The sequence below is a fragment of the Nomascus leucogenys genome, chromosome 10 (assembly GCF_006542625.1).
Source record: "Nomascus leucogenys isolate Asia chromosome 10, Asia_NLE_v1, whole genome shotgun sequence".
Taxonomy (NCBI): domain Eukaryota; kingdom Metazoa; phylum Chordata; class Mammalia; order Primates; family Hylobatidae; genus Nomascus; species Nomascus leucogenys.
Genome location: NC_044390.1, coordinates 60806801 through 60872022, shown reverse-complemented (window position 1 = coordinate 60872022; position 65222 = coordinate 60806801). Strand labels below are relative to the sequence as shown.

At 53.0% G+C, this 65222-nt stretch overlaps 4 protein-coding genes across 6 annotated transcripts; 3 read left to right on the top strand and 1 right to left on the bottom strand.

Annotated features, from left to right (window-relative positions):
* Positions 1 to 2505: 2505 nt before the first annotated feature.
* S1PR2 (sphingosine-1-phosphate receptor 2) lies at positions 2506 to 12578 on the bottom strand. The gene is made up of 2 exons (XM_003275731.4): positions 12452 to 12578; positions 2506 to 6003 (listed from the first exon to the last, which is right to left on the bottom strand). The coding sequence occupies exon 2, from the start codon at positions 5959 to 5961 to the stop codon at positions 4900 to 4902; it is 1062 nt and encodes a 353-aa protein (XP_003275779.2). The 5' UTR covers positions 5962 to 6003; positions 12452 to 12578; the 3' UTR covers positions 2506 to 4899.
* Positions 12579 to 32649: 20071 nt separating this feature from the next.
* Positions 32650 to 40977, top strand: MRPL4 (mitochondrial ribosomal protein L4). Of its 2 annotated transcripts, XM_030820896.1 has the most exons (10): positions 32650 to 32974; positions 33061 to 33127; positions 33214 to 33364; positions 35574 to 35625; positions 37687 to 37804; positions 38542 to 38713; positions 39183 to 39289; positions 39374 to 39483; positions 39570 to 39646; positions 40537 to 40977. In XM_030820896.1, exons 1-9 carry the CDS (start codon positions 32918 to 32920, stop codon positions 39612 to 39614), a joined length of 879 nt encoding a protein of 292 aa, XP_030676756.1. In that variant the 5' UTR covers positions 32650 to 32917; the 3' UTR covers positions 39615 to 39646; positions 40537 to 40977. The 2 variants fall into 2 exon arrangements, with proteins under 2 accessions (XP_030676756.1, XP_030676755.1); XM_030820895.1 differs by lacking the exon at positions 38542 to 38713.
* A 7423-nt stretch (positions 40978 to 48400) lies between these two features.
* On the top strand, positions 48401 to 62125 carry ICAM1 (intercellular adhesion molecule 1). The gene is made up of 7 exons (XM_030820894.1): positions 48401 to 48514; positions 52129 to 52392; positions 59740 to 60042; positions 60287 to 60574; positions 60657 to 60911; positions 61037 to 61282; positions 61369 to 62125. Exons 1-7 carry the CDS (start codon positions 48448 to 48450, stop codon positions 61539 to 61541), a joined length of 1596 nt encoding a protein of 531 aa, XP_030676754.1. The 5' UTR covers positions 48401 to 48447; the 3' UTR covers positions 61542 to 62125.
* A 1108-nt stretch (positions 62126 to 63233) lies between these two features.
* On the top strand, positions 63234 to 64726 carry ICAM4 (intercellular adhesion molecule 4 (Landsteiner-Wiener blood group)). 2 transcript variants are annotated; one of them, XM_003275733.4, is made up of 3 exons: positions 63234 to 63679; positions 63808 to 64110; positions 64258 to 64726. In XM_003275733.4, the coding sequence occupies exons 1-3, from the start codon at positions 63286 to 63288 to the stop codon at positions 64374 to 64376; spliced, it is 816 nt and encodes a 271-aa protein (XP_003275781.1). In that variant the 5' UTR covers positions 63234 to 63285; the 3' UTR covers positions 64377 to 64726. The 2 variants fall into 2 exon arrangements, with proteins under 2 accessions (XP_003275781.1, XP_012364957.1); XM_012509503.2 differs by having other exon boundaries at positions 63286 to 63679; positions 63885 to 64110; positions 64258 to 64432.
* Positions 64727 to 65222: the final 496 nt, after the last annotated feature.

Sequence of the window (65222 nt, the reverse complement as noted above, 5' to 3'; positions counted from 1 at the left end):
AGGTGGCTCACACCTGTAATTTCAGCACTTTGGGAGGTTGGGGCAGTCAGATCTCTTAAGCCTAGGAGTTCAAGACCAGCCTGGGCAACATGGCAGAATCTTGTCTCTACAAAAAAAGAAAATTAGCAGGCTTATAATCCCAGCTACTAGGAAGGCAGAGGTGGAAGAATCACCTGAGCCCATAAGCCCAGGAGGTTGAGGCTGCAGTGAGCTGTGATTGCACCACTGCACTCGAGCCTGGGTAACAGAGTGAGACCTTGTTTCACAAAAAAAAAAAAAAAAAAAAAAGACAACGCTGGAGATACATTAGTAAATAAGGCAGGTGCAGTCCTATATTCACAGTGCTTGTATTTTAATGGGGGTAGAGACAGATAAATTGATAGATATTAGGTTGGTGCTAAAGTCATTGCGGTTTTTGCCATTAAAAGTCATTGTAGGCCGGGCGCGGTGGCTCACGCCTGTAATCCCAGCACTTTGAGGGGCCGAGGTCGGTGGATCACAAGGTCAGGAGATTGAGACCATCCTGGCTAACACGGTGAAACCTTGTCTCTACTAAAAAAAATACAAAAAATTAGCCAGGCATGGTGGCGGGCACTCGTAGTCCCAGCTACTCGGGAGGCTGAGGCAGGAAAATGGCGTGAACCCGGGAGGCGGAGTTTGCAGGGAGCCGAGATCACGCCACCACACTCTAGCCTGGGTGACAGAGCGAGACTCCATCTCAAAAAAAAAAAAAAGTCATTGTGGTTTTTGCCATTAAAAGAAATAGCAAAAGTCATTGCAAATTTTGCCATTAAAGGTGATGGCAAAAACCGCAATGACTTTTGCACCAACTTAATAATATATACTGCCAGGTAATAAGCAAGTGACTCCTTTCTGAGGAGGTGGCATTTGAGCAGAGTCCTGAAGGGGGAGATAGAGAACCCTGTGGGTACTTGGAGAAAATCTATTGACTCCAGCCTGGCCTGTGCCTTTTTCCCCCACCCCACCCCCCATCCCATCTAGGGTTCAGGTTTCCAAACAGAGGTTGTTGTCTCAACTGCTAGAGAAGGGGAATTCCGATGGGGGTTGCAGGCCCTCAGCCTCTGCGGTCTGCCTTCTCTCCCACTGGCTGTTCTAGTCTTTGAGCTGGTGTTGCTGTGTGGGGCTCCAGCTTGGGGGCCTAGGGTCCCCCATCAAAGGGTTCATGCCTGAAATCCCAGCACTTTGGGAGGCCAAGGTGGAGGCAGGAGGATCACTTGAGCCCAGGAGTTCGAGACCAGCCTGGGCAACAAACGGAGAACCCCTCTCCACAAAAAAAAAAAAAAAAATTAGCCAGGCATGGTGGTGCATGTCTGTGGTCCCAGCTACTTGGGAGGCTGAAGTGAACCATGATGGCACCAACTGCACTACAGCCTGGGCAACAGAGCAAGACCCTGTCTCAAAAAACAAACAAACAAACAAAAAAACTCTAGACTTGTCTTCAAAGGAGCCACTGAGCCGGCTGCCTGCAGACAAAAGAGTATCACCAGGGAACCCACCGAGGGACCCACCCGAGGCTGCATCCTGTCTTGGCTTCTCCTGGTTCTTGATGAACTTCGTGGCTCCTCCTTCCATGGCAAAGAGGGAGCTGAGTGGCCTCTCTCTCTCTTTTTTTTGTTCCGCTCTGTCGCCCAGGCTAGAGTGCAGTGCCGTGATCTCGGCTCACTGCAACCTCCACCTCCCGGATTCAAGCAATTCTCTTGCCTCAGCTTCCTGAGTAGCTGGGACTACAGGCACCCGCCACCACACCCACCTAATTTTTGTATTTTTTGCAGAGACAGGGTTTCCCTGTGTTGGCAGGCTGGTCTCGAACTCCTGATCTCAAGTGACCTGCCCACCTCAGCCTCCCAAAGTGCTGGAATTACAGGAGTGAGCCACTGCACTCAGCTGAGTGGCCTCTCTCTAGCCCAGTGGTGGATCCAGTGTGGTCTAGAGTCAGCCTGCTTGGGTTCAAATCCAGACAGGCGCTACCCTGACTAGCGCTGTGTGACTCTGAGCAGTTTGCTTGATCTCTCTGAACCCCACCTCTGTAAGAGTTTATAGTAACTTCCACCTCCTGAGCAGTCAAGTCTTTATGCCTGGAAAGTGCTCGGTGAAGATCAGCCATTACTTTTGGGAACACCGTGTCTAAGAGTGGGTATCTGGGTTCTTTGTACCCCCCTCAAACCATCTCTCCAGCTCCCCGGGAGGCACATACAATTGGGAGGACGTATGTGCCCACCAGGCTGTCTCTTTCAGGGAAAGCAGGGAGATCCCAGGCAGAGTTAATCCCTAGGAGGGGCTGGAGAGTTGCCCCTGGGAAAGATCCCGGTTGACCTCTGTTTTCTCCTGGCTCAGGCCAGGTTAAGGGTGTCAGGAGCACAGAATGGGAAGGTTGGCAAAGGATGAGTTACTCAGGCAGCAGCCCCCCCTTCCTGTTCCATCCAGCCCAGCCATGGGGCGCTTCTGGGGGAAATTGCTCCCTGAAAAGACACACCAACCACCAGAAACAGAAATTGAACCGTTTATTAGCCTAGGTCTGGGTTTCAGGCATTGCAGGGGCACGTCTGGGGAGCTCTATGAGGGGAAACAAGCCCCTGACTGGCTCCTTGCCCTGCAAAGACCCGCTCCCCCAGGCTTTGCATTCACAAGAAATTACTCTGAGGCATGAGGTTTCCTTCCCCAAGGTGAGCTGCACCCCAGCTCTCCAGTGGGAGGATGGGCCAGCAATTCCAAAAGGGTCTGGGCAGGACCAGAGCTCCCCGACTTTGGCAGTTTCAACACAAACATGAGCAGACAGGACAGCATTCATTCTGGGGGAAATGTGATGAGGAGAGGAGGGTCACAGACATCACGCCTATGTGCACGCGCGCGAGCGCGCGCACACACACACACACACACACACACACATAAATATACGTTTGTACCGTAACATCCCTTCCATTATCCACAGGTTTTTGTGAAGTCCTTCTGGGCAGGTTAGGGGAGAGTGTCCCCAGGAAATGTCCCTAGCCACCACCACCCCCATGCTCCATTCAATATAACTTGAAAGAAGAAGGCCGGGCATAGTGGCTCACGCCTGTAATCCCAGCACTTTGGGAGGCCGAGGCGGGTGGATCACTTGAGGTCAGGAGTTTGAGACCAGCCTGGCCAACATAGTGAAACCCTGTCTCTACTAAAAATACAAAAATTAGCCAGACATGGTGGTGGATGCCTGTAATCCCAGCTACTCGAGAGGCTGAAGCAGGAGAATCGCTTGAACCCGGGAGGTAGAGGTGGCAGTGAACGGAGATTGAACCACTGCCACTCCAGCCTGGGTGACACGGTGAGACTCCATCTCAAAAACAAAACAAAAATCTTGAAACTGTCTCAAAAAAAAAAAAAAATCTTGAAAGAAGACACAGCGGGGTTCAGGCTCACGGCTTCTCTCTGCCTTGCTCAGGAGACCTGGTACTTCAGCTGGGGCTGCAGGTGTGGGGCTGAGAATAGCTTGGGGGGTGGCTGTTTTTGAAAGGAGGGTGTCTGTGCAAACATCACACCCAAAATTTTCTCAAGTTGTGCCTTGCATTAAGAGTCCCAAAGCCCCCCCCAGCCACCCAAACTCGTTTTTCTCAGTTTTGGTGATTCTTCTGTGCCCCAAATAGTGCAACTGACCAATGAGGTCTGAGGATGAGGAATGGACCTCAGCCACCGTCCCCTCCCCACCTCCAGCCGTGGTTTCCGGGCCTCAGAGAGAAGGGGAGAAGTCGTCAAGTGGCAGCTGATGAAATTTGGGGAAGCTGTGGATTTGGGCTCTGGAGGGTCAGAGAAGAGGCCTCTAGCTCCTCGGGACAATGGTTCTGTAGTCGCACGAAGTTGCCCAGAGAAGGTGGCAGGAGGAATACATTCAAAAAGGAGAAATCGGTGCAGGACTAGGGGCCAGGGAAGAAAATGTAGAAATTCTTTGTACCGCCAGGTGAGGTGGCTTACGCCTGTAATCCCACGCTTTGGGAGGCCAACACGGGCAGATCATGAGGTCAGGAGTTCGAGACCAGCCTGGCCAACATGGTGAAACCCCGTCTCTACTAAAAATACAAAAAAAAAATTAGCTGGGCATGGTGGTAGGCACCTGTAATCCCAGCTACTCAGGAGGCTCAGGCAGGAGAATCCCTTGAATCTTGGAGGCAGAGGTTGCAGTGAGCTGAGACTGCACCACTGCACTCTAGCCTGGGCAACAGAGCGAGACTTCATCTCAAAAAAAAAAAAAAAAAAAAAAAAAGGCCGGGTACGGTGGCTCATGCCTGTAATCCCAGCACTTTGTGAGGCCGAGATGGGTGGATCACGAGGTCAGGAGATCAAGACCATCCTGGCTAACATGGTGAAACCCCATCTCTACTAAAAGTACAAAAAATTAGCCAGGTGTGGTGGTGGACGCCTGTAGTCCCAGCTACTCGGGAGGCTGAGGCAGGAGAACGACATGAACCCAGGAGGCGGAGCTTGTGGTGAGCGGAGATCGCGCCACTGCACTCCAGCCTGGGCAGCAGTGCAAGATTCTGTCTCAAAAAAAAAAAAAAAAGAAATCCTTTGTACCAGGTGGTAAAGTGCTCCTGCCCTGAGCTCCCCTTAAATGCTGCCTGCCCTCACCCTGGCTCTTCACAGGTCCCCTGCCCTGGCCTCCCCAGGATCCAGTTCTAAAGGGGTCACACTAGCCACTGGACTGGCCCTCAGGACCCCACTGCAACACTGCTATGTGACTAGTCAGTGCCTTATCTGACCTTTCCAGGTGTGAAATATTTGCAATATCACCCAGGTCTGTGGGGCGGGGGCATCTGGCTCAGCAGCCCCGCATCTCTGTCTGGGGTCACCCAGTGGCCTCTCCGTGAACCCCTCTGCCCTGGCCTGGTTGTTGGTCCACCCCCACCCTCAGACCACCGTGTTGCCCTCCAGAAACGTGGGCGACGTGGGCATGTGCATGCCCCTCTCCAGGGAGCTGGAGCTGCGGAGTGGCAGGAGGTGGTGGCCCGGGGTCCCACCCCGCCTCCGTCCTTGCACCCCCACCCCCGGCCGCCAGCACTGCAGCGGCCGAAGCACCTCCCGCCGCAGGTCCCGGCTGCGCCACGTGTAGATGACGGGGTTCAGCAGCGAATTCAGGGTGGCGAAGGCAAAAAAGTAGTGGGCTTTGTAGAGGATCGGGCAGGAGTGGACGGGACAGGCATAGTCCAGAAGGAGGATGCTGAAGGCGGGCAGCCAGCAGACGATAAAGACGCCTAGCACGATGGTGACTGTCTTGAGCAGAGCTAGCGTCTGCGGGCCGGCCACATCAGCATGGCTTGAGCGCACCACGCAGTAGATGCGCACGTACAGCGCCACGATGGCCAACAGGATGATGGAGAAGATGGTCACCACGCACAGCACGTAATGCTTGGCGTAGAGAGGCAGGACAGTGGAGCAGGCCTCGAGGTGGCCCAGGCAGTTCCAGCCAAGGATGGGCAGGCCACCGAGGACCAGTGAGATGAGCCACGAGGCCCCGATGAGCAGGAGCATGCGGCAGCTCTTGTCGCTGCCGTACAGCTTGACCTTGGCAATGGCCACGTGGCGCTCAATGGCGATGGCCAGGAGGCTGAAGACAGAGGCCGAGAGCGTGATGAAGGCAGAGCCCTCCCGGGCAAACCACTGCACAGGCGTCAGCCTCAGCGTGACAGAGCCAGAGAGCAAGGTATTGGCTACGAAGGCCACACCTGCCAGTAGATCGGAGGCGGCCAGGTTGCCTAGAAACAGGTACATTGCCGAGTGGAACTTGCTGTTTCGGGCCACCGCAATGAGCACCAGAAGGTTTTCCACCACGATGGCGCAACAGAGGATGACAATGAAGGCCGAGGCCACCTGGCGGGAGGTCGTCTCCTGCGTTTCCAGTGTCTCCTTGGTATAATTATAGTGTTCCTGGACCTTGTTGGGGTTCAGGTACTCCGAGTACAAGCTGCCCATGGTGGGGCTCAGAGGCCTGCTGGGGCCATGGGGCTCTCAGAACTGCAGAGAAGACAGACAGACAGACAGACAATAGGTCAGAGCTGTGGCAGCTACCTGGGCTCTGGCCTTGGATGGGCTGAGATTCAATTTCCTGCTCTGTTACTCTTCGAGGAAGGGCCACATGAATTCAGAATCATCATCATCCCCACTTACAGACAGGAAACCCAGAGAGGTTAATTCACTTTCCTAAAGTCTCAAATTTAACCAGCGGCAGGGCCAGAGAGACTGGCTCTGCAGCCTCTATAAGCCCTAGGCCACACTCTTTCTTATTTATTTTATTTATCTATATTTTAAAGACAAGGTCTTTCTCTGTCATTCAGGCTGGAGTGCAGTGGCGCAATCATAGCTCCCTGCAGCCTTGAACTCCTGGGCTCAAGTGATCCTCCCACCTCAGCCTCCCACCTCAGCTTCAGCTACAAGCACATGCCACCATGCCTGGCTAATTTTTTTTTTTTTTTTTTTTTTTTTTTTGAGATAGAGTCTCTCTCTGTTGCCCAGGCTGGAGTGCTGTGGCGCAGTCTTGGCTCACTGCAACCTCCTCCTCCTGGGTTCAAGTGATTCTCCTGCCTCAGCTTCCTGAGTAGCTGGGATTACAGGCACCTGCCACCAGGCCCAGCTAATTTTTTTTAGTAGAGATGGGTTTTCACCATGTTGGCCAGGATGGTCTCAAACTTCTGACCTCATGATCCGCCTGCCTCGGCCTCTCAAAGCGCTGGGATTACCAGTGTGAGCCACCGGGCCCAGCTGCCTGGCTAATTTTTTTTTTTTTTTAGAGATTGGGTCTCACTGTGTTGTCCAGGCTGGTCCTGAACTCCTGGCTTCAAGCAATTCTCCTTGGCCTCTCAAAGCAATGAGATTACAGGTGTGAACCATGACATCTTGCCTCTTTTAATTTTCATTATTATTTTCTAGAGACAGGGTCTTGCTCTGTCACCCAGGCTGGAGTGCAGTGGCATGATCATAGCTCACAGTCGACTCAACTCCTGGGCTCAAGTGATCCTCCTGCCTCAGTCTCCTGAGTAGCTACACGCTTTCAAAGGGAAAGAAGCTCCCCCAAATGGCATGAAAAATATAATGTGGACTTCCAGAAACCTTGCCCACCTACCCAGAGAGCAAGCCCTAGACAGGTCCTGGAGGGTTTGTCTCTTTTCTGGAACACACGGGCGCCTGCGGCCTCATGCTGACCTGGGTCAGGGAGAGTCTCACCACTGATAGCTGCATGCCCTGCTCATTCATTACCACCCACTAACGCTGGATTTCAGGCTGGGTCTAAGCCTTGAGGCCACGGGTGCTCCCAAGATAAGGTCTTGGGGAGACACCAGGGCGGCCCTGAGGTTCAAACATCCCAGAGGTCACACCATCTTCAAGGACACAGACTTTGGAAGCAATCCAGAATTTGCTCCCATTCCACCTCTGAAACACTGGGCAAGTCCCTAGACGCTGTCTCAGCCTGAACCTCCTTAGCTGTGCAATGGAGTGAAGAAAGCCCACTTCATGGGGGTGATGGGAAAATCCTTTTAAATGACGCATGAGGCACGTTTAGCTCATAGTAAGCACTCAACAAATACTGCCAAATGTTATTAGCTCCCCTCTTTCCTCCAATCCTTTGGGAAGGGAAGGGATGTAAGCCAACCAGACGAGATCTCCAACAGCCTGTTCTCATCAGCACCATCTAGCTCTGCCCTGGGACAGAAGGTCCTGCAGGGATGGGCAGGGCACTGGCACCCCCTCCCCAGCCAGGATGAAATCCAGATGTGAGGCCCCTGGAACAAACAGGGTGGAGTCCTCACTCTGCAGTCACATCCGGTGTGAGGAAGGCGGGATGTGGGGGGAGTCAGGATGGGAGAGACCCCATCTGGGAGGTCCTGGCTGGGAGGATGGGGCAGCTTTGCTGAAGTCATGTGAGCCGTGGAGGGGTGTGCAGCCCCGCCAGGAGAGGCTAAGGCATTTGTTCCATGAAAGCCTGAGTCACCCCCCTAACCCCCTTCCATCCCTCCCCTCCACCCCCTTCCATCCCTTCCCCTACCCCCTCCCATCCCCCCCCATCGCCACCCACCAAGGAAAACTGAGCCGTGGGGGGAGGGGGCGGGGAGAGGCGCTCCTCAGCAGAGAGGATGAGAAGCAGACACCATGGCCTTCCCCCAGCTTGGGGGTAGGGTTAGGGGGGTGTCAGAGGAGCCAGTGCAGTGTATGCCTTTCATGAAGGGAGAGGAAGTTCCAGCCCGTAGCTAAATGGGAGGGAGGGGGGAGAGTAGGGGGAGTCCTCCCCAGGTCCCTAGAAACACATCTGGCAAGGACTGTGTGCACCGTTCCAGAAAAGTCTGGTTAGGCCAGTTCTCCTGAGCCCAGGAGTGGTGGAGGCTTCCGGAGTCACCCAGCCATCTCAGTCCCTGGCCGCCCCCTCCAAGGGGCATCCTGGCCCCTGGCTGGACAGAAGCAGCTGCTCCCCCAGGGCGGAGGGACATCCGTCCTAGTTTGGGAACAGACAAGGGCTTGTGCACGTCCCCGGGGACTGCTGCCCCTCCCAGATAGCCACACAGAGGCCCCTTGTTCCCTTGCTGGACGGAGCCCCGGGCATCTTGATGCCCTCTGCATGCTGCAGCCAGTCCCAGGCAGGCTTGGGCCCAGGCTGCGGCTGGATCAGACACAGCTGACGGGCCAGAAACAGCCCATGCCCTGATTGGCTCATTTTCAATCCAAGGGCACTGAGCGATTTGCCTATTGGCCCAGACTTTCCATCTTCTGCCTCTGATTGGTCCAGTTGGGGGCGCTCTACGGCCAGCCCTACTGATGGGGTCCTTTATAGGCGATGGGAGCTCAGGCTTTCTAAGGATAGAGTTAATGCTATGTGGATCTCCCTAGGGGGAGTTTGAACCGCAGCCTGACCGCTGGGTCACCCCGACCAGACGCCCCCAGGCTGCCCTGGCCTGCTGGGCCCCTCCTGGGGTTCATAAGTGAGAATCAAGGTCCCTTTCCAGGCCTGGGAAGCGCGCTGTGCAGTGCAGCCGCCCCCTCTGCTGCTCACCAAGAGATTTACTGTGGCTTCCTGGAGAAATAAGAAATGTGTTTAGACTTTGGGAGGCCGAGGCGGGCAGATCACGAGGTCAGGAGATCGAGACCATCCTGGCTATCACAGTGAAACCCCGTCTCTACTAAAAATACAAAAAATTAGCCGGGCGAGGTGGCGGGCGCCTGTAGTCCCAGCTACTCAGGAGGCTGAGGCAGGAGAATGGCGTGAACCCCGCGGGGCGGAGCCTGCAGTGAGCTGAGATTGCGCCACTGCACTCCAGCCTGGGGGACAGCGAGACTCTGTCTCAAAAAAAAAAAAAAAAAAAAAAAAAAGAAATGTGTTTAGGCTGGGCGCAGTGGTTCATGCCTGCAATCCCAGCACTCTGGGAAGCCGAGGCGGGCCTATCACCTGAGGTCATGAGCTCGAAACCAGCCTGGCCAACATGGTAAAACCCCCCTCTCTACTCAAAATACAAAAAAAATTAGCCGAGCGTGGTAGTGTGCGCCTGTGATCCCAGCTACTTGGGAGACTGAAGCAGGAGAATCGCTTGAACCCGGAAGGCAGAGGTTGCAGTGAGCCAAGATCACGCCCATTGCACTCCAGCCTGGGTGACAGAGCGAGACTCTGTCTCAAAACAAAACAAAACGAAATGAAATGTGTTCAGCCCTTGCACCCCAGGGACTAACCAAGCAGTCTGTCTTCTTCCCTGAGAGGAAGACTGGGGGTGCTGCACTCTCACCTTCTGCAGCCCGGGGAGGCTAAGGCGTTCACAGAGGGAGAAGCAGCTCTCCTAGAGAAGGGGAAACCGAGGCCCACATTCTATCCAAGCCTCATCTTAACCACTAGGACTTTACTGAGGCGAGCACTTAGGTGGTTGACACCTCCCAGAAAGAGGAAGCAGGGCACTGAGGTTGGAGCTGGCAGAAGAGTCACCCCCTAGGTGGATGGTGTGGCCTAGCCCGTGTCCCCTCCCTGTGTAAGGTTACCAGATTTTAAGAAGGACACAGAGCCTGTCTCCTGGTCACCTTCACCAAGTCCGTCCTGACTCACTCTCAGAAGCTCAGAAAGAGGCCACTGGGCTCACATAGAATGTCCAGGCCTGAAATGGAACAGGAGTGACAAGTGATGGGGTTTGGAAGGAAGGGAAGAGAGATAGACTCAGACGACTGTTTGGCTGGAGATTAGGAGAGGGGAAGGATGGAGGAAGCCTCAGTGGCTTCCAAGGTCCTCTCCACCCACTCCCAGTTCCAGAAAGGCAGGCCCTGTGGTTACAGTTCCCCCTGGTCACCCATGGAGCCCGTGGTAGCCACCCTACCTTTCGGTTTCCCTGTGGTTGTCAGGACCCCCTACCCTGCCATTCTCTACTAAGCAGCCAGGGGGAGCTTTTAAACTTGTAACTCCATGTCACTCCCCAACTCCAAATTTTTCCATGGCTCCCTATAGCCCAAGTAGCATGGCCCTTGCCGACCAGCCTCCTCCCACTCTCCCCCAGGGCCATTCCACTCCAACCACACTAAACCTCCTCCATGCTACCCCCACCCCTACCTCCAAGCCCTTACCCCTGCTGTTCTTCTTGGGGCACACACTTTTTCTCAATTTTTTTTTTTTTTTTTTTTTGAAACAGAGTCTCACTCTGTTGCCCAGGCTGGAGTGCAGAGGTGTGATCTCGGCTCACCGCAACCTCTGCCTCCTGAGTTTAAGCGATTCTCCTGCCTCAGCCTCCTGAGTAGCTGGGATTATAGGTGCACACCACCACACCTGGCTAATTTTTGTATTTTTAGTAGAGATGGGGTTTCACCATGTTAGCCAGGCTGGTCTGGAACTCCTGACTTCAGGTAATTCACCTGCCTAAGCCTCCGAAACTGCTGGGATTACAGGCGTGAGCCACCTCGGCCTGGCCTTTCCCCAAATCTTTGAATGACTGTCTTTTGTCTTTCAGGTTTCTATTTAAAGGTCACTTCCTCAGAGGGGACTCCCCTGACCCCCAGACTACAATAGCAGCCATCTCCAAGCCTTTTCTAATCACAGAATCTTGTTTTATTATCTGCACAGCGCTTGCCACTATGGGAAACTATCATGATAGTTTTCCTTTTCCGTCTGGCTTCCACCTAGACAGTCAATGCCTAAGGCCAGGGAGCAAGTCAGTTATCAGCCCCTACAGGGATGCCTGGCACAAATAAAACACTCAGAAAACGTGTGGAATGGGCAAATGAATGAATGAATGAAAGAACCACCGAACGAAGGAGACGCTAGTGGGTTCCCAAGAGTGGAAACTCCTAAGTTCAGCCCAGACCTAAACAACAACAAAGGAGCCTGGAGACACCTCTGGTCCGCGGGCAGCGCCCCCATCGCCCACCATCAACCAGGCAAAGCCCAGCGTGTCTCCATGGAGATGGCAGCAGGCCCCGCCCCCGTGTTGGCCCGCACTCTCGGCCTCCTTATCTGGCTTAGGAATGCGCGGTATCCACGCTCGCTCGCGCGGGAGCCACGCCTCCTCTCCCCCCCGCCCCCGAGACCGCCACACGCGCGGGACCCCCACGTCTCCAAGCAGGACTGGAAGGATTCCTCTCCGTCCCGCCAGGGGTCCCGCCTCGAGATTCTGGGAAGACTGGGGGTGGGGGACCAGATCGCAGCAGCAGCTGCACCGCGAGTTCCGCGCCTGCCCGAGTCGCCCCACGAGGGGGACCGTGGGCTCAGCGCGTGGCACCCGAAGCATCTGACAAGGACAGAGACAGAGGAGGGGGTGGAAATCCCCGGGTGAGTCAACCCGTGTCTGAGAAGGGGGCGAGTTCCGACGCTCCGCCCGGCTCGGGGTCACGCGGGGTCCGCGCCACGCGCGCCTTCATCCACGACCCATCCCTGAGCCGGAGTTGAAAGAGGAGGCGCCTGAGCCACGCAGTCACTTTCTCTTTCCTTACAAAACAAAGCCACGCCCCCTGCGGGGGGACCGGAGAAGGCAAACAACTTGGGGAAACCGAGGCAGAAAGCCCGACGTGCGACCGCCCTCCCCGTGGGTGCCGCCCCTTGGCTTGGAGGCTCCACGGCGCGCACATCCATTTGCCCTCGCTCAGCCGGAGTCAGCCAGGAGGGGTGCTGCACCCCTCCCCCAAACACACTCCCCAAGACCCTGGTCCCCGAGCACGGCGTCCTGCCTCCCAAAGACTCCAGTCGAAAGCGCTCGGATTCCGCCTTCTCCCCGGCGCCAACTTCCTGCCGCTGAGAAAGGCGGGGAGCACAGTCTAGGGGTTCGCGGCTGAGGCAGTGGGGGCCGCCCGGAGTCTTGGAGAGGGCGCACTGTGACCACCCGCTCCGTGCAGCAGGAACCCAGGCGGCGCGTGCGCGCCCCAGCCCCCCGATTGGGGCCCCCCAGCTCGGATCCCGAGACCTCAGGGAACCAGGGCCCGCCCTTTCTGCCTCCCTGTCGCCACGCGCGCTCACCTGGCTAGGCCGGCCCGGCTCCCGGCCCTGGCCGGAGGGGCCTTGGCGTCTGCCTCCCCGGGGCGGCCGCGGCTGGAGCTGGGTTGCCAGCCGGGCTCGGCTATGTCCCGGGGCTGGGACGAGGGACAGATGGGGGGCGGGGAGAGCCGCCGCCTCTGCCCCCCGCTCGCCCCGCCCTCCTCTCCTCCCCTTTCCGGCGGCGGCTGCAATGAATTCCAGATGTGGCTGGCCGGCTGGCCGGGGCGCACGCGGGGGCCGACAGGAGCTGCACGGAGGGCCCTTTGTCCGCCCCCCGACCTCTCGCTCTGCCCCTCCCAGCCCCCACCCGTGAGAACCGGCCGGCGCGAAACGTCACGCAGCCTGGTGACGTCACAGTACTCCTGGCCAGGTGGCCTCAACCTGAAACAACTGTCTTCAACTCCAGGTTACCTCTGGGCTCACCCCTGGGACCCTGGACTTGGAAGAAAACACGAGGTCACCTTTATTGACTCAACAAAGAGCCTTGGAAGTACCTACTAGGTGTCAACGCAGCAAATAGGCATTAAGCCTACTGTGTGTCCACCCAACAAATAATGAAATTCCTACTAAGTGCGATGCCCTGTCCCAAAGACAAAATTGATCTCTCCCTTTTTTTTTTTTCTTTTTTTGAGACAGGGTATCTCTGTCATCCAGGCCAGAGTGTGGTGACTCAATCATAGCTCACGGGAGCCTCAACCTCCTGCCTCAGCCTCCAGAGTTGCTGGGACTACAGGTGCGCCATCATGCCTGGCTAATTTTTTGCAGTTTTTTGTAGAGATGGGGTCTCGCTATGTTGCCCAGGCTGGTCTTGAACTGCTGCGTTCAAGCAATCCTCCTGCCTCAGCCTCCCAAAGTGCTGGAATGACAGGCGTGAGCCACTGTGCCTGGCCAGTCTCTCCCTTGATAGAACTCCAGAATTCAGGTGCTGCCCTCTCTCCCTTGGGGGATTGGGGACACTCCACACTCTTTCCTGCCTCTGTAGATCACTGTCCCCTCTGGCAGGGGGACCAGCAAGGCCCAGTTTGTGCCTGCCTTCCAGCGTCGGGCCCAGTCTTCTATCCAGATTTCCAATTTTCACTAATTCCTGGGCATTTCTGTGTGCCTGCCTGTGGAAATGATGGACACTACACCTTCATCGAATGGGGGGTGTGTGTGTGTGTGTTTGTGTGTGTTTGTGTGTGTAACCAGCAGTTCGACAACAGGATAGGAAAGCCCCTCATTCCGTCAACAAAATTTTTTTGTTTGAGACAGTCTTCCTTTGTCTCCCAGGCTGGGGTGCAGTGGTGCCATCTCAGCTCACTGCAACCTCTGCCTCCTAGGTTCAAGCTATTCCTGTACCTCAGCTTCTCGAGTAGCTGGAAATACAGGCACGTGCCACCACACCCGACTGATTTTTTTGTATTTTTAGTAAAGACAGGGTTTCACCATGTTGGCCAGGCTGGTCTCAAACTCGTGACCTCAAGCGATCCGCCTTCCTCGGCCTCCCCAAGTGCTGGGATTACAGGTGTAAACCACAGCACCCAGCAACAAATATTTTTTATGCACCTACTGTGCACAGTAGTGAACAACAACAACAACAAAAAGGAAAAACTCCTTGACCAGATGGATTTATTTTTTTTTTTTTTTTTTTTTGAGACAGAGTCTAGCTCTGTCGCCAGGCTGGAGTATAGTGGCACTATCTCGGCTCACTGCAACCTCTGCCTCCTGGGTTCAAGCGATTCTCCTGCTTCAGCCTCCCGAGTAGCTGGGATTACAGGCATGCGCCACCATGCCCAGCTAACTTTTGTATTTTTAGTAGAGATGGAGGTTTCACCATGTTGGCCAGGATGGTCTCGATCTCCTGACCTCATGATCCGCCCGCCTCGGCCTCCCAAAGTGCTGGGATTACAGGCATGAACAACCGCGCCCAGCCAACCCAGTGGGTCTTATGTTCAGGTGGGAAATACGGCTTTTTATGAGGGTACCATTTGTGAAAATGTACACATTATATGTTATAAACATAATCTGGCCAGGCACGGTGGCTCACGACTGTAATCCCAACACTTTGGGAAGCCAAGGCGGGTGGATTTCTTGACCCTAGGAGTTCTAGATTAGCCTGGGCAACATGGTATAACGCCATGTCTACAAAAAATCAAAAATTGGCTGGGCATGGTGGCTCACGCCTGTAATCCCAGCACTCTGGGACTCCAAGGTGGGTGGATCACTTGAGGTCAGGAGTTCAAGACCAGTCTGGCCAATATGGCAAAACCCTTTCTTTACTAAAAATACAAAAAATTAGCCGGGTGTGGTGGTAGGCGCCTGTAATCCCAGCTATTCGGGAGGCTGAGTTAGGAGAATCGCTTGAACCCGGGAGGCGGGGGTTGCAGTGAGCCAAGATGGTGCCATTGGACTTCAGCCTGGGCAACAGAGCAAGACTCATCTCAAAAAATAAAATAAAATAAAAATAAAGAGGCTGGGTGCGATGGCTTACACCTGTAATCCCAGCACTTTGGGAGGCAAAGGCAGGTGGATCACCTGAGGTCGAAGTTCAAGACCAGGCTGGCCAACGTGGCGAACCCCATCTCTACTAAAAGTACGAAAATTAGCCGGGAATGGTAGTGTGTGCCTGGAGTCCCAGCTACTCGGGAGGCTAAGGCAGGAGAATCGCTTGAACCCTGGAGGTAGAGGTTGCAGTGAGCTGAGATCACGCCATTGCACTCCAGCCTGGGCAACAGAGAAATACTCCATTTTAAATAAATAAATAAAACTAAATAAATAAATGGAGTAGTCTTGTGTGTACTGATGGGAAATGGTCTTCAACATATCAAGTTGAAAAAGTACAGTGTAGACCAGTATGCATTGCATTTCTGGGTATATTTAGAAGAACTATATAAATACACACGCATCTGCCTGTGACACACAGTCTGTCTCTGGGAGAAGGCACCAGACCCTAGTCACAACAGTTACTCTTAGGGAGAGGAACCAGGGGGCAGGGAAACGAGGTAAGAAGAAACAGCTTTTCATGGTATACCCTGGAGGGCTGTTTGAAATCTTTTTTTTTTTTTTTGAGATGAGGTATCTCCATATTGGCCAGGCTGGTCTCGAATTCCTGACCTCAGGTGATCCGCCTGCCTCAGCCTCCCAAAGTGCTGGAATTGCAGGCATAAGCCACTGCACCCAGCCGGCTGTTTGAAATCTTTAGCTTCTATTACCAATTCAAAAAAATGTACAAAGAGGTCGAGGCAAGGGGATCACCTGAATTCAGCAGTTCAAGACCAGCCTGACCAATATGGTGAAACCCGTCTCTATTAAAAATACCAAAATTATTGGGAGGCTGAGGCAGGCGGATCACGAGGTCAAGAGTTCAAGAGCAGCCTGGCTGACATGGTGAAACCTGGTGTCCATTAAAAATACAAAAATTAGCTGGGCACAGTGGTGCACACCTGTAGACTCAACTACTTGGGAGGCTGAGGCAGTAGAATCACTTGAAACCACGAGGTGGAGGTTGCAGTGAGCCGAGATCCCGCCACTGCATTCCAGCCTGGGCAACAGAGCAAGACTGCATCTCAAAAAAAAAAAAAAAAACTAGCCAGGAGTGGTAGCAGGTGCCTGTAGTCACAGCCACTCTGGAGGCTGGGGCAAAAGAACTGCTTGAACCCGGGAGATGGAGTTTGCAGTGAGCCAAGATCGTGCCACTGCACTCCAGCCTAGGCGACAGGGTGAAACTCCATCTCAAAAAATATATTAAAATTTTTTTTTAATCGGTCATGCATAGTGGCTTACGTCTGTAATCCCAGCACTTTGAGAGGCCAACGTGGGAAGACCAGTTGTGCCCAGGAGCTTGAGATCAGCCTGCGCAATATAGTGAGACTTCATCTCTACAAAAGAAACAACAAAAAATTAAACATTAGCCAAGCATGGTTGTGTGTGCCTGTAGTTCCAGCTACTCATGAGGCTGGGGTGGGAGGATCATTTGAGCCTGAGAGGTGGAGGTTGAAGTTAGCTGAAATTACACTGCTGCACTCCAGCCTAGTTAACAGATCAAGACACTGTCTGGAAAAAAAAAAAAATCAACAGGCCAAGCACGATAACTCACAACTGTAATCCTAGCACTTTGGGAGGCAGAGGCGTGAGGATTGCTTGAGGCCAGGAATTTGAGACCAGCCCAGGCAATATAGTAAGAGCCCATCTCAAAAAAAAAAAGAAAAAATCAACACATTAATGCTACATATAGGCATGCAACATATGTGTGTAACACATATGTAACACAACATGTAATGCTCTGTGCTAAGCCTGATGATGCCTAATTGGTTGCTGCCATCCAAAGCTGACAGTCTGATGGAGGAGACAGAGAAGAAACCAGACAATTATTTTTATTTATTTATTTATTTATTTTGAGACAGAGTCTTGCTCTATCACCCAGGCTGGAGTGCACTGGCAAGATCTCGGCTCGCTGCAACCTCTGCCTCTCAGGTTCAAGCAATTCTCCTGCCTCAGCCTCCCAAGTATCTGGGATTACAGGTGCACAGCACTACACCCGGCTAATTTTTGTATTTTTATTAGAAATGGGGTTTCACCATGTTGGCCAGGCTGGTCTTGAACTCCTGACTTCAGGCGATCCACCTGCCTCGGCCTCCCAAAGTGCTGGGATTACAGGCGTGAGGCACTGTGCCCGGCCGAAACCAGACAATTCTAACACAGGGTGATGGGGCTTTGAAGGGGGGATACAAAGAAAGTCAGAAAGTGACTAGTCAATTCTAGACTTTGCACCTTTTCCTGAGCTCGATTTCAGGGTCTGCTGGGTTCTGGGCCAGATCTTGGGGCGCACTTGGACCTTGGCAAAACCTCACTGCCTCCTCTACCAAGTGAGAAGTGTTGCCTGGACACTCTAGAAACCAGGTGTTTAATCCGCAGAGGAGGAAGCACGAAGAAAATTAGGTTTTCTCCTCGTCTGAGAGCTATCAGAGCGGAAATCTCAGTCTTGTGTGGGGACCTGAAGGCTGGGGAGGAAGTGACCGCCCTCATATGCTTGGGCTGGCTCAGCAATTTGCAGTCTCCCCTGGGACCTGGTGGGTTGGGGCAGAGGGGTGATGTCAAGGCTGCAGACATATGTGGCCGTCTGCCAGGGGAACCGTGGCTCCCAGACAAAGGTGATGTCCCCAGGGACACACAGACACACCGACATGCAACTTCCGCCTCCCTCCCATTTCTGAGACAACACAATGTCTTCGCCAGGTCAGCCAAGGGAGCGGTACAGAGGACTGGAAAACGCTGGAGGCCTGGACTTCCTGATGGTCTTGTGGGGGTCAGGAGGAGAGCTTGGCCGACCCCAGTGGTGGGGGGCGGGGTGCTGAGTGAGAGAACAGTGGAGGAGGAAGGAAACAGGGCCCTTTTCTTGGAGAACTCCCAGCAGGGGAAATAGAGGAGAAGGAAGAGGCTTGAACTAGCTTCCACTAATTATAGGGTCAGTGACAATAATGGCTAACACTCACAGCCACCGACTGTGTGCTAGATATGGCGCTGTGAGTCCTCACAACCCGAGGAAGTGGGTATTACGATAATCATCATCTTTTTTTTTTTTTGAGATGGAGTCTCGCTCTGTCACTCAGGCTGGAGGGCAGTGGCGCAGTCTCAGCTCACTGCAACCTCCACCTTCCGGGTTCAAGGGATTCTCCTGCCTCAGCCTCCCGAGTAGCTGGGATTACAGGCACCAGCCACCATGCCTGGGTAATTTTTTGTATTTTTAGTAGAAATGGGGTTTCACTATGTTAGCCAGGCTGGTCTAGAACTCCTGACCTAAGCTGATCTGCCCACCTCGGCCTTCCAAAGTGCTGGGATTACAGGTGTAAACCACCGCGCCTAGCCTTTTTTTTTTTTTTTGAGATGGAGTCTCGTTCTGTCGCCCAGGCTGGAGTGGCAGTGGCATGATCTTGGCTCACTGCAACCTCCGCCTCCTGGGTTCAAGCGATTCTCCTGCCTCAGCCTCCCAAGTAGCTGGGATTACAGGCCACGCCACCATGCCTGGCTAATCTTTATATTTTTAGTGGAGACGGGGTTTCACCATGTTGGCCAGGCTGATCTCAAACTCCTGACCTGAAGTGATCCATTCCATGTACCTAGGTCTTGGCCTCCCAAAGTGGCTCACGCTCTTATAGGCGTGAGTCACTGCGCCCGGCCAATCCCATTTGAAAGAAGAGGAAAATTGACCGGGCGCGGTGGCTCACGCCTGTAATCCCAGCACTTTGGAGACCAAGGTAGGCGGATCACCTGAGATCAGGAGTTCAAGACCAGTCTGGCCGACATGGCGAAACCCCATCTCTACCAAAAAGATAAAAATTAGCCAGGTATGGTGATGCGCGCCTGTAACCCCAGCTACTCGAGAGGCTGAGGCACAAGAATTGCTTGAACCCGGGAGGCGGAGGTTGCAGTGAGCCAAGATCATGCCATTGCACTCCAGCCTGGGTGACAGAGCAAGACTCTATCTCAAAAAAAAAAAAAAAAAAAAAAAGAAGGAGGAAAACTGAGACATACAGGAGAGGTGAGATTTGAACTAAAGCCATCTGGCTCCTCTCAATCCAGCAGCCCTGGCTCTCTGTCTTCTTGTTCATTCAGAGTCTCCACCCCATTCCTGTGCCACCACCCCCATCTCTGCCCCAGCAGGTAGGAACAGACAGGCAGTGGTTACCAACCAGGACTACATTGGTCAACAGTGAGATGTGGAATCTTCTCCATAATCCAGGAGAAGGGATGCCCTCTGACCCCCATTCCCACCTTCACCCCAGATATTGTGAACTCCCCCAAATCCAAGAGGCCCAGGCCCTTCACACCAGATCCTGTGGTTGTCCACCATGGCCCCGAAATCCATGAGGCGCAGGCCTGTTCTCCATCCTCCCTGGGCCTCCACTGTCCCCCCACCCCCCTGGCTCTTGTCTCTGGCAGGAGGAACTGCCTGGCAAGTGTCTGAGATGGAGCCCAACTTTCTCATCATTGCCCCAGCGCTGGGGGAAGGGGCCCAGGCTACAGAGAAGCTTCCCAGATGCTGATCTTGGCAGGCATCAGGGAACTGCAGCAGCCTCATCTCCTCCATGGGCTCAGGGCCCACTTTCAGCTTCAGTGATGGGGTGGGGAGGCTCTCACTGGAGGCCAGCCTCTGCCACATCTGCACCAAAGGAGTCTTGGCCCTTTGAGCTGGGGAAGGGGTGGGCTCTCTTCCCGCTGAAAGCAGGATGAACAATTAGGGGAAAGGGGAACCTCAAAAAGGCTAACTTCTCAGCAAGCCCCTCCCACCCCAGCATGCTCATGACAGCTGACATGTGTATAACGTGCCAGTTACTGCCCTAAGCGTTTTTCAAATATTGACTCACTCTCAATAGCTCACAGCAGCTCCCTCAGCTACAGAAAGGAGAGAGAAACTGCAGTCCATCTTCACGATGCAAGACCATGCCTGTAATCTCAGCACTTTGGGAGGCTGAGGCGGGCGGATCACCTGAGGTCAGGAGTTCGAGACTAGCCTGGCCAACATGGCGAAACCCCATCTCTACTAAAAACGAAAAAATTAGCTGAGTTTGGTGGTATGCACCTGTAATCCCAGCTACTCAGGAGGCTGAGGCAGGAGAATTGCTTGAACCCAGGAGGTGGAGGTTGCAGTGAGCCGAGATTGCGCCATTGCACTCCGGACTAGGTGACAAGAACAAATGAAACTCCATCTCAAAAAAAAAAAAAAAATCAGAAAGAAGGAACTAGTGATACCTAGCCACATGGAGAACTCTCAAATGCATTAGGATGAGGGAAAGAAGTTCAATGCAAAGGTCGCATACTGTATGACTCTATTTCTATAATGTTCTAGGAGAAGAAAAACTATAGGGACAGTGAAACATTGGGACAGGAGAGGTTGACTGCAAAAGGGCACGATGGGACCGGGTGCAGTGGCTCACGCCTGTAATCCCAGCACTTTCAGAGGCTGAGGTGAGAGAATTGCTTGAACCCAGGAGTTCGACACCATCCTGGGCGACAGACAGAGCGAGACCCAGTGTCTACAAAAAATAAAAAAAAAAATGAGAGGTACAGTGGCACGTGCCTGTACTAACTCTTCCGGAGGCTGAGGCAGGAGGATTGCCCGAGCCCAGCAGTTTGACACTACTGTCACCTATGATCACACCACTGCACTCCAGCCTGAGCAACAGAGTGAGACCATGCCTTAAAAAAAAAAAAAAAGTTGGGGGGCATGGGGGAAATTTTTTTTTTTTGGCGATGGAACCATTCTGCATCTTGATTGTGGTTTTGGTTATGTGACTATATATGTTTGCTGAAATATGAACAACTGTATGCAAAAAAGGGAAGATTTTCTTAAATTTTTTTTTTTTTTTGAGACAGAGTCTTGCTCTGTCGCCCAGGCTAGTGTGCAGTGGCGCGATCCACTGCAACCTCTGCCTCCCAGGTTCAAGTGATTCTCCTGCCTCACCTTACAGGTGTCCACCACCACGCCTGGCTAATTCTTGTATTTTTAGTAGAGATGGGGTGTTACCATCTTGGCCAGGCTGGTCTCGAACTCCTGACCTTGTGATCCACCTGCCTCGGCCTCCCAAAGTGCTGGGATTACAAGCATGAGCCACCATGCCCGGCCGGGAAGATTTTTATTGTATCTAAATTGTACAAAAAAAGCAATACTTTTGTTTAAAAAAATCCTCACAATCTGCCTACTTCAGCCTACCCAGTAGCTGGGACTACAGGCCCAAGACACCATGCCCAGCTAACTTTTACATTTTTTGTAGAGGGTTAGGTTGGTCTCACTATGTTGCCCAGGCTGGACTTGAACTCCTGGGCTCAAGCTATCCTCCCACCTTGGTCTCCCAAAGGCACTGAGATTACAAACGTGAACCACTCTGCTTGGCCTCCTGACAGTAGCTTTACATCAGTGAGGGTCTAACCAGGAAAACAGAAGTATCTCCAATAGAGGGGATTTAATATATGGGTCAATTTAATACATAGATAAAAAAATCAAAGGACGGCCAGGCACAGTGTCTCATGCCTGTAATCAAAGGACGGCCAGGCACAGTGTCTCATGCCAGCACTTTGGGAGGCTAAGGCAGACAAATCACGAGGTCAGGAGTTTGAGACTAGCCTGGCCAACATGGTGAAACCCAGTCTCTACTAAAAATACAAAAAATTAGCCAGGTGTGGTGGCGGGCACCTGTAGTCCCAGCTACTCGGGAGGCTGAGGCAGGAGAATGGCATGAACCCGGGAGGCGGGGCTTGCAGTGAGCCGAGATCGCGCCGCTGCACTCCAGCCTGCATGAAAGAGTAAAACTTTGTCTAAAACGAAACAAAAGGGATGGAGAGATTATTTTAAAACTGGCATAGGCCGCACACAGTAGCTCATGCCTGTAATCCCAGCACTTTGGGAGGCCGAGGCGGGCAGATCACCTGAGGTCGGGAATTCGAGACCAGCCTGACCAACATGGAGAAACGGCGTCTCTACTAAAAATACAAAATTAGCTGGGTGTGGCTGGGTGCAGTGGCTCATGCCTGTAATCCCAGCACTTTGGGAGGCCAAGGCAGGTGGATCATGAGGTCAGGAGATCGAGACCATCCTGGCTAACATGGTGAAACCCCGTCTCTACAAAAAATACAAAAAATTAGCCAGGTGTGGTGGCGGGTGCCTGTAGTCCCAGCTACTCAGGAGGCTGAGGCAGGAGAATGGTGTGAACCTGGGAGGTGATGCTTGCAGTGAGCCGAGATTGCGCCACTGCACTCCAGCCTGGGTGACAGAGTGAGACTCCATCTCAAAAAAAAAAAAAAAAAAAAAGTAGCCAGGCGTGCTGGCACATGCCTGTGATCTCAGCTACTAGGGAGGCTGAGACAGGAGAATCGCTTGAACCCAGGAGGCGGAGGTTGCGGTGAGCCGAGATCGCACCATTGTACTCCAGCCTGGGCAAGAAGAGCGAAACTCCATCTCAAAAAAAAAAAAAAAAAATTAGCATAAACCAAGCATGGTGGTGTAGGCCTGTAGTCTCAGCCACTCAGGAGGCTGAGGCAGGAGGATCGCTTGAACCCAGGAGTTGGACTCCAGCCTGGGCAACATAGCCAAACCTCATCTCTTAAAAAATATAATAAAAATAAGGGATATGGCAGACCACGTAAAAAATTTAAATAGAAATTACCATATAGGAAGATGATCTCTAACGGGAGGTGCTACCAGAGGCATGTGGGGAGAAATATCTTGGGCCGGGTGCAGTGGTTTACGACTGTAATCCCAGCACTTTGAGAGGCCAAGGTGGGAGGATCACTTGAAGCCAGGGGTTTGAGACCAGTCTCGGTAATATAGGAGACCCCCATCTCTATTTTAAAAATCTTAAAAAAAAAAAATTCCATGTATGGTTGCACGCACCTGTGGTTCCAGCTACTCAGGAGGTTGAGGCTGCAGTGAGCTATGATTGTGCCACTGCACTACAGCCTGGGTGACAGAGTAAGGCCCTATCCCTAGAAAAAAAGCAAAAAGAGGCCGGGCGCGGTGACTCACGCCTGTAATCCCAGCACTTTGGGCGGCTGAGGCGGGTGAATAACCTGAGGTCAGGAGTTCAAGACCAGTCTGACCAACATGGTGAAACCCAGTCTCTACTAAAAATACAAAATTAGCCGGGCATGGTGGTGCATACCTGTAATCCCAGCTACTTGAGAGGCTAAGGCAGAAGAATCGCTTGAACCCAGGAGGTGGAGATTGCAGTGAGCTCAGATTGTGCCGTTGCACTCCAGCCTGGGCGACAAGAGCGAAACTCTGTCTCAAAAAAAAAAAAAAGAAAGAAAGAAAAGAAAAGAAGTATCTTGGCTTCTCCCACCTTCCTCTCAGACAGTCTGCCCCCAGTGCCTCCCATTGGCTAAATGTGGCCAGAAGCCAGTGGGCAGGGGAGATATCCTGTGCAGAGGTCAGCCCCAAGCCATGCAGGGAGAACAGCACGGGGACCAGATGATGCCAGGGCACGCAGGCTTAAGCCCTGCACGAACCATGTGGGTAGGGGCGACTATACCCCCATTTTACAGAGGAGGAAACTGAGGCCTGGAGAGCCAATGTGACGTGCCCTGGGTCTCAGGACTTCAAGGAGGTGGGACTCTCTGGTTCTCGCCAACACCTGCCTGGAGGGTAGTTCTGTGGCTTTTTTTCTACCCTTCACGCCTGTCCTGGTTGCTCAGGGAACTGAAGGGAATGAAAATATCCATGCAAATCAGCCCCACTGCGGGGAGGCTTTGCCCCCTCACGGAGCTTGGCAGTTACACACAAGCTGAGCTGAAAACAAACAAACAGCAGATGTCTGGACAGTTGATGGGGGAGGGGCGCTTTAGGCAGCTCTCCCCAGTATACGAGACCACCCTTCACACCCCCCATCAACAGATCTGTATCATCCATCCATGCTCTGTACTTTTTTTTTTTTTTTTTTTGAGATGGAGTCTTGCTCTGTCACCCAGGCTGAAGTGCAGTGGCTCAGTCTTGGCTCACTGCAACCTCTGCCTCCCGGGCTCATGTGATTCTCGTGCCTCAGCCTCCTGAGTAGCTGGAATTACAGGCACCCGCCACCATGCCGGGCTAATTTTTGTATTTTTAGTAGAGACGGGGTTTCATCATGTTGGTCAGGTTGGTCTCGAACTTCTGACCTTAAATGATCCACCCTCCTTGGCTTCCCAAAGTGCTGGGATTACAGGCGTGAGCCATTAGGCCCAGCCAATCCCATTTTAAAGATGAAGAAAATTGACTGGATGAGGTGGCTCAAGCCTGTAATGCCTACACTTTGGGAGGCTGAGGTGGGCGGATCACTTGAGCCACCGACCTCATTGTCTGTACCTTCTTTTTGGGGGGCTGCCCCCCAGTATTGCAGCCCTGACCCCTGGCCTTTGTAAGAACCCTTGTTCAGTAATGGAGGAAAAGCTAAGGCCAGATGTTGAGGGGCCCTCCCGCGTCTGATGTGTGCCCCCTAAATTGCTGTGATACCCACGGCCAGCAAAGACCCTCTCTGGATTGCAGAGTTGATGCTGGTCCCACACTACCAAGGACAGAGATCACCTGCAATTGAGCCTTTGATCCACAGGAGAGGGCTGGTTGCATCGACCTTTGACCTCTCCCCAGGCTTGGCTCAAAATGGTCAAACTTTGAGCCTTTTGGTGTGCAGGTCTCCTGGTGGTTACTGCCCGTTTATTAAGACTCATAACTGGGGGCCGGATGCGGTGGCTCACGCTTGTAATCCCAGCACTTTGGGAGGCCAAGGCGGGCAGATCACTTGAGGCCAGGTGTTCGAGACCAGCCTGGACAACATGGTGAAAACCTGTCTCTACTAAAAATACCAAAAAGGCAGGGTGCAGTGGCTCACGCCTGTAATCCAGCACTTTGGGAGGCCGAGGCAGGCGGATCACGAGGTCGAGATTGATACCATCCTGGCCAACATGGTGAAACCCCGTCTCTACTAAAAATACAAAAATTAGCTGGGCGTGGTGGCGTGTGTCTGTAGTCCCAGCTACTCAGGAGACTGAGGTAGGAGAATCACTTGAACCCAGGAGGCGGAGGTTGCAGTGAGCAGAGATCATGCCATTGCACTCCAGCCTGGGCAACAAGAGTGAAACTCCATCTCAAAAAAAAAAAGACTCATAATCAATATGCCAGTTGGGGAATGCTGTGTAAACTGGGGTAGGGACCAGGTGCAGTGGCTCATGCCTGTAATTCCAGCACTTTGGGAAGCCAAGGCTGGAGGATAGCTTGAGGCCAGGAATTTGAGACCAGCCTGGCCAGCATAGTGGGTCTTTGTCTCTACCAAAAATAAAAAAAGTTAGCCGTGTGTCGTGGCACGTGACTGTAGTCCCAGCTACTCAGGAGGCTGAGTGTGAGGATGGCTTGAGCCCAGGAGGTAAAGGTTGCAATGACCTATGATCCTGCCACTGCACTCCAGCCTGGGCGACAGACGGAAACTCTGCCTCTAAAAGATAAAAAATAAAAGCTGGAGTAGGAAGGGAAGGATAAGTTTAGATGCACTGTCACCTGAGAAGGTGGCATTTCAGTAAAGAGCCAAAGGAGATGAAAGAGTGAGACATACAGATATTCAGGGGAGGCTGGGCATGGTGGCTCAAGCTTGTAATCCCAGAACTTTGAGAGGCTAAAGTGGTGAATCACTAGAGGCCAGGAGTTGGAGACCAGCCTGGACAGCATAGTGAGACTCCATCATGTTTTGTTTTGTATTGTTTTGTTTTGTTTTGTTTGAGGCAGGGTCTCACTGTCACCCAGGCTGGAATGCAGTGGCATAATCACGGCTCACTACGACCTCTGCCTCCCAGGTTCAAACAATTCTCCTGCCTCAGCCTCCCAAATAGCTGGGATTACAGGCACCTGCCACACCTGGCTAATTTTTGTATTTTTAGAGAGACGAGGTTTCGCCATGTTGGCCAGGCTGGTCTCAAACTCCTGACCTCAAGTCATCTGCCCACCTCGGCCTCTCTAAGTGCTGGGATTACAGGCGTGAGCCACCACGCCTGGCCCTCATCATGTTTTTTAAAAGAATAAAATAATAAAAGAAACAAAAATAGATATTAAGGGGGAAATGGAATGTGATTGGTGGGTTCTGGGTTCTGGTGAGGAGGCCAGGGCGGCCAAAGCCATGGAGGAATGGGAACAGGAGAATGGAAGGTGAGGGCAGGTCCCGCGGGGACTTGAGGGTTGCATGAGGACTTTGGTTTTAGTGCTAAGTGAAATGAAGGCACTGAGGGTTCTGAGCAGAAAAGGGAAGTGACCTGACTCAGATGTTTACAGCCTACCTCTAGGGGATGGGTAACAGATGATGAGGAGTGAGGGTGGAAGGACTAATTCATTCTCAACACAGCCCTGTAGGGGAGGGTTTGTGTGTATTTCACTTATAGATTAGGAGGCCACAGCTCCTACTTGCCCAAGGCTATCCAGCCAATTAGTGGCAGCGCCTGGATTCAAACCAGTGTTACTGAATGAATAATCATGTATGGGCACCTGATGTGCCCAGTGACCTCAGGCGGACAGAGATTTGAGACCCAGGGACATAGGGAGAAAGTCCTCTGTTGTTAGCAATACCCCTGCAACAGGATGAATGAAGGAATTCACTCAGGAAACATTTATTAGCTGGGCGTGGTGGTGCATGCCTGTGGTCCCAGCTACTTGGGAGGCTGAGGCAGGAGGATTACTTGAGCCCGGGAGTTGCAGGCTGCAGTGAACTATGATCATGCCACTGAACTCCAGCCTAAGTGACAGAGTGAGACTGTCTCTAAAAAGAAAAAAAAAGAACTAAAGAAACATTTATTGAGCATGTACTGTGGTCCAGACACTATGCTGAGTGCTGAAGCCACAGCAGGTAATAGGATAGAGGAAAATTCCAGCCTTGGGGGAGTTTGCACTCTAATGGGAGAGGCAGACAAAAAGCATTTTTAGCCAGGTGTGGTGGCTCACGCCTGTAATCCCAGCACTTTGGGAGGCCGAGGTGGGCAGATCACAAGATCAGGAGTTTGAGACCAGCCTGGCCAACATGGTGAAACCCCGTCTCTATTCAAAATACAAAAAAATTAGCTAAGTGTGGTGGCGGGCGCCTGTAATCCCAGCTACTTGGGAGGCTAAGGCAGGAGAATCGCTTGAACCTGGGAGACGGAGGTTGCAGTAAGCCGAGGTTGCGCCATTGCACTCTAGCCTGGGCAACAAGAGCAAAACTGTCTCAAAAAAAAAAAAAAAACAAAAAAAAGAAGATAACCATTAGGCCAGATGTGGTGACTCACATCTGTAATCCCAGCACTTTGGGAGGCTAAGGCAGGAGAACTGCTGGAGCCGAGGAGTCTAAGGCTAGCCTGGGCAATGTGGTGAGACCTAGTGTCTACAAAAATATATATATATTTTAAATAGCCAGGTGTGGTAGCACACACGTGTAGTCCCAGCTACTCAAAAGGCCAAGGTGGGAGGATCACTTGAGCCCCGGAGGCAGAGGTTGCAGTGAACCGAGATCTCGACGTTGCACTCCAGCCTGGGTGGCAGAGTGGAACGCTGTCTCAAAAAAAAGAAGATAAATATTAATATAGGGCAAGAGAAGAGGGTCAGAAGGGTCAGAAGGGTCAAGGGTGAAGATTTGCTTTTTTATTTTTTTGAGACGAAGTCTCGATCTGTCACCTGGGCTGGAGTGCAGTGGCGCAATCTCAGCTTACTGCAACCTCCGCCTCCTGGGTTCAAGCGATCCTCCCATCTTAGCCTCCTGAGAAGCTGGGACTACAGTCGCACGTCAGCACAGAGGTTTCAGTGAGCTGAGATCACACCACTGCACTCCAGCCTGGGTGACAGAGTGAGACCCTGTCTCAAAAAACAACAACAAAAACAAAGGAAGCATGCAGTGGGTAGTTGGAAAGGTTCAGCCACCTCTGCCCCGTCAGTCTTTCCTCACTCCTGGCCTCTGCGACTGCTGTTCTCTCAACCTGAAACACACTTTCTCCTCTGGACAAAGTCCTGAAGCCTTAGCTCTCAGGCTACAGCTTCATAAGACCACCCCAAGACCCTGCCCCCGTGGGTGGGAATTCCTCCTATGGATGCCCACAGACCCTGTAGACTCCCCTCCTGAACTCTGATCCTTCAGACCTCTGCATTGCACTGTAAATATCTCAAAAGTGTTTGCTGGATTTACTGGTGTACCGGTGGTGCACAGTAGGTGCCTAATAAATCACTAAGAAACTAAGCCAGGTGGCCTAGTGCAGTGGCTCATGCCTGTAATCCCAGCACTTTGGGAGGCTGAGGCATGCGGATTACTTGAAGTCAGGAGTTCGAGACCAGCCTGGCCAACATGGCAAAACCCTGTCTCTACTAAAAACACAAAAATTAGCTGGGCGTGGTGGCGTCCGCCTGTAATCCCAGCTACTCAGGAGGTTGAGGCAGGAGAACTGCTTGAACCCAGGAGGTGGAGGAGGTTACAGTGAGCCGGGATCGCACCACTGCATTCTAGCCTGGGTGATAGAATGAGACTGGGTCTCAAAAAAAAAAAAAAAAAAAAAAAGGTACAGGGCATGGATGGATGATACAGATCTGTTGTGGGGAATGAGGGGTGGAATCACGAGGTCAGGAGTTTGAGACCATCCTGGCCAACACAGTGAAACCCTGTCTCTACTAAAAATACAAAAATTAGCCAGGCGTGGTAGTGGGTATCTGTAGTCCCAGCTACTCCGGAGGCTGAGGCGGGAGAATGGCGTGAACCTGGGAGGCGGAGCTTGCGGTGAGCCAAGATCATGCCATTGCACTCCAGCCTGGGCGACTGAGCAAGACTCCGTATCAAAAAAAAAAAAAAAAAAAGCCAAGCGAGGTGATTCACACCCATAATCGCAGCACTTTGGGAGGCCAAGGCAGGCAGATCGCTTGAGCCCAGAAGTTTGAGATCTGCCTGGGCAACATGGCAAGACCCTGTCTCTATGAAACAAGAAAAAAGAAAGAAACAAAATACTGTTCCATCATTTACCACATAAAATCTAAACTCTCTGGTGCGGAACAGACTTGCAGATCTGCCTGTAAAATCATACACCGGATTTTGGAGTAGACACACAGGAGGTTGATTGTAGCGGTGGCTTCTGGGAGAAGAACTGGGGGTAGGGGGCACAGATAAGAGTAGACAGAATTTTCACTCTAGCAATCTTTCTGTAGTTTTTGAAATCTTCTCTACCAGGTGTATGAATGAACAATGAAAATATACAATAGCCCAGGTGTGGTGGCTCACGCCTGTAATCCCAGCACTTTGGGAGGCTGAGGAGGGTGGATCACCTGAGGTCAGGAGTCCAAGGCCAGCCTGACCAACATGGTGAAACCTTGTCTCTACTAAAAATACAAACATTAGCCAGGTAGGGAGCATCACTTGAGAATCACTTGAGTTCAAGACCAGCCTGGACAACAAAGCAAGACCTCCGTATCTACAAAAAAAAAAAAAAAAATTGCTGGGCATGCTGGCACATGCCTGTAGCCCCAGCTACTTAGGTGGCTGCAGCAGAGGATCATCTGAGGCCAGGAATTCAAGACTACGGTGAACTATAATTGTTACACTGCACTACAGACTGGTAACAGGGTGAGATCCTGTCTCAAAAACAACAGCAACAAAATAAAGGATTAAAAGACCTTTTAAAGTTGCAAAATACATAGAGTCTTAAACATGCATCCACAGTTATTTATTTATTTATTTATTTATTTATTTATTTAGAGATGGAGTTTCACTCTTGCTGCCCAGGCTAGAGTGCAATGGTGCGGTATCGGCTCACTGCAACCTCCACCTCCGAAGTTCAAGCAATTCTCCTGCCTCAGCCTTCCAAGTAGCTGGGATTACAGGCATGAGCCACCATGCTCAGCTAATTTTGTATTTTTAGTAAAGACGGGGTTTTGCCATATTGGCCAGGATGGTTTCGAACCCCTGACCTCAAGTGATCCACCGGCCTCAGACTCCCAAAGTGCTGAGATTATAGAGATGAGCCATCATGCCCAGCCGCATTCAGTTATTCTTGCAGAGATAAAATACACAATGAAATACACTGTACTTTTTTTCTTTTTTTTTTTTTTTTTTTTGAGACAGTCTCACTCATCGCATGGGCTGGAGTGCGGTGTGGGATCTTGGCTCACTGCAACCTCTGCCTCCCGGGTTCAAGCGATTCTCCTGCGTCGGCCTCCTGAGTAGCTGGGATTACAGGCTCCCGCCACTACGCCCAGCTAATTTTTTTTTGTATTTTTAGTAGAGACAAGGTTTCACCATGTTGGCCAGGCTGGTCTGGAACTCCTGACTCGTGATTCGCCCGCCTTGGCCTCCCAAAGTGCTGGGATTACAGGCGTGAACCACCGCACCCGGCCACTTTTTTTTTTTTTTTTTTTTTGAGACAGGATCTTAGTCTGTCACCCAGGCTGGAGTACATTGCCATGAACATGGCTCACTGCAGCCTCAATCTCTTGGGTTCAGGTGATCCTTCTGCCTTAGCCTCCCCATTAGCTGGGACCACAGGCATATACCATCACACCTAGCTAATTTTTAAATTTTTGGTAGAGGCCAGGCACGGTGGCTCACGCCTGTACCAGCGCTTTGGGAGGTCGAGGTGGGTGGATCACCTGAGGTCGGGATTTCAAAACCAGGCTGGCCAACATGGTGAAATCCTGTCTCTACTAAAAATACAAAAAAAAAAAATTAGCTGGGCATAGTGGCGGGCACCTGTAATCCCAGCTACTCGGGAGGCTGAGGCAGGAGAATCGCTTGAACCCAGGAGGCAGAGGTTGCAGTGAGCCAAGATCGCGCTACTGCACTCCATCCTGGGCAACAGAGATTCTGTCTCAAAAAAAAAATAATAATAATGCTATTTATTGAGTTTTCACCTTGTCCCAGGCATGGGAAGCTTTGCCTCTATTATGTCACTGAAATCTCATAACCTCCTTTTCCAGCAGGGGAAAATGAGGTTGGTTCACAGACCACGTTGTCAGCTGTGCTCTGTCCAGAAAGCACTGGCCTCCAAGTAGACAGCCCTGGACAGGTAGGGAAGCCTGCCATGATCCGGTGGCGCCCCCTGGAGGTCCATCGGGAACATGGTAAAGAACCTAAAAATGGATGGGCCACGGCAGCTCATGCCTGTAATCCCAGCACTTTGGGGGACCAATGCGGGAGAATTGCTTGAGCCCAGGAGTTCAAGACCAGCCTGGGCAACATTGGGAGACCCAACCCCCGCCATCTCTACAAAAAAAAAAATTAGGCCGGGCGCGGTGGCTCAGGCCTGTAATCCCAGCACTTTGGGAGGCCGAGGCGGGTGGATCGCCTGAGGTCAGGAGTTCAAGACCAGCCTGGCCAACATGGTACAACCCTGTCTCTAATAAAAACACGAAAATTAGGGCCGGGTTTGGTGGCTCACGCCTGTAATCCCAGCACTTTGGGAGGCCCAGGCGGGCGGATCACGTCAGGAGATTGAGACCATCCTGGCTAACACAGTGAAACTGTCTCTACTAAAAATACAAAAAAGTAGCCGGGTGTGGTGGCGGGCACCTGTAGTCCCAGCTACTCAGTAAGCTGAGGCAGGGAATCGCTTGAACCCGGGAGGCCGAGATCGCACCACTGCACTCCGGCCTGGGCGGCAGAGCGATACTCCATCTCAAAATACAAATACAAAATAAAAAAATACAATACAAAAATTAGCCGGGCGTGCGCGCCTGTAGACCAGCTACTCAGGAGACTGAGGCAGGAGGATCCCTTGAGCTCTGGAGGTCGAGGCTGCAGTAAGCCATGATCTTGCCCATTGCACTCCAGCCTGGGCGACAGAGCAAGACCTTGTCTCTAAAAACCAAAACAAAGAAATTAAAAATAAGCGTTCGGATTTGTTAGGGGGTGACAAGGGAGGCAGTCCAAGATATGTGGACTCCCCACTCTGTTCTGTCCTTGGAGAGCCCTGGAAGGTCTGAGAGGTGACAGGACCCTGGTCTAGGGGGTAAGGGACACAAATACCTAATCTGAGGGGTTTCGGGGGGACATAGCCCTGCCCTGGGGAATCTAAACTCGGAGGCATGGTCTGGCAGGCCCAATCCTGAAGGCTTTCTGTGGGCAATAAGGCCCTGCCTTTAAACAAATAAAAAAACTCCAGGCGCGGTGGCTCACGCCTGTAATCCCAGCACTTTCGGAGGCTGAGGCGGGCAGATCACGAGGTCAGGAGATCCAGACCATCCTGGCTAACACAGTGAAACCCCGCCTATACTAAAAACACAAAAAATTAGCCGGGCGTCGTGGCAGGCGCCTGTAGTCCCAGCTACTCGGGAGGCTGAGGCAGGAGAATGGCGTGAACCCGGGAGGCGGGGCTTGCAGTGAGCCGAGATCGCGCCACTGCACTCCAGCCTGGGCGACAGAGCAAGACTCCGTCTCAAAAAGAAAAAACAAAAAACAAACAAACAAAAAAAAACAAAAAACAAAAAACAAAACCACGTAACTGGATGAAGAAAAAACCATCGCCCACAGCCTTGGAGGCGGGATGAGGGCGTGGCCCGGTGGGCGTGACCAACAGCAAAAACTTAAGCTTTATTGGCTGTATTCCTAAATTGCTCGTTCCAGAACTGCCCACTTATGGGCGGGGACCACTCCTTGAGGCTTAACAGTCATTGCTGAATTGGGCCAGAGAGGTCTCATTGGCTGAATTCCTGCACCGGCTCGTCGGAGGCGGGACCCAAAGTAGGCGAGGCCTAAGGAAGCTGGGGCTTCTTGCTGTGAGGTCGCGTTGTCCAGTGTAGCGGAGGGTCCTTGAGGCAGGAGTGAAAATTGGGTCTGGGGATTAGTCCTGGGGTGGAGGTCTGGGCACGCCGGGTCGGACCCCCTCCATCTTCGGTTTTGCACACCCACTTTCCAGCGCGGAGTCGGGGCGAGTCGGGCGGCGTCGCGTGCGTGACGTCATCCAGCGGCGCCTCGCGAAGCTCCAGTGGCCTTGACCTCCCGCGGCGTGGGAGGCTGCGCGGCGATGCTGCAGTTGTTCCGGGCCGGGGCGCTGGCCTGGCTTCGGCCTACGGGCTTCCGGGTGAGGCCAGGGGCTGGAGGCGTGGTCGAAGGATGAAATTTGGGGGTGTCCAGGGGTCGTCTCTCACTTTCGCCCACCCCTTGCAGGGCCTGAGTTCGCTGGCGGAAGAGGCAGCGCGTCCGACCGAGAACCCGGAGCAGGTGGCGAGCGAGGGTAAGGCAACCGGGGTGGCTCCAAGAGGGGCGGCGACAGAGAGGTCTGACCCTTGACCCTAACCCCAGACCCCGCAATCGCTCCAGGTCTCCCGAAGCCCGTGCTGCGCAAAGTCGAGCTCCCGGTACTCGCTCATCGACGCCCGGTGCAGGCCTGGGTCGAGTCCCTGCGGGGCTTCGAGCAGGAGCGCGTGGGCCTGGCCGACCTGCACCCCGATGTTTTCGCCACCGCGCCCAGGTGAGCGAGGGCTGTAATGGTAAACTGAGTGGCAGAGGGATGAAGAGCGGGAGTTCAGGAGTCAGGATGACTTTGGGCTTGTACCCTTGGGAAAGTGCTGAATTTCTATAGCCTCCGTTGCTTTACCTGTCAAAGGGGAATGATGACAGTTTCCCCTGCTGTAGCGCTGTGTGAGATTGAAGCCTGAGAGGTGACATCATCTAAGGGTTAGGGAGACAGAATTCTGGAGCCTGACTGATTAGGTTCAAATCCTGCCTTCCCCTCTTGTCTCTCAGTGTCCCTATTTTGTCAGCGGTCGGGAGGTTGCTGTGATGAGTAAATGACTTAATTCTGGCACATAATAAGTTCTATAGAAATGTTGATAATCTTTGTTAACTGGTTTTTGCAAATAAGAGCACTAAAGAGACTAAACCATTCCTAGGTGCCTGGAAGAGGCTGTTTGCATTTTAGTTAACCTGCTGTTCATAACATCTCTAAGAAAATATAGGGGCCACCCTGGGCATGTGGCTCACGCCTGTAATCCCAGCACTTTGGGAGGCCAGGGCAGCGGATCACGAGGTCAGGAGATCGAGACCATCCTGGCTAACATGGTGAAACCCCGTCACTACTAAAAATACAAAAAAAAATTAGCTGGACGTGGTGGCGGGCGCCTGTAGTCCCAGCTACTCTGGAGGCTGAGGCAGGAGAATGGTGTGAACCCGGGAGGAGGAGCTTGCAGTGAGTGGAGATCGCGCCACTGCACTCCGTCCTGGGCGACACTCCGTCTCAAAAAAAAAAAAAACAGAAAAGAAAATGTAGGGTCCGCGTACTGTGGCTCACATCTGTAATCTCAGCACATTGGGAGGCTGAGGCGGGCGGATCACTTGAAGCCAGGAGTTGGAGACCAGCCTGGCCAACATGGTGAAACCCGGTCTCTACTAAAAATACAAAAATTAACCGGATGTCGTAGTCCAAGCCTGTAGTCCCAGCTACTCAGGAGGCTGAGGCATGAGAATCGCTTGCACCCGGGGAGATGGAGGTTGCAGTGAGCTGTGATCATACCACTGCACTCCAGCCTGGGCGACAGAGACAGACTCCATCTCAAAAAAAAAACAGGTGAAATTGATTTCAATAATGTATTTAACCTGTATTTAAAACTATGTTGAAGGGCCGGGCGCGGTGGCTCACGCCTGTAATCCCAGCACTTTGGGAGGCCGAGGTGGGCAGATCACAAGGTCAGGAGATCGAGACCATCCTGGCTAACATGGTGAAACCCCATCTCTACTAAAAATACAAAAAATTAGCCGGGCGTGGTGGCGGGCGCCTGTAGTCCCAGCTAGTCGGGAGGCTGAGGCAGGAGAATGGCGTGAACCCGGGAGGCGGAGCTTACAGTGAGCCGAGATTGCGCCACTGCACTCTGGTCTGGGCGAAAGAAGAAGACTCCATCTCAAAAAAAAAAAAAAAAAAAAAAAAAACTACGTCGAAATCACATTGTAGCATGGGGCGCTGGCCATGTTTCAGATGTTGAGTATGTGACTGTATGGAATGGTATAGAACTAGAGAGGCAAACCAGTCCCAGAAGAAGGTGGCAATAAATGAAGTGTAATAGCAGGAAAAAAAGTAATGGTAGGAAAAACAAACAAGGAAGAAGGGGTAGCTTTTTTTTTTTTTTTCTTTGAGACAAAGTTTCACTCTTGTAGCCCAGGCTGGAGTGCAATGGCACACTCACAGCTCACTTCAACCTCCACCTCCTGGGTTCTAGTAATTCTCATGCCTCAGCCTCCCAAGTAGCCAGAATGACAGACATGTACCACCGTGCCCAGCTAATTTTTGTATATTTTGGAGAGACACTGCTTCGCCATGTTGCCCAGGCTGGTCTTACTCCTGGCCTCAAGTGATCCACCTGCCTTGGCCTCCCAAAGTGCCAGGATTCCAGGCATGAGCCACTGCACCTGGTCAGGGTGGCTCTTTCTTTAGGAGGCACCTCTCAGCAGTTATTGGAACTGGCACCTGTAGGCCGAGAAGGAATCATCCAGGAGAAGAGTGTTTCAGGCAGAGGGAACAGCACGTGCCAAGGCCCTGAGGCAGGATTTCAAGATGGGGTCAGTGAGGGGCAGAGGCAAATCGCACAGGGCCCCAGAGGCAGAAGGGAGAATCCTGGGTTTTCCTATAGTGGGGTGGGACCATTTGAAGCAGAGTTGGGCTTCTCATGTGTCCTTCCTCCCTGCAGGCTGGACATCCTGCACCAGGTTGCCATGTGGCAGAAGAACTTCAAGAGAATTGTGAGTGCCTAAATGGAGCAAGGTGGCGGGAAGGAGCTTCCTGGGGAGGTTGGGGATGGGACCCAGAGGAAGCCCATCACTGGGTTTTCTCTGAACTGCTCGGCTGGGGCCTCATCTGTCTCCTGAACCATTCACCAATGGGTCCATTTTTGGTTCTCTTTTTTTTTTTCTTTGAGATGGAGATGGAGTCTCACTCTGTCACCCAGGCTGGAGTGCAGTGGCACGATCTTGGTTCACTGCAACCTCCGCTTCCTGGGTTCAAGCAATTCTCCTGCCTCTGCCTCCTGAGTAGCTAGGATTACAGGTGTGCACCACCATGCAGGCTAATTTTTGTATTTTTAGTAGAGACAGAGTTTCACCATGTTGGTCAGGCTGGTCTCAAACTCCTGACCTCAAGGAACCTACCTGCCTTGGCCTCCCAAAGTGCTGGGATTACAGGCGTAAGCCACCGTGCCCAGCTCATTTTCAGTTGTTTTCTGATCACTCACTGATGTGGGCATTGTGGTGGGTGAGAGGATATAGCAGGGACCACAAGGACAAAACAGGCAAGGTCAGGCTGGGTGCAAGTGGCTCAGACCTGTAATCCCAGCACTGGAGGCTGAAGTGGGTGGGTTGCTTGGGGCCAGGAAAGACCAGCTTGGGAAACAGCAAGACCCAGTCTCTACCCCTTCTCCAACAACCCCCCAAAAAAGATGGGCAAAGTCCCTATTCTAATGAAGGTCACGGTGTCATGGGAGAAGTGAAGGTGAGTCAGATGGTCATACGTAATGTGTAATTATGAGCATGTCCCAGAGAATGGGACGTTCAACTTTGGGTCTACCGTAGAAGCTAACCAGATCAAGGAGGCAGTGGGGCTAGGGTGGAGATAACAGGAACGGGGCGTGCAAAGGCCCCGTAGCAGGGACCACAAGGAACCCAGTGTTGCCATAGAGGCCAGTGGGAGCAGTGGGGAGGAGTCTGGGTTTTATGCCAAGAACATTGAAGAATCCATTACCAGTCGGGGTCTTATCCATCCACCCCAGAGGTCCAGCCAGTCCTCCCCCTACTCACACCTTCCCTGGCTCCCCATCACCCTAGGAATAAAGTCATCAGTCTGCTATTCCGAGTTCTTCCTGATTTCCTTGCCCTGCTCCTCTTTCCTGATTCCCCCTGTCTGCGTCATTTCCCGTGGCCCTCCCTCCTTGCAGCTACAACCACATTAAAACTGTTCAAAAAATATGCCAGCACAGTGGCTCACACCTGTAATCCCAGCACTTTGGGAGGCCAAGGCAGGTGGATCACTTGAGGTCAGGAGTTCCAAACCAGCCTAGTCAACGTGGCAAAATCCCATCTCTACTAAAAATACACAAAATTAGCTGGGGCCAGGTGCAGTGGCTCACGCCTGTAATCCCAGTACTTTGGGAGGCCGAGGCGGACAGATCACGAGGTCAGGAGGTCGAGACCAGCCTGACCAATATGGTGAAACCCCATCTCTACTAAAAATACAAATATTAGTTGGGCGTGGTAGTGGGCGCCTATAGTCCCAGCTACTCTGGAGGCTGAGACAGGAGAATTGCTTGAACCCGGGAGGCGGAGGTTGCAGTAAGCCGAGATCGCGCCACTGCACTCCAGCGTGGGCGACAGAGCAAGACGCCATCTCAAAAAAAAAATTAGCCGGGCATGGTGACGGGCACCCGTAATCTCAGCTACTTGTGAGGCTGAGGCAGGAGAATCCCTTGAATCCAGGAATCAGAGGTTGCAGTGAGCCAAGGTCACACCACTTGCACTCCACAGCCTGGGTGACAGAGTGAGACTGTCTCAAAAAAAAAAATCAATAGTTCAGAAAATACTGAGCACCCCCTGTGTGCCCGGCAGCAGGGCCCCTGCCTTTGTGAGCCTGGCATGGGGCAGGAGCTCTGACTTCTTTACCCTCCCCCTCGCTCCCCAAGTGCTCTGTGCTTGGCCAGAGAGAGCCCCTCATCATGGTGCCTCCTGCCTGACTTCCCCATGGCAGGACTGATCTGCCCGGCTCCCTGACACCTGCCTCGTGGACCTGACCCCCTCCTCACTTTGTGCCTCCAGAGCTATGCCAAGACCAAGACGAGGGCCGAGGTGCGGGGCGGTGGCCGGAAGCCTTGGCCGCAGAAAGGCAGTGGGCGGGCCCGGCATGGCAGCATCCGCTCTCCGCTCTGGCGAGGAGGTAACGGGGGACAGGGTGGAGGGGACGGGGAGCGGTGGGAGGGCCAGGGAAGGGCATGGGTGTTTACTCACACACAGCTGCGCACATCTGGCGTGGTATTGTGTCAGCCCTCTTCCCTCCACCTCATGGGACCACCTGGGCTGGTGACATCGGAACTGAGGCCCTTGGACCTCACTACCCATATAGGGGGACAGAGATCTGGGAGCCATCCACTCCTCCCTCTCGCATGCCCTGTCTCTTCAGCCTGTGGCCATAGCCCCTCGACCCCACCTCCTGTCACCCTCTCCTGACCCACACTTCCCACAGCACCCAGAGAGCTCTTCTAAATCGTGGAACCTGAACTCCTGACCTTGTCATTGTGGGCCCTGGTGGCTGCACACCTTTCCCCCTCATCCCCTCCTTTCCCTCTCTGACCAGGCAGAGATGACTCTCTTTTTTTTTTTTTTTTTGGTTGTAGTTGTTGGTTTGTTTTTAACTTTTTATTTTCTTGAATGCTAACAAGATGACTCAGGGTGGCGCCAGCCACCCCGTCACCTGTTTACCTGGCCAGCTCTCCTCACCTTTCAGGGTTCTGGGCCATACCTCCTCCAGGAAGCCGCCCTTGATCTCCTTTCCTTCCACATCCTCCGGGGCTACCCTGATTTCTTCTACAGCTGAGCCTCTTTTCTGCCCTACCGCAATGTGAATGGCATGAGGGCAGGGACCATATCTGTTATCTTCTCTGCTGCATTTCCAAGGCCCAGGCGAGAGCGGACACCAACACATGGTGCTTGCAGGGGTCTCCCCAAGTGTTGTTGCTCCCAGATCATACTGCTTGCTCCACCGGGGCGTGTGCCTGATGCCTTCCTCTCCCGCTCGACCTGAAAGTTCGAACCTCCTGATAATTTCAGCATTAACAGCTGTGCTTGAGTTAAGTTCACACTCTAGCCACTCTACGGAATCCACACCGTAACTCATGGTGTCCTATGAGGCAGGAACTGTCCGATCTCAAGGTGGTTTGGTTTTTTTATTGTTTGCTTTTGAGACAAGATCTCGCTCTGTTGCTCAGGCTGTAGTGCAGTGGCGCAATCATAGCTCACTGCAGCCTTGAGCTCCTGGGCTCAAGTGATCCTCCGTCCTCAGCCTCCCAAAGTACTGGTGTGAGCCACCTTCACCCGCCCTGTCTCAGAGTGTGACAGCTGGGAAAACTGAAGCCCAGTGAAGTAAAGTCACTGGTCCCATGTTGTCCCTGATCCAGCCTCCCCTGAGGCGCCACCCTCTCTGCCTGGTTCCTGGCAGCACCCCCTCTCTCATCACCCTATGCCAACCACTGCAGCAGATTGCTGACCTCCAAGCTCTGCAGTGGCCCCTACCTGCTCACACGCCTCTGTCCCTGCAGGAGGTGTTGCCCATGGCCCCCGGGGCCCCACAAGTTACTACTACATGCTGCCCATGAAGGTGCGGGCCCTGGGCCTGAAAGTGGCACTGACCATCAAGCTGGCCCAGGTACAGCCATGGGGGCGCCCAGACAGCCGCTAGAGATGGGGCTGCTCTGGACCCAGGGCTCAAACCATCCTTTCCTTCCACCAGGACGACCTGCACATCATGGACTCCCTAGAGCTGCCCACCGGGGACCCACAGTACCTGACAGAGCTGGCGCACTACCGCCGCTGGGGGAACTCCGTACTCCTCGTGGACTTGTGAGGGCACAGGGCAGAGCAGGGGCGGGGGGCCCTGAGCTCCGTACTCTGAGGGTTCAACCCCCACTCCCTGGCCTCTCTTACAGAACACACGAGGAGATGCCACAGAGCATTGTGGAGGCCACCTCTAGGCTCAAGACCTTCAACCTGATCCCAGCTGTTGGTGAGCAAAGGGCCCAGGCCCCTAGAGTGTGCACATGCAGGCTCTGCTGTTAGAATCGCAGCGGTTCAAATCGGGCATCTGGTCGCTGAGTGGCCTTAGGCAGTGACCACGCTCCCTGACCCAACCCTCAGCTTGCCCAAAGCAATAATCTTTCCTAAAGAAGTGCTTGGCTGGGGATGGTGGCTCATGCTTGTAATCCCAGTACTTTGGGAGGCCAAGGCAGTCTGGGCAATATAGTGAGGCTCCCATCTGTACTAAAAATAAAAGTTAGGTGTGGCCATGTGCACCTGTAGTCCCAGCTACTCAGGGGGCTGAGCCAGGAGGATAGCTTGAGCTCAGGGGGCCAAGGCTGCAGTGAGTCATGATCGCACCACTGCACCCAAACCTGGGGAGAGAGCGAGGCTCTTGTCTCAAAAAAAAAAAAAAAAAAAAACAGCTCCAAGGTCACCTCTGTCAAAGCCACAGTCTGTTCCTTCCACAGCCACAAGATGGCGACATGAGCCTAAGTCAGGTCCTGTCCCTCAACCCACGCCCCTCGCTGGCTTCTCCACCTCTCTCAGGATGAAAAGCCCAAGTCCTCAGGATGGCATGTCAGGCCCTGCACGACCCGCCCCATCACCTCCCTGCCCTCCTATCATTTGCCCTGGGTCTCCCCCACCGGAATAGGAGCCAGGAGTCCCAGCGACAGCAGGTGATGAGCTGGGAGCAGCTCCTTGGCCAGAGGCTTTTACAGGCAACAAGCGGCCAGGCAGGGTCTGGCCCCGGGCTGCTGGGCCCACAAAGTCACACTAGACCACAGTGAGGGTCTCTGTAAGCACAAAGGGACTCCGATGTGGGTGGGGTGAGGAGAGAGGCAGCCCCGGCCTGACCATCCCCCACTCCGCCCCCAGGTCTAAATGTGCACAGCATGCTCAAGCACCAGACGCTGGTCCTGACGCTGCCCACTGTCGCCTTCCTGGAGGACAAGCTGCTCTGGCAGGACTCGCGTTACAGACCCCTCTACCCCTTCAGCCTGCACTACAGTGACTTGCCCCGACACCTACCCCATGCTACCCAGGGCCCGGCGGCCACTCCGTACCACTCTTGATGTGAAGCACCTCTTCTGAGCCAGGCTGATCCCCTGGCCAACTTGGGAGCCTCAGGCCCACGCCCACTCTTCAAGGAAGGTGCCACCTGGACCCCTTCATTCCAGGGAGGAGGCTGAGGCCACAGGGAGCGGCCATCGCCATTGGGAAGGGGCGACTCCACGGAGAGCCCAGACAGGCTTCTGCATCCATTCTCTCTTTTTGTTTTTTAAATAAATTGTATTTTTGAATCAAGGAGGATAAAGATAATTTCTCAGTGTCATTTTTAATAATTGCATTGGGCACGTTGGGCTCCTTCCCAGGTTCTGGGCACTGCTGGGGATCTGCCGTCTCAAGAGGCTCAATCTGGTTTAAGGGAACCCCAGGGCTGTTTGTGGAAATCACAAGAATTCACTTACCCGGTGAGTCAGGCTCCAGGAGCTCACAGGTGCGTGGGCGCCGGCACTTCCTAGGTGCTGACTCCTGCCTCATCCCTCTCCTGAGCAGTGCTGCCAGCCATTCCCACCCCTGAGAGGGTTTGCAGTCCTGTCCGCGACAGTACTTCATGCAGCCTGAGAGTGTGTGCTTGATTGTACAAGTAGATGTCATGTGTAAACCTGAGTTTTCAGAGTGACTTCCTGTAAGCACAGTCAGAAAAGTAAATGTCTCTCTGTGAGTGAGCAGATAAGCACATGTTTAAAAACACCAGCTGGGCGTGGTGACTCGCACCTGTAACTCTAGCACTTTGGGAGGTCAAGGTGGGAGGATTGCTTGAGCCCAGAGCTTCCAGACCAGCCTGGGCAACATTGTGAAACCCCATCTCTGCAAAAAATACAAAAATTAAGTGGGCGTGGTGGCGTCCACCTGTGGTCCCAGCTACTTGGGAGGCTGAGGTGGGAGGATCACCTGAGCCCAGGAAGCAGACGTTGCAGTGAGCTGAGATTGAGCCACCACACTCCAGCCTGGGTGACAGACAAAACACTGTCTTTAAAAAACCCCCAGTATCCCAATTTTTGAGTTTGCTGAGGTTGTTTGCCAGCCAAGTTAATTTTTCTTAACAGCCATAACAGACTATAATATAGACAATGTGATTGATTTATTTAAAGTCAGCCAGCTGGGCGTGGTGGCTCATGACTATAATCCCAGAACTTTGGGAGGCTCAGCCAGGTGGATCACAGGAAGTCAGGAGTTGGAGACCAACCTGGCCAAGCCGGGAGTGGTGGTGGGCGCCTGTAATCCCAGCTACTCGGGAGGCTGAGGCAGGAGAATCGCTTGAACCCAGGAGGCAGAGGTTGCAGTGAGCCAAGATAGCGCCACTACGCTCCAGCCTGGGTGACAGAGCAAGACTCCATCTATAAATAAATAAATAAAGTCCATCAGGACTGCCTTCTGCCTGTGTGGGCCTGGCCAGGCCAAGCAGCCACACAACCCTCCCTACCTGCTGGGCCACCCCTGGCTGAAAACATCTCTGGAATGCCTCTCTTGGGATTGCCTTCAGAGATTGCAACACATTCTCCAAACACCCTCAGTGGACATAGACTTTGATCCTTGAAGCAGCAGATTTGACTAAGTGAAAAAGAAAAAGCTATTAAAACCAGTTGGCCGGGTGCGGTGGCTCATGCCTGTAATCCCAGCACTTTGGGAGGCTGAGGCCGGAGAATCGCTTGAGCACAGGAGTTTGAGACCAGCCTGGGCAATATAGTGAGACCCTATCTCTACTAAAAATAGAACAATTAGCCAGGCATGGTGGTGTGCCTGTGGTCCCAGCTACTCTGGAGGCTGAGGTGGGAGGAACACTTGAGCCCTGGGGGTGGAGGCTGCAGTGAGCTGAGATCGCCCCACTGCAATCCAGCCTGGGCAACAGATCAAGACCTTGTCTCAAAAAAAAAGGAAAAGAAAAGAAAAGAAAAGAAAAATATGATACACTGACTAGAATGTGCTTTAAAATAGTTGTCATAGTTGGGCATGGTGGCATGCACCTGCAGTCTCACCTACTTGGCAGGCTGTGGCCAGGAGTTTGAGACCAGCCTGGGCAACACAGCAAGACCTCATCTCTATAAAAAATAGGCCAGGAGCAGTGGCTCACACCTGTAATCCCAGCACTTTGGGAGACCAAGGCAGGCGGATCACTAGAGGACAGGAGTTCAAGACCGGCCTGGCCAACATGGTGAAACCCCGTCTCTACTAAAAATACAAAAATTGGCAGGACATGGTGGCGGATGCCTATAATCCCAGCTACTTGGGAGGCTGAGGCAGGAGAATTGCTTGAACCTGGGAGGCAGAGGTTGCAGTGAGCCGAGGTCACACCACTGCCCTCAAACCTGGGTGACAGAGCAAGACTCGGTCTCGAAAAAAAACAAATAATGAATGAATGAATAAATTAATTCATTAATTAAATAGGTGGGGTATATGAGTTTGTTAGGGCTGCCGTAGGGGTGCCACAAACTGTAGGGATTTGGGGGTTTAGTCAACAGAAATTTATTCTCTCCTGTTTCTGGAGGCTGGAACTCCAAATGAAGAACAGGGTTAGCTCCTTCTAAGGGAAAGTCTGTTCCAGATCCCTCTCCTAGCGTCTGGCAGTTTGCTTTGCCGACAATCTTTGACATTCCTTGGCTTGTAGCCACACTGCTTCAGTCTCCACCTTCATCTTTACATGATGTTGCCTCTGTGGGTATGTGTCTGTTTTTGTGTCTAAATTTCTCCTTTTTATTTTTTTCTTTTTTCTTTATCTATTTTTTTAGACGGAGTCTCGCTCTGTTGCCCAGGCTGGAGTGCAGTGGCTCGATCTGGGCTCACTGCAACTTCCGCCTCCTGGGTTCAAGCGATTCTCCTGCCTCAGCCTCCCAAGTAGCTGGGATTACAGGCAACCGCCACCATGCCCAGCTAATTTTTGTGTTTTTAGTAGAGACGGGGTTTCGCCATATTGGCCAGGCTGGTGACCTCGGGTGATCTACCTGCTTTGGCCTCCCAAAGTACTGGGATTACAAGCGTGAGCCACCGAACCTGGCTTATTTTTTCATTTATTTTTAGACGGAGTTTTGCTCTTCTTGCTCAGGCTAGAGAGCAATGGCACAATCTCAGCTAATCTCAACCTCTGCCTCCCGGGTTCAGGCGATTCTCCTGCCTCAGCCTCCCGAGTAGCTGGGATTACAGGCATGTACCACAATGCCTGGCTAATTTTGTATCGTTAGCAGAGACGGGGTTTCACCACGTTGGTCAGGCTGGTCTCGAACTCCCGACCTCAGGTGATCCACCCACCTCAGCCTCCCAAAATACTGAGATTACAGGCACGAGCCACCGAGCCCGGCCCTCTCCTTTTTATTTTTAAAATCTTTTTTGTGGCTGGGAGCAGTGGCTCACGCCTGTAATCCCAGCACTTTGGGAGGCCGAGGCGGGTGGATCACAAGGTCAGGAGCTCGAGACCAGCCTGGCCAGTATGGTGAAGCCCTGTCTCTACTAAAAATATAAAAATTAGCCAGGCATGGCCAGGTGCGGTGGCTCACGCCTGTAATCCTCAGGTGATCCGCCCACCTTGGCCTCCAAAAGGTGTGAGCCACTGTGCCCGGCAGAGCTTATCTTTGATTACAGATTTCTTCTGAGGAATAGCTTAGTTTGTATTTTGTTTTTCAAAACTCTGCTTCAGCAAAGATGTGGGAAGTGGAGGTTGCAGTGAGCCAAGATTGCACCACTGCACTCCAGCCTGGGCGACAGAGTGAGACTACATCACAAAAATTTACATAAATAAAATAAAAAGTAAAATAAAAATACAAAAGCTGGCCAGGCGCATTGGCTCACACCTGTAATCCCAGCACTTTGGGAGGCTGAGGTGGGCAGATAATGAGGTCAGAAGATCGAGATCACCCTGGCTAACACGGTGAAACCCTGTCTCTACTAAAAATACAAAAAATTAGCTGTGCGTGGTGACACGCACCTGTAGTCCCAGCTACTTGGGAGGCTGAGGCAGGAGAATCGCTTGAACCTGGGAGGTGGAGGTTGCAGTGAGCCGAGATTGTGCCACTGCACTCCAGCCTGGGCCACAGAGTGAGACTCCGTCTTGAAAAAAAAAAAATACAAAAGTTAGCCAGGCGTGGTGGTGGGCGCCTGTAATCCCAGCTACTTGGGAGGCTGAGGCAGAAGAATTTCTTGAACCTAGGAAATGGAGGTTGCAGTGAGCTGAGATCACACCTCTGTACTCCAGCCTGGGCAACAAAGCGAGACTTTGTCTCAAAAAAACAAAACAAAACAAAACAAAAAACTAAATAGGCAGGGAGCAGTGGCTCATGCCTGTAATCCCAGCCCTTTGGGAGGCCAAGGCGGGTGGATCACTTGAGGTCAGGAGTTTGAGACCAGGCTGGCCAACACGGTGTAACCCCATCTCTACAAAAAACACAAAAATTAGCCGGGTCTGGTGGCATATGCCTGTAATCCAAGCTACTTGGGAGGCTGAGGCAGGAGAATCACTTAAACCTGGGAGGCAGGGGTTGTGGTGAGCCGAGATCGTGCCACTGCACTCTAGCCAGGGTGACAGAGCGAGACTCTGTCTCAAAAAAATAAAAAAGAAATTCAGCAAGTGATGAGTTAAGGAATTCGAATATTAAGGCAAGTGACAAGGAACGCCCAGGATGTGGCCCAGGATGGAGTAGGGGGGACATTCATTTAGGAGAAAGCTCAGGCCACAAGACAGAAGAGCCAGCCTTGTTGGGGATGAAGGGATGAGCATTCCAGGCTGAGGGAACTGCAAGGCGGCTGCATGGGACACTATGGGATGGCTTCTGCCCTTGGTGTGCAGCCTCTGATCTGAGGCCATTCTTTGGCCTGCCTGACTGCCTGGCACCCGGGAGGAAGCCTTGCCCTTCCTGGAGATAGAAGCGAAGGTCTGGGAAATATCTGCTTCCCTTTTCCTTGAGAAAACGCTTAAGGGAGTGGAGGACTGGGAGGTGCCGTCTCCCTCTGCCAGCCTGCCCCCTACCATGGCCATCCCACTCCCATCTCAGAAAGTGGCCCGCCATCCTCCAGAAGGCTTGGATCCTGATCAAGGAGTCATCCCCCTTGTCCCAGCACCTCCAGTTGGCCCAGCCTCCAAAACGGATGTCAAATTCAGCCCTTTCTTCAAGGACACTGCCCAGTCCGGGCCCCATTATCATTCTTCTGGACTAGAACAGTCACCTCCTCTCCCATCTCCTGGCTGCAGCTCTTGAAGCCTCAACTGGGCCCCTGTGAACACTTGAGTCAGGGCAAGGTCCTTCCTCTGCTCAGAACCCTCCATAGCTCCCACCTCACTGGGCATAAAAACCAAAGTCCTGGCCAGGCACGGTGGCTCACATCTGTTATCCCAGAACTTTGGGAGGCCAAGGTGGGCGGATCACTAGAGGTCAGGAGTTAGAGACCAACATGGTGAAACCCCGTCTCTACTAAAAATACAAAAATTAGCTAGGCGTGGTGACGCACCCCTGTAGTACCAGCTACTCGGTAGGCTGAGGTGGGAGAATCGCTTGAACCTGGGAGGCAGAGGTTGCAGTGAGCTGAGATCACACCACTGCGCTCCAGCCTGGGTGACAGAACGAGACTGGGGTTCAGAAACAAACAAACAAAACAACAAAGTCCTCCCCAGGTGACAGGAACCTGCACCTATCTGCCCTGTCATCTCCCTGCCTGCTCCTCTCCTCCAATCTCTCCTTTGCTAAGCCTGCTCCAGCCACACTGATCTCCTGGCTGTTCCTTGTTTTTTTTTGTTTTGTTTTGTTTTTGTTTTTGAGACAGAGTCTCACTCTCACCCAGGCTGGAGTGCAGTGCCTGGATCTTGGCTCACTGCAACCTCCGCCTGCCGGGTTCAAGAGATTCTCCTGCATCAGCCTCCCAAGTAGGTGGAATTACAGGTGTGCACCACCACACTCGGCTAATTTTTGTATTTTGTGTAGAGATGGGGTCTCCCTATGTTGCCCAGGCTAGTCTTGAACTCCTGGGCTCAAGTGATCCTCCCACCTCGGCCTCCCAAAATGCTGGGATTACAGGCGGGAACCACCGAGCCCAGCTGGATTTTTGTCTGACTCTGTTCATTCCTGTGTCCCCGGTATCTGGAAGGATGCCAAGCACACAGTAGGCGCTTAGTAAACACTGCGCCACATGTTGAGAAAAGAATGGCGCCTTTGTGGCTGCAAGTGGGACTTAGGCCGCGCGGGGGAGCTCGCCGCCCGCGCACCTCGGGCCGGGGCGCGAGCTCCGTGGAACCCGCCCGAGGAAGAACCCGTGGCACAGGATTTTCCCAGGCCGTCTGAGGACCAGGGGCGTCCCCCCTCCCACCCTGTGACTTTGCCCAGGCCGTTCCGGGGCGGAAATTCAGTACCCCTCAGCCCCCCAAGAAAAAAATATCCCCGTGGAAATTCCTTGGGAATGACCGAGGCGGGGGAAATATGCGTCTCTGGATGGCCAGTGACTCGCAGCCCCCTTCCGCGATAGAAGGGCCTGCGCGTCCCGGGACCTTTCGCTTCCCTTTCTGCTGCGCGACCTCCCTGGCCCCTCTGAGATCTCCATGGCGACGCCGCGCGTCCCCCACAACAGGAAAGCCTTAGGCGGCGCGACTCGGCGCTCGGAGACTTAAAGAGTACCCAGCCTCGACGTGGTGGATGTCGAGTCTTGGGGTCACACGCACAGGCAGTGGCCAAGCAAACACCCGCTCATATTTAGTGCACGCGCCTGGGTTCGAGTTGCCGGAGCCTCGCGCGAAGGGCAGGGGTTCGAGCGCCCCTTCTCCCTGCCTCGCCTTGGCGCCTGGGGGCTGCTGTCTCAGTTTCCCAACGACAGGCAGGGGTTTCGAGCGCCCCCCTCCCCTCCCTCGTCAAGATCCAAGCTAGCTGCCTCAGTTTCCCCGCGGAGCCTGGGACGCCAGCGGAGGGGCTCGGCGCGTAGGGATCACGCAGCTTCCTTCCTTTTTCTGGGAGCTGTAAAGACGCCCCCGCGGCCAAGGCCGAAAGGGGAAGCGAGGAGGCCGCGGGGGTGTGAGTGCCCTCGGGTGTAGAGAGAGGACGATGATTTCCCCGGAAGTGGTGAGACCGCGCATCGTCACTCCCACGGTTAGCGGTCGCCGGGAGGTGCCTGGCTCTGTCCCGGCCGCTTCTCGAGAAACGCTCGTGTCAGCTAGGTGTGGACGTGACCTAGAGGGAGGGGCACCTCTCAGTGGAGGGAGCCCGGGGAGGATTCCTGGGGCCCCACCGAGGCAAGGGGCTCATCCACTCGATTAAAGAGGCCTGCGTAAGCTGGAGAGGGAGGACTTGAGTTCGGATCCCTTCGCAGCCTGGAGTCTCAGTTTAGCGCTTTGTGAAATGGACACAATAACAGTCCCCACTCTCCGGGGAAGTTGGCAGTATTTAATAGTACTTAATAAACCGCTTAGCGCGGTGTAGACCGTGATTCAAGCTTAGCCTGGCCGGGAACGGGAGGCGTGGGGGCCGGGAGCAGCCCCCGGGGTCATCGCCCCGCCACCGCCGCCCGATTGCTTTAGCTTGGAAATTCCGGAGCTGGAGCGGCCAGCGAGGGAGGGTGACCCTGCTCGGCCCTGGCACCCTCTCAGTCCGGAAATAGTGCAGCATTTGTTCCGGAGGGGAAGGCGCGAGGTTTCCGGGAAAGCAGCGCCGCCCCTTGGCCCCCAGGTGGCTAGGGCTATAAAGGACCACGCGCCCCACCGCGTCCCAGTCGACGCTGAGCTCCTCTGCTACTCAGAGCTGCAACCTCAGCCTCGCTATGGCTCCCAGCGGCCCCTGGCCCGCACTGCCCGCACTCCTGGTCCTGCTCAGGGCTCTGTTCCCAGGTGAGTCAGGGGTAGGGATTGCCGTCGGGCCAGCTCCCCGAAGCCCCGGGGCTCTGTTCCCAGGTGAGTCAGGGGTAGGGATTGCCGTGGGGCCAGCTCCCCGAAGCCCCGGGAGGACCGGCTCCCAGGTCAGGTCATGCATGCTTAGGTAGCTGTTTATGGGAAGGCGGGGCTAGAGACAGCGATTGAAAGGCAACAGCCAGTAGGTTCGAATCCAGACCCTGCATCACCTCCACGTGTGGCCTCGGGCTATAGATTGCAGCTTTAAAAAAGGGTAGGGGGTTGGAGATGGAGGGGAGGGGCGGGCCTTGTTTTGTTGCCCAGGCCGGTCTGGAACTCCTGGGGTCTAGCCTTACCTCCTGCCTCAGCCTCCCGAGTAGCTGGGATGAGAGGTGTGAGCCACCGCCTTGCTTGGCTAGATTGGGTCTCTTAAACTTGAGTTTCTCAGCTGTAAAACGGGAAACGTTATAGCTGCCACCTGGCAGGGTATCTTGGCCCAGCACAGCACCTGGCCCCAGGACTGGATCATGATGGTTTGGGAACTTGGCTCTGTGCCAACCCAACAAGGCTTAAGGGACCCCCACCCCCCTCAAGATGTATATTCTGTTCCTCATCCTCTCTGCCCCTGGGGAAGTCCAGGGCTGCTTCTACTCAGGGGAATTCCAGAGCTGACTTATCCGTGGCCCAAAGCTGAGAAGTGGGACGCCCCAGCACACCCACCCCCAGCTCCAGCCCAGCTAGGGAAGAGGGAAGAGGTCAGAGGGTCTTTCATGGTCGTGTAAGTTTGGGCAACCAGGAGAGTGGGAGATGGACAGCTTGGTTAACAGCTCAACAAAGCCTCAGATCCAGGCCAGCAGGGTGGTTCATGCCTGTAATCCCAACACTTTAGGAGGCCCAGGCGGGTGAATCACTTAAGGTCAGGAGTTTGAGACCAGCCTGGCCAACATGGCAGAAGCCCATCTCTACTAAAAATACAAAAATTAGCTGGCGTGGTGGCGGGCGCCCATGATCCCAGCTACTCGGGAGGCTGAGGCAGGAAAATCCCTTAGGCCCACGAGGTGGAGGTTGCAGTGAACCAAGATTGTGCCACTGCACTCCAGCCTGGGAGACATAGCGAGATTCTGTCTCAAAAAACAAAGCATTCTGATCCGGACTCAGACCCAGACTGCACTGCTTTCTAGCTGAGCAACCATTTCCCTCTATGAAATGGGAATGGTCCCAGAATCTCCCTTGGAAAATGTATGGAGCCAGTGTCCTCACACCCCCATCCAAGACAGAACAAACCTGAGACAGCAATCTTTGAAGTGGGGCAGTGCTGGGCTCAGACATTTTTTCCCACCTTCGGAGGCAGCAGAATCTGAGGGACTTAATCCAAGTAAGCCCCTTCTTTCTTTCTTTTTTTTTTTTTTTTTTTTTTTTGAGACAGAGTCTCACTCTGTTGCCCAGGCTGGAGTGCAGTGGCGTGATCTCGGCTCACTGCAACCTCTGCCTCCCAGGTTCAAGCGATTCTCCTGCCTCAGCCTCCTTGAGTAGCTGGGACTACAGGCATGTGCCATCACTCCCGGCTAATCACTGTGTTAGCCAGGATGGTCTCGATCTCCTGACCTCGTGATCTGCCCACCCCAGTCTCCCAAAGTGCTGGGATTACATGCGTGAGCCACAGTGCCCACCCCGTAAGCCCCTTCTTTCTTACCTGCACTTACTTGCAAGGTAGCCAGTTGCTACCCATCCTGTGCTGAGTTACTTGTATTAGCAAGGGATGGGGTGGCTATACTCACCACCTTACAGATGGGGAAATTGAGGCCCAAAGAGGGGGAAACTACGTGTCTTAGGGAGTGAGGAGCCAGTCTGATTCCTGGAGGGCTGACTCTCTCCACCTGACTTCTTGGGAGGGAGGAGGGCACCAACTTCACATTAAAATCTGGTTGGACACAGTGGCTCACACCTGTAATCCTGGCATTTTGGGAGGCTTAGGTGGGAGGATCACTTGAGGCCAGGAGTTTGAGACCAGCCTTAGCAACATAGTGAGACCCCATCTCTAGAAAAATGTTTTTCAGGGCCAGGAGCAGTGGCTCACACCTATAATCCCAGCACTTTGGGAGGCTGAGGCGGGCGGATTACCTGAGGTCAGGAGTTTGAGACCAGCCTGACCAACGTGGAGAAACCCCGTCTCTACTAAAAATACAAAATTACCCGGGCGTGGTGGCACATGCCTGTAATCCCAGCTACTTGGGAGGCTGAGGCAGGAGAATTGCTTGAACCTGGGGGGCAGAGGTTGCGGTGAGCTGAGATCGTGCCATTGCACTCTAGCCTGGGCAACAAGAGCTAAACTCCGTCTCAAAAAAAAAAAAAAATGTTTTTCAAATATTAGCCGGGTATGGTGGTGTCCTGTAGTCCCAGCTACTTGGGAGGCTAAGATGGGAGGATCACTTGAGCCCAGGAGTTCAAGGTTACAGTGAGCTATGATTGTACCACTGTATTCCAGCCTGGGTGACAGAGGGAGACCTGTTAAAAAAAAAAAAAAGTGATGGCTAAAATCCTTCCATGGCTCCCTGCTGCCCTCAGTATAAAGAACACATGTGGCTGGGCGTAGTGGCTCATGCCTGTAATCCCAGCACTTTGGGAGGCTGAGGCAGGCGGATCACTTGAGGCCAGGAGTTTGAGAGCAGGCTGGCCAACGTGGCGAAACCCCGTCTCTATTAAAAATACAAAAATTAGCCGGGCGTGGTGGTGCTTGCCTGTAGTCCCAGATACTCTGGAGGGTGAGGCAGGAGAATCACTTGAACCCGGGAGGCGGAGGTTGCAGTGAGCTGAGATCGTGCCACTGCACTCCAGTCTGAGTGACAAAGCGAGACTTCGTCTCAAAAAAAATAAATAAAAGAACACATCTTTAGCATGGCCTTCAGTGCTCACGGGATCTTCCTGAATTAATCTCCCCCTCTTCATCCTTGCTCACTCAGTTCCAGCCACCCTGCCCCAGGACTTCTGTACTTGCCTGGAACTTATTTCCCTTTTCTCCGGACACCCAGCTCTTTCTCGTCATTTAGATCTCTGCTGAATCATTACCCTGACACCAAGGCACTGTCTATTCTATCACCCTGTGTTGTTTTTGTCAAAGCTCATATTAACATCAGTTATTAATTATCTTGTTTGCTCATAATTTTTTTTTTTTCTTTTTTTTGGAGACAGAGTCTCGTTCTGTTGCTCAGGCTGGAGTACAGTGGCACAATCTTGGCTCACTGTAACCTCCACCTCCCGGGTTCAAGTGATTCTTGTGCCTCAGCCTCCCGAATAGCTAGGACTACAGGCACGTCCCAAAATGCCCAGCTAATTTTTGTATTTTTAGTGGAGACGGGGTTTTGTCATGTTGGCCGGGCTAATCTCAAATTCCTGACCTCAAGTGATCTGCCCGCCTTGGCCTCCCAAAGTGCTGGGATTACAGGCATGAGCCACCGCGCCCCGCCTGCTCATGAATTTTCTCTTTAACTTCCACATCGAAGGCAAAGTATTGTCTTGTTAAGGCTGTGCCTCCAGCACCCAGCACAGGCTGGGCGCACATTCCCATGATGAACCTGATTTGTAATGCCTGTCGCCTCTTCCCTCGTTTCTTCTAGGACTTGGCAATGCTGAGACATCTGTGTCCCCCACAAAAGTCATCCTGCCCCGGGGAGGCTCCGTGGTAGTGAAATGCAGCACCTCCTGTGACCAGCACACCTTGTTGGGCATAGAGACTCCGTTGCCTAAAAAGGAGTTGCTCCCGGGTGGGAACAACTGGAAGATGTATGAACTGAGCAATGTGCAAGAAGATAGCCAACCAATGTGCTATTCAAACTGCGGTGATCGGCAATCAACAGCTAAAACCTTCCTCACCGTGTACTGTGAGTAACTGAGCCTGAAGGGCTGGACTAGGCAGACCGGGTGGGAGAGACGTACAGGGGCACCTGCAGTGGCCTGGGGGAAACTTTGCCACTTGCTGATAGGGTCAAGGAGGGGCTCCTTGAAGGGCAGGTGGGGACATCCTTGGAAAGTCCCTTTGTGAATTTCTTTGGGTACAATTAAAGTATCTACAGGCTGGGCATGGTGGCTCACGCCTGTAATCCCAGAACTTTGGGAGGCTGAGGCTGGCGGATCACCTGAGATCAGGAGTTTAAGTTTCGCCAACATGGTGAAACCCTGTCTCTACTAAAATTACAAAAATCAGCCGGGCATGGTGGCATGCGCCTGTAATCCCAGCTACTCGGGAGGCTGAGGCAGGAGAATTGCTTGAACCTGAGAGGCAGAGATTGCAGTAAGCTGTGATTGCGCCAGTGCGCTCCAGTCTGGATAACAGAGCAAGATTCCATCTCAAGAAAAAAAAAAGGTATCAACAGGAATTCAGCACATTTGAGCATTCGAGAATGCCATCTGTCTACGCCTCACTCTTTGAACATATGACAAGGTCCTGCTTCGGACACTTTAATAAAAGATGCAAATTAAGCCAAGTGTGGTGGCTTGCACCTATAATCCCAACTACTCCAGAGGCTGAGGCAGAAGGATGGTTTGAGCCCGGGAGTTTGAGACCAGCCTGGGCAACAGAGTGAGAACCTGTTTCTTTTTTTTTTTTTTGAGACGGAGTCTCACTCTGTCGCCCAGGCTGGAGTGCAGTGGTGTGATCTTGGCTCACTGAAAGCTCCGCCTCCTGGGTTCACGCCATTCTCCTGCCTCAGCCTCCGGAGTAGCTGGGACTACAGGTGTCTGCCACCATGCCCGGCTAATTTTTTTGTATTTTTAGTAGAGACGGAGTTTCACCATGTTAGCCAGGATCGTCTCAATCTCCTGACCTGGTGATCCGCCTGCCTCGGCCTCCCAAAGTGCTGAGATTACAGGCGTGAGCCACCGTGCCCATCCAAGACCCTGTTTCTACCAGAAAAAAAAAGAAAAAGTAAATAATTTAGCTGGGCATCATGATGTGCACCTGTAATCCCAGCTGCTCCTGAGACTGTGATGGGAGGATTGCTTTAACTAAGGGGTTCAAATCCTAGGAGTTCGAATCCATCCTAGGCAACATAGCAAAACCCCATTTTTATTTAAAAAAAAAAAAAAAAGCCGGGCGCGGTGGCTCACGCTTGTAATCCCAGCACTTTGGGAGGCCGAGGCGGGCGGATCACGAGGTCAGAAGATCGAGACCACGGTGAAACCCCGTCTCTACTAAAAATACAAAAAAATTAGCCGGGCGTGGTGGCGGGTGCCTGTAGTCCCAGCTACTCGGACAGGCTGAGGCAGGAGAATGGCGTGAACCCGGGAGGCGGAACTTGCAGTGAGCCGAGATTGCACCACTGCACTCCAGCCTGGGCAACAGAGCGAGACTCAGTCTCTAAAAAAAAAAAAAAAAAGATACGAGTTAAAACTAGCCATGGGATGGCATTTTTCACATATTGGCAACAAACAAAAGAATTGATAACAGCAGTGCTGCCAAGGCTATCAGAACATAGGCGATCCTAGGACAGTGCTGTTGGGAGCGTAAATAAGCCCAACCCTGTGGTGGGAAATTGGGCATCAGTTCTCAAAATGTCATGGGCTGGGTGTGGTGGCTCACACCTGTAATCCCAGCACTTTGGGAGGCTGAGATGGGCGGATCACCTGAGGTCAGGAGTTCGAGATCAGCGTGACCAACATGGAGAAACCCCGTCTCTATTAAAAATACAAAAAAAACTAGCCAGGCATAGTGGTGCATACCTGTAATCCCAGCTACTCGGGAGGCTGAGGCAGGAGAATCTCTTGAACCTGGGAGGCAGAGGTTGCGGTGAGCCGAGATTGCACCACTGCACTCCAGCCTGGGCAACAAGAGCAAAATTCCGTCTCAAAAAAAAAAAAAAAAGAAAAGAAATGAAAGAAGGTATGTTGAATATGAGTGGTATGCCACCCTCACATTAGGGAAGGGCAGTTTTGGGGAGGCTGTATTTATGTATAAAATAGCCCTAAAAGGAAGTGGGAGAAATGGCAATATTAGTTGGCTATGAGAAGAGAGGCTGGGAGGCTGTGGGAGAGGGCTTGGGTGTGGAGAATTCTTTTTTTTTTTTTTTTTCTTTTTTTGAGACAGAGTTTCACTCTTGTTGCCCAGGCTGGAGTGCAATGGCATGATCTCGGCTCACCGCAACCTCCACCTCCTGAGTTTAAGTGATTCTCCTGCCTCAGCCTCCCTAGTAGCTGGGATTACAGGCATGGGCAACTACGCCTGGCAAATTTTGGATTTTTAGTAGAAACAGGGTTTCTCCATGTTGGTCAGGCTGGTCTCAAACTCCAACCTCAGGTGATCTGCCCGCCTCGGCCTCCCAAAGTGCTGGGATTACAACGTGAGCTACTTTGCCTGGCTGAGAATTCTTTTTTTGTTGCTGTCTTTTTGAGATGGAGTTTTGCTGTGTCTCCAGCCTGGAGTGCAATGGTGTGATCTCGGCTCACTGCAACCTCTCCCTCCCCGGTTCAAGCGATTCTCCTGCCTCAGCCTCCCAAGTAGCTGGAATTACAGGCGCCCAGCACCACACCCGGCTAATTTTTGTATTTTTAGTAGAGACGGGATTTCATCATGTTGGCCAGGCTGGTCTTGATCCCCTGACCTTGTGATCTGCCCGCCTCGGCCTCCCAAAGTGCCGAGATTACAGGCGTGAGCCACCGCCCCCAGCCGAGAATTTCTCTTTGCATCCTTCCTACTTTGGGGACTTTGAATGGTGGGAATGAGTTATCAAGGCCAAAATAAGGAATTCAAATGAAAACAAAACAAAATCAAAGAAGAAAAAACAGAAGAGCACTGGGCAGGCTAGGCACAGTGGCTCATGCCTATAATCCCAGCAATTTAGGAGGCCGAAGTAGGAGGATCGCTTGGAGGCCAGGAGTTGGACACCAGCCTGGGCAACATAGCAAGACCCCATATCTACAAAAAATAAAAACCTAACCAAGCGTGGTGGCTTACTAGTAGTCCCAGCTACTCCAGAGGCTGAGGTGGGAGGATCGCCTGAGCCCGGGAGGTCCAGGCTGCAGTGAGCCGTGATGATACCACTGCACTCCAGCCTGAGTGACAGAAAGATACCCTGTCTCTAAAAAATAAAAACTAGCCAAGTAGCTTTGGGATTAGCCTTGGGTTCCAGTCCCAGCAAGGCTTTTAATAGCTTGGGGGACATGGCTTCTACGTTTACTTTGCAATCAGGTGAGACCTCCTCTGATGGGGAAAATGACATGGTGAGGGACAAAGGATGTTCTCCTATCATTGTGTCAGGGCAAGGAAGCCTCTGGGTAAATGATCAGCCTTGCTTCTGATTTGGAGGGTGGGTGAGCAGATGCTGACCTTCCCGGGTGAGGGAAGTTCCCGAACATTCCCAGCAGCTTCTGAAAACCCCAGGGAAACCTCTTTGAAGGTCTTTTCTGCATCTCTGCATGATAGGTTTTTTTTTTTTTTTTTTTTTTGAGACACAGTCTTGCTCTGTCGCCCAGGCTGGATCACTGCAACCTCCATCTCCCAGGTTCAAGCACTTCTCCTGCCTCATCCTCTCCAGTAGCTGGGATTACAGGCACCCGCCACCACGCCTGGCTAATTTTTGTATTTTTAGTAGAGACAGGGTTTTGCCAAGTTGGCCAGGCTGGTCTCGAACTCCAGACCTCTGGTGATTCACCCACCTCAGCCTCCCAAAGTGCTGGGATTACAGGCTTGAGCCACTGCGCCCAGCTCTGCCTGATAGCTGAGAGCGTAGAACTCCAGGTTTGAGACCTGACTCTGCCACATTTCTTCCTCTATGACTGTGGGTGCCCCACTTTGCCTTAGTTTTTACCTCTGTAAAATGGAACAGATGGCTGGCACAGGTAGCAAAGGAGTAAAAGGTGTGTGAGAGGGTGTTACCTGAGAGAGACTCTAGCTTGGTCTTGCCCCACCCCTGGTGTAAACATAAAGAAGCCTCCCTGGATGACTCAGTCTTCTCCAAGAAGGTTAGAGGTGTAGTTCCTAGAAGAGGTGACCACTAGCTGGGCTTTGAAGGATGTGTAGGAGTTCGTAAAGACAGGCATTCTGGGCAGGGGGAACAGCCTGGGCAAAAGTTCGGAGCAGGGAGAAATCTTGATGGAGGCAGGAGGAGGAGGAGGTAGGTTGGTGTAGGCCAGGTGCAGTGGCTCACACCTGTAATCCCAGCGCTTTGGGAGGCCAAAGCAAGAGGATTGTTTGAGCCCAGGAGTTCGAGACCAGCCTGGGCAACGTAGCGAGACCCTGTCTCTAAGAAAAAATTAAACAGTTAGCAGGGTACAGTGGCATATGCTTGTACTCTCAACTACCCTGGAGGCTCAAGTGGGAGGATCACTTGAGCCCAGGAATTTTTTTGTTTTTGTTTTTGTTTTTTTGAGATGGAGTCTTGCTCTGTGGCCCAGGCTGGAGTGCAATGGTGCCATCTTGGCTCACTGCAGCCTCCGCCTCCTGGGTTCAACCAATTTTCCTGCCTCAGCCTCCCGAGTTGCTGGGATTACAGGTACCCACCATCATGCCCAGTTAATTTTTTTGTATTTTTAGTAGAGATAGGGTTTTACCGTGTTAGCCAGGCTGGTCTTGAATGCCTGACCTCAAGAGATCCTCCTGCCTCGGCTTCCCAAAGTGCTGGGATTACAGGTGTGAGCCACTGAGCATGGTCAAGCCCAGGAATTTGAGGTTACAGTCAGCTATGATTGCACCACTGCATTCCAGCCCAGGTGACAGAGAGACCCTGCCCCTAAAAAAAAAAAAAATTGATTGATGGGAGGAGGGGTGAGGTTGGCGGTGCCTTGAATGCCAGGTGGAGGAGCTGGAATTTTCCTTCTTGGGGTGATAGGGAGTCATGAAGGGTTTGTGAGCAGGCCAGGGATTAGATAGCTGAAGGCTGGATTTACCGGAAGCCAACGAGCAGTTGGCTATGGTCCTTGTCCACGCGGCCCATGTTGTGGGCAGTGACCGTGTCCAAGAAGGGAAGGACAGACAAGTATTTGAATACTTCAGTGACCAGGATTTGGTAAAGGACTGCAGGTCAGGGTCAAGAAGAGGTGAGAGCAGGACAGACTTCCTCCCCGCTGCACCAGGCAGCTGAGCTGGGTTTCCTCTAGGGGCTGAGGTTTGAGGGTACCTCAAGTTCTGCAAGAGTCTGTAGGAGGTGGTAAGAGAGAAGAGCTGGAGGTCAGAGTTTTCTTGACCATATATATATATATATATATATATATATATTTTTTTTTTTTTTTTTTTTTTTTTTTAACAGCTTAACAGCTTTCTGTTTTATTTTTAGAGACAGGGTCTCACTTTGTCACCCAGGCTGGAGTGCAGTGGTACAATCATAGCTGACTGCAGCCTCAAACTCCCAGGCTCAAGAAATCCTCCTCCCACCTTTAGCCTCCTGAGTAGCTGGGACTACAGGTGTGAGCCACCAAGAAGCCCAGCTTGGTTTTTTTGTTTTTTTGGTGTTGTTTGTTTGTTTGGTTGTTTTTTTTTGTTTTGTTTTGTTTTTTCTGAGAGAGACTCTCACTCTGTCACCCAGTCGAGAGTACAGTGGCGCGATCTCAGTTCACTGCGATCTCTGCCTCCTGGGCTGAAGTAATCCTTTCACCTCAGCCTCTCAAGTAGCTGGGACTACAGGCACACAACACCACACCTGGCTAACTTTTGTATTTTTAGTAGAGACGGGGTTTCACCATGTTGGCCAAGCTGGTCTCGAACTCCTGACCTCAGGTGATCTGCCTGCCTCGGCCTCCCAAAGTGTTGGGATTACAGGCATGAGCCACCGTGCACAGCCTTTTTGTTGTTATTAGACTCTGTCATTAATGACTTTTTTTTTTTTTTTTTTTAAATAGAAACGGGGTCTTTCTTTCCCAGGCTAAAGTACAGTGGCATGATCACAGCTCATTATAGCCTTAAACTCCTGGGCTCAAGTGATCCTCCTGCCTCAGCCTCCCAAGTAGCAGGGACTACAGGTGTGTACCACCACACCCAGTTAACCATTCATTCATTCATTCATTTTGAGATGGAGTCTCGCTCCGTCACCTAGGGTGGATTGCAGTGGCACGATCTCAGCTCACTGCAACCTCCACCTCCCAGGTTCAAGAGATTCTCCTGCCTCAGGCTCCGGAGTAGCTGAGACTACAGGCGTGCACCACCATGCTGGACTAATTTTTGTATTTTTAATAGAGATGGGGTTTCACTCTGTTGGTCAGGCTTATCTCGAACTCCTGACCTCGTGATCCACCCTCCTTGGCCTCCCAAAGTGCTGGGATTAAAGACGTGAGCCACTGCGCCCTGCCAACCTTTTTTTAATTTTTCTTAGAGATGGGGGGTCTCCCTATGTTGCCCAGGCTTGTCTTGAACTCCTGGCCTCAAGTGACCCTCTTGCCTTGGCCTCACAAAGTGCTAGGATTACAGCCTGAGCCATCACACCTGGCCAACAGGTTTTTTTTGTTTTTTTTTTTTTAAAGAATGTCTAGGCCAGGCGCATTTGCTTTCACCTGTAATCCCAGCACTTTGGGAGGCTGGGGTGGGCAGATCACTTGAGGTCAGGAATTCGAGACCAGCCTGGGCAACATGCTGAAACCCCGTTTCTACTAAAAATACAAAAATTAGCTGGGTGTGGTGGTGTGTGCCTGTAATCCCAGCTACTCAGGGGGCTGAGGCAGGAGAATTGCTTGAACCCAGGAGGCAGAGGTTGCAGTGAGCCAAGATTGCGCCATCGCCCTCCAGCCTGGGCTACAGAAGGAGACTCAGTCTAAAAAATTAATTAATTAATTAAAAATAAAAATACAAAATTAATTAATTAAAAATAAAAATACAAAAATTAACTGGGTGTGGTGGTGGGTGCCTGTAATCTAAGCTACTCAGGAGGCTGAGGCAGGAGAATCCCCTGAATCCCAGAGGCAGAGGTTGCAGTGAGCCGAGATCGAGCCACTGGTTGCCCAGTCTAGTGCACTGAGCTGCTGAATTTATTTGACCAGACGCCTAGCAATAGACTTTGAAGTTCTTTTCCACTTTTCACTCTAAGATGCTGCTGTCATGAATAAGGAATTTTTTGATCCCCTTCACAAACACTCGGGGCCCTCTTACCAGTTTTCACTGAAGATCTTGACATTCCTATCTGCTTAGGTGTCTGGGCGTGTTTGGGGGAGATACTGAAGAGGTAGGGCTCCCAGGCAGGTGCAGTTCGTCTGTTAGGCAGGCAGCAAGGTCCAGTTCACCAGACACCCCCACCTCTGTTTTCCTGCAGGGACTCCAGAACTGGTGGAACTGGCACCCCTCCCCTCTTGGCAGCCAGTGGGCAAGAACCTTACCCTACGCTGCCAGGTGGAGGGTGGGGCACCCCGGGCCAACCTCACTGTGGTGCTGCTCCGTGGGGAGGAGGAGTTGAGCCGGCAGCCAGCGGTGGGGGAGCCCACCGAGGTCACAGCCACGGTGCTGGTGAGCAGAGATGACCACGGAGCCAATTTCTCGTGCCGCACTGAACTGGACCTGCGGCCCCAAGCTGAGCTGTTTAAGAACACCTCAGCCCCCCACCAGCTCCAAACCTTTGGTGAGGATTGAAGAAGCCAGCAGGGAGAAGGTGGGGGTGGGGTATCCTGCAATGCAGTGCCTGTGGCCATAGGATCTTTTGAGATGGGTGTGGCCCCGGCTAAGGGGTGCATGTGTTCTAGGCGCATGTGACCTAGGCTGCTGAGTAGCCCTGGAAGAGGATCTCGCAGGAGGGGGAATGAAGTGCCCCAGAGAAGGGCTTCGGGACGTCCATCCGTCTGCTCACACCTTTCCTCTCTCCCTAGTCCTGCCAGCGACTCCCCCACAACTTGTCAGCCCCCAGGTCCTAGAGGTGGACACACAGGGGACCGTGGTCTGTTCCCTGGACGGGCTATTCCCAGTCTCGGAGGCCCAGGTCTACCTGGCACTGGGGGACCAGAGGTTGGACCCCACAGTCACCTATGGCGTCGACTCCCTCTCGGCCAAGGCCTCAGTCAGTGTGACCGCAGAGGAGGAGGGCACCCAGCAGCTGTTGTGTGCAGTCATACTGGGGAACCAGAGCCAGGAGACACGGCAGACAGTGACCATCTACAGTAAGAAGTGGCAGGGGCGGAGCGGGGCTTCTCAGGGGTGTGACCTGAACCTGGGGCGGGGCTCACTATGTGCCTATCCCAGGCTTTCCGGCACCCAACGTGACTCTGACGGAGCCAGAGGTCTCAGAAGGGACTGAGGTGATAGTGAAGTGTGAGGCCCACCCTAGAGCCAAGGTGACGCTGAATGGGGTTCCAGCCCAGCCACCGGGCCCGACGGCCCAGTTCCTGCTGAAGGCCACCCCAGAGGACAACGGGCGCAGCTTCTCCTGCTCTGCAACCCTGGAGGTGGCCGGCCAGCTTGTACACAAGAACCAGAACCAGGAGCTTCGTGTCCTGTGTGAGTGGGGCTGCTGGTCAATGACCCCTATCCCCGAAGGCCCAATCTCCCTGAAGTGCCATAAGGTCTTGCCCTCCAAGTCCTGCCCCCACTCACCTTCATGTCATCTTGTTGTGTTTTTCCAGATGGCCCCCGACTGGACGAGAGAGATTGTCCGGGAAACTGGACATGGCCAGAAAATTCCCAGCAGACTCCAGTGTGCCAGGCTTGGGGGAACCCCTTGCCCGAGCTCAAGTGTCTAAAGGATGGCACTTTCCCACTGCCCATCGGGGAATCAGTGACTGTCACTCGGGATCTTGAGGGCACCTACCTCTGTCGGGCTAGGAGCACTCGAGGGGAGGTCACCCGCGAGGTGACCGTGAATGTGCTCTGTGAGTGAGCCGGCGGGCAGAGCTGGGTGGGGGCAGGGGCCATGTACCCAATGCAATCCTCACCACCCGTTGTATCCTCCCCACAGCCCCCCGGTATGGGATTGTCATCATCACTGTGGTAGCAGCCGCAGCCATACTGGGCACTGCAGGCCTCACGACGTACTTCTATAACCGCCAGCGGAAGATCAGGAAATACAGACTACAACAGGCTCAAAAAGGGACCCCCATGAAACCGAACACACAAGCCACGCCTCCCTGAACCTATCCCGGGACAGGGCCTTTTCCTCGGCCTTCCCGTATTGGTGGCAGTGGTGCCACACGGAACACAGTGGAAGACATATGCCATGCAGCTACACCCACCGGCCCTGGGATGCCGGAGGACAGGGCATTGTCCTCAGTCAGATATAGACAGCATTTGGGGCCATGGTACCTGCACACCTAAAACACTAGGCCACGCATCTGATCTGTAGTCACATGACTAAGCCAAGAGGAAGGAGCAAGACTCAAGACATGACTGATGGATGTTAAAATCTAGCCTGACGAAAGGGGAAGTGGTGGGGGAGACATAGCCCCACCATGAGGACATACAGCTGGGAAATACTGAAACTCGCTGCCTATTGGGTATGCTGAGGCCCCACAGACTTACAGAAGAAGTGGCCCTCCGCAGACATGTGTAGCATCAAAACACAAAGGCCCACACTCCCTGATGGATGCCAGCTTGGGCACTGCTGTCTACTGACCCCAACCCTTGATGATACGTATTTATTCATTTGTTATTTTACCAGCTATTTATTGAGTGTCTTTTATGTAGGCTAAATGAACATAGGTCTCTGGCCTCACGGAGCTCCCAGTCCTAATCACATTCAAGGTCACCAGGTACAGTTGTACAGGTTGTACACTGCAGGAGAGTGTCTGGCAGAAAGATCAAATGGGGCTGGGACTTCTCATTGGCCAACCTGCCTTTCCCCAGAAGGAGTGATTTTTCTATCGGCACAAAAGCACTATATGGACTAGTAATGGTTACAGGTTCAGAGATTACCCAGTGAGGCCTTATTCCTCCCTTCCCCCCAAAACTAACACCTTTGTTAGCCACCTCCCCACCCACATTTCTGCCAGTGTTCACAATGACACTCAGCGGTCATGTCTGGACATGAGTGCCCAGGGAATATGCCCAACCTATGCCTTGTCCTCTTGTCCTGTTTGCATTTCACTGGGAGCTTGCACTATGCAGCTCCAGTTTCCTGCAGTGATCAGGGTCCTGCAAGCAGTGGGAAGGGGGCCAAGGTATTGGAGGACTCCCTCCCAGCTTTGGAAGCCTCGTGTGTGTGTGTGTGTGTGTGTGTGTGTGTGTGTGTGTGTGTGTGTGTGTGTGTATAGACAAGGTCTCACTCTGTCACCCAGGCTGGAGTGCAGTGGTGCAATCATAGTTCACTGCAGCCTTAACCTCCTGGGCTCAAGTGATCCTCCCATCTCAGCCTCCTGAGTAGCTGGGACTATAGGCTCACACCACCACACCTGGCAAATTTGATTTTTTTTTTTTTAGAGACGGGGTCTCGCAACATTGCCCAGACTTCCTTTGTGTTAATAAAGCTTTCTCAACTGCCTCAGCCTTGTGTGAGTTGAGGGGAGGTGTCATATCCAGCTGGAGTCCTTTCTAAGCAGCCAAAGCCTGATCCTCCTACTTCCTCCCCCAAGAAAACATTGTGGGTTGATGGCCATACCCTGAGGTTCTGGTCCAAATCTGGGACTTTCTATGACCTTCTGGGTCTCTAGTGAAAACTAAAGACTCCTCTCCAGAAAAAAACATTTGGTTTCCAATGAGGCCTGGAATCTCATTCTTGAGCTGGGGAGCAGAATCCCTTTTTGCAGTACTCCCGGGCCCTCTGTTGGGGCCTCCCCTCCCTCTCCAGGGTGGAGTCGAGGAGGCGGGGCTGCGGGCCTCCTTATCTCTAGAGCCGGCCCTGGCTCTCTGGCCCCGGGCCCCTCAGTCCGGGCTTTTTGCCATGGGGTCTCTGTTCCCCCTGTGGCTGCTGTTTTTTTTGGCGGCCGCCTACCCGGGAGTTGGGAGCGCGCTGGGACGCCGGACTAAGCGGGCGCGAGGCCCCAAGGGTAGCCCTCTCGCGCCCTCTGGGACCTTAGTGCCCTTCTGGGTGCGCATGAGCCCGGAGTTCGTGGCTGTGCCGCCGGGGAAGTCAGTGTGGCTCAATTGCAGCAACAACTGTCCCCAGCCGCAGAATTCCAGCCTTCGCACCCGGCTGCTGCGGGGCAAGACGCACAGAGGGCCGGGTTGGGTGTCTTACCAGCTGCTCGACGTGAGGGCCTGGAGCTCCCTCGCGCACTGCCTCGTGACCTGCGCAGGAAAAACACGCTGGGCCACCGCCAGGATCACCGCCTACAGTGAGGGACAGGGGCTCGGTCCGGCTGGGGTGAGGGAAGGGGGCTGGAAGAGGTGGGGGGAAGGTAGTTGACAGTCGCTTTATAGGGAGCGCCCGCGGACCTCACTCAGAGGCTCCCCCTTGCCTTAGAACCGCCACACAGCGTGATTTTGGAGCCTCCGGTCTTAAAGGGCAGGAAATACACTTTGCGCTGCCACGTGACGCACGTGTTCCCGGTGGGCTACTTGGTGGTGACCCTGAGGCATGGAGGCCGGGTCATCTATTCCGAAAGCCTGGAGCGCTTCACCGGCCTGGATCTGGCCAACGTGACCTTGACCTACGAGTTTCCTGCTGGACCCCGCGACTTCTGGCAGCCCGTGATCTGCCACACGCGCCTCAATCTCGAAGGCCTGGTGGTCCGCAACAGCTCGGCACCCATTACACTGATGCTCGGTGAGGCACCCCTGTAACCCTGGGGACTAGGAGGAAGGGGGCAGAGAGAGTTATGACCCCAAGAGGGCGCACAGACCAAGCGTGAGCTCCACGCGGGTCGACAGACCTCCCTGTGTTCCATTCCTAATTCTCGCCTCCTGCTCCCAGCTTGGAGCCGCGCGCCCACAGCTTTGGCCTCCAGTTCCATCGCTGCCCTTGTGGGGATCCTCCTCATTGTGGGCGCTGTGTACCTGTACAAGTGCCCAGCTATGAAGTCCCAGGCGTAAAGGGGGGTGTTCTATGCCGGCTGAGCGAGACAAAAGAGGAATATGGAACAATCTGAGGAACTGGCCAGACATGGTGGCTGATGCCTGTAATCCCAGCACTTTGGGAGGCAGAGGCAGGAGAATCGCTTGAGCCCAGGAGTTCGAGACCAGCCTGGACAACATAGTGAGACTCCGTCTATACAAAAAATACAAAAATTAGCCAGGTGTGGTGACCCACACCTGTGGTCCCAGCTACCCGGGAGGCTGAGTTGGGAGGATCGCTTGAGCCCTGAAAGTCGAGGCTGCAGTGAGCCTTGATCGTGCCACTGCACTCCAGCCGGGGGGACAGAGCACGACCCTGTCTCCAAAAATAAAATAAAAATAAAAATAAATATTGGCGGGGGAACCCTCCCGAATCAATAAAGGCTTCCTTAACCAGCCTCTGTCCTGTGACCTAAGGGTCCCCATTACTGCCCTTCTTCGGAGGAACTGGTTTGTTTTTGTTGTTGTTGTTGTTTTTGCGATCACTTTCTCCAAGTTCCTTGTCTCCCTGAGGGCACCTGAGCTTTCCTCACTCAGGGCCCACCTGGGGTCCCGAAGCCCCAGACTCTGTGTATCCCCAGCGGGTGTCACAGAAACCTCTCCTTCTGCTGGCCTTATCGAGTGGGATCAGCGCGGGCCGGGGAGGGCCAAGGGCAGGGGCGGGGTGGGGTTCATGGTATGGCTTTCCTGATTGGCGCCGCCGCCACCACGCGGCAGCTCTGACTGGATGTTAAGTTTCCTATCCCAGCCCCACCTTCAGACCCTGTGCTTTCCTGGAGGCCAAAAGACTGTGGAGCGAGAACTCATCTCCAAAATAACTTACCA

What these genes read in the sequence shown, in the direction of transcription:
- S1PR2 (XM_003275731.4), bottom strand. Translation starts at nt 5,961, where the DNA reads ATGGGCAGCTTGTACTCGGAGTACCTGAACCCCAACAAGGTCCAGGAA.
- MRPL4 (XM_030820895.1), top strand. Translation starts at nt 32,918, where the DNA reads ATGCTGCAGTTGTTCCGGGCCGGGGCGCTGGCCTGGCTTCGGCCTACG. An exon ending in AGAAGAACTTCAAGAGAATT is followed by an intron (nt 35,626 to 37,686) that starts GTGAGTGCCTAA and finishes TTGTGCCTCCAG; the next exon opens with AGCTATGCCAAGACCAAGAC. An exon ending in TGACCATCAAGCTGGCCCAG is followed by an intron (nt 39,290 to 39,373) that starts GTACAGCCATGG and finishes TCCTTCCACCAG; the next exon opens with GACGACCTGCACATCATGGA.
- ICAM1 (XM_030820894.1), top strand. Translation starts at nt 48,448, where the DNA reads ATGGCTCCCAGCGGCCCCTGGCCCGCACTGCCCGCACTCCTGGTCCTG. An exon ending in GCAGACAGTGACCATCTACA is followed by an intron (nt 60,575 to 60,656) that starts GTAAGAAGTGGC and finishes TGCCTATCCCAG; the next exon opens with GCTTTCCGGCACCCAACGTG. An exon ending in GGTGACCGTGAATGTGCTCT is followed by an intron (nt 61,283 to 61,368) that starts GTGAGTGAGCCG and finishes TCCTCCCCACAG; the next exon opens with CCCCCCGGTATGGGATTGTC.
- ICAM4 (XM_003275733.4), top strand. Translation starts at nt 63,286, where the DNA reads ATGGGGTCTCTGTTCCCCCTGTGGCTGCTGTTTTTTTTGGCGGCCGCC. An exon ending in CGCCAGGATCACCGCCTACA is followed by an intron (nt 63,680 to 63,807) that starts GTGAGGGACAGG and finishes CCCTTGCCTTAG; the next exon opens with AACCGCCACACAGCGTGATT. An exon ending in ACCCATTACACTGATGCTCG is followed by an intron (nt 64,111 to 64,257) that starts GTGAGGCACCCC and finishes TCCTGCTCCCAG; the next exon opens with CTTGGAGCCGCGCGCCCACA.